Source organism: Gossypium hirsutum, chromosome A10 (genome assembly GCF_007990345.1).
Source record: "Gossypium hirsutum isolate 1008001.06 chromosome A10, Gossypium_hirsutum_v2.1, whole genome shotgun sequence".
NCBI classification, from domain to species: domain Eukaryota; kingdom Viridiplantae; phylum Streptophyta; class Magnoliopsida; order Malvales; family Malvaceae; genus Gossypium; species Gossypium hirsutum.
Genome location: NC_053433.1, coordinates 22,629,758 through 22,701,846, shown reverse-complemented (window position 1 = coordinate 22,701,846; position 72,089 = coordinate 22,629,758). Strand labels below are relative to the sequence as shown.

At 33.9% G+C, this 72,089-nt stretch overlaps 3 protein-coding genes and 1 long non-coding RNA gene across 13 annotated transcripts; 1 reads left to right on the top strand and 3 right to left on the bottom strand.

Moving 5' to 3' along the window:
* Window positions 1–683: 683 nt before the first annotated feature.
* On the bottom strand, window positions 684–5,095 carry LOC107897538 (uncharacterized). 4 transcript variants are annotated; one of them, XM_016823024.2, is made up of 3 exons: window positions 4,864–5,039; window positions 4,298–4,330; window positions 684–3,872 (listed from the first exon to the last, which is right to left on the bottom strand). In XM_016823024.2, the coding sequence occupies exon 3, from the start codon at window positions 3,691–3,693 to the stop codon at window positions 844–846; it is 2,850 nt and encodes a 949-aa protein (XP_016678513.1). In that variant the 5' UTR covers window positions 3,694–3,872; window positions 4,298–4,330; window positions 4,864–5,039; the 3' UTR covers window positions 684–843. The 4 variants fall into 4 exon arrangements, with proteins under 4 accessions (XP_016678513.1, XP_016678512.1, XP_040934931.1 ...); XM_016823023.2 differs by lacking the exon at window positions 4,298–4,330 and having other exon boundaries at window positions 4,864–5,095; XM_041078997.1 differs by lacking the exon at window positions 4,298–4,330 and having other exon boundaries at window positions 684–4,044.
* Window positions 5,096–13,559: 8,464 nt separating this feature from the next.
* LOC107895764 (chromatin structure-remodeling complex protein SYD) lies at window positions 13,560–31,409 on the bottom strand. Of its 7 annotated transcripts, none has more exons than XM_041078994.1 (34): window positions 31,278–31,409; window positions 30,703–30,928; window positions 30,522–30,583; window positions 29,801–29,907; window positions 28,928–29,683; window positions 28,161–28,393; window positions 27,784–27,950; window positions 27,633–27,697; window positions 26,962–27,558; window positions 26,549–26,721; window positions 25,030–25,127; window positions 24,700–24,885; window positions 24,409–24,589; window positions 24,149–24,331; window positions 23,991–24,034; window positions 23,788–23,844; window positions 23,577–23,673; window positions 23,311–23,483; window positions 23,006–23,219; window positions 22,712–22,837; window positions 22,543–22,632; window positions 22,352–22,468; window positions 22,165–22,245; window positions 21,724–21,831; window positions 21,092–21,261; window positions 20,430–20,508; window positions 20,275–20,349; window positions 20,046–20,143; window positions 19,832–19,939; window positions 19,568–19,625; window positions 19,222–19,452; window positions 17,829–19,089; window positions 17,243–17,748; window positions 13,560–17,134 (listed from the first exon to the last, which is right to left on the bottom strand). In XM_041078994.1, exons 2-34 carry the CDS (start codon window positions 30,808–30,810, stop codon window positions 13,766–13,768), a joined length of 9,978 nt encoding a protein of 3,325 aa, XP_040934928.1. In that variant the 5' UTR covers window positions 30,811–30,928; window positions 31,278–31,409; the 3' UTR covers window positions 13,560–13,765. The 7 variants fall into 7 exon arrangements, with proteins under 7 accessions (XP_040934928.1, XP_040934929.1, XP_040934924.1 ...); XM_041078995.1 differs by having other exon boundaries at window positions 26,962–27,546; XM_041078990.1 differs by having other exon boundaries at window positions 13,560–17,748.
* An 8,424-nt stretch (window positions 31,410–39,833) lies between these two features.
* On the bottom strand, window positions 39,834–41,181 carry LOC107896130 (uncharacterized). The gene is made up of 3 exons (XR_001683608.2): window positions 41,050–41,181; window positions 40,243–40,779; window positions 39,834–40,085 (listed from the first exon to the last, which is right to left on the bottom strand). It is a non-coding gene; the product is annotated as an uncharacterized lncRNA (long non-coding RNA).
* A 17,351-nt stretch (window positions 41,182–58,532) lies between these two features.
* Window positions 58,533–65,233, top strand: LOC107897539 (serine/threonine-protein kinase RUNKEL). The gene is made up of 11 exons (XM_016823028.2): window positions 58,533–58,798; window positions 58,915–59,004; window positions 59,209–59,261; window positions 59,354–59,429; window positions 59,625–59,686; window positions 59,805–59,883; window positions 59,978–60,037; window positions 60,187–61,842; window positions 62,147–63,010; window positions 63,778–64,903; window positions 64,978–65,233. Exons 1-10 carry the CDS (start codon window positions 58,751–58,753, stop codon window positions 64,891–64,893), a joined length of 4,104 nt encoding a protein of 1,367 aa, XP_016678517.1. The 5' UTR covers window positions 58,533–58,750; the 3' UTR covers window positions 64,894–64,903; window positions 64,978–65,233.
* Window positions 65,234–72,089: the final 6,856 nt, after the last annotated feature.

Here is a 72,089-nt window from a genome sequence, read left to right as displayed (position 1 = left end):
AACAATTGATCAACAAGTTTTTATATTTAAAAAGTTAGAACTTATTTTTTATACATTTAAAAATTAATTTATTTTATTGCTAGTAGTAATGTATTTTACCAAATTTATAATGATTTCCTTGTTAGTTGTTAGTGTGATTATATAGATATATCGATGGCAAACTTTCGTGAAAAATACTATAAGATAAACAATTTGATTAAAATCTTCAAACTGAAAAAGGACTAGTGGCATATTTTCTTTCATTAAATAAATTTTTTATGTTATTTTTTTATTTTTTAACATTTTGTAAAATAATTTATTGTTAATCATTAAAATAAAATAATTAAATTTATTGTTAAATTTTATTTTGCAGTCATCAAAAATCAATATTGAATGATAAAATTTAGCGGAGAAAATTCTATAAAACTTGAGCAAATTTAACCGTATTACAATGAAAAACGTCAATCAACATGAAGCATAAGAAATTATAATTACAAATTTCAATTACCCTTTAATTGTGCAGATTAGACTGATTTAGATTCAATTCGAATTTAAAAATTTGGGTTTTCTAAGTCATATAATTACACATTTGAACCATTTAGATTCTTATCACTTCAAGTATTATGATTAATTTAAGTTCACATCACTTCTAGTTTGGGTTCGGATTCAGGTTGCAGCCTCCATACTTTCTATGGTCAAATGGATTAATCTTGAAAACAACTTATATTTTACATCGAAAATATGAACCAAAAACATGAAGAAAAGCATTTCAGTTGCAGCTAAGTAATTGAGACTTCCACCCAGAGTTGGTTCGATGAAGACAAACATTAGAATTCTAGTCTTTACTAGTTGGTACTTCTTAAATTAAGAAGAAAAATAATGTACCGGCAATGCTGCAGGATCAAGTTCCCAGCAACCTCTTAGGCTGCCATTTCTCTCTTCAGTTAGCTTGAAAAATGGAATTTGATGCGAAAACCTTAGCTGATCCACCCAAGAGATTTCGGTTGCAACATTAGATCCTCCTTTTGCTTGAACCCTGAAAACAGAATTGAAGCCATCCACACGTTCTAACATTAAAACCTCTATGCACCCATTGGTTTCCTTCATAACCAGCACTATGTCATAGTACCAGTTCTCCAAGTCCGAACATTTAATTTGAGGAGTCCAGTTCCGATATAATGCCCAGATCTCACCTTGTCTAGGTGAGATGGCAAATTCATCCTTAGTACCGGTAGACTCTGCCTTTAACTTATGAGAAAAGGAGTCAGTGGAGGTGTAGACTTGGGAACCCTTTCTACTAAATCTTCCGCAACAAGTAGGCATGCTTGTATCGTACCACTCGGTTCTTCTTTCTGATCGGCAAGGAAGAAGCCACGTCACATGTATTTTGAAAACCGGGTGGGACTCGATGTTCTTAATCTCACCATAGTACTTAGGTAAGCCATCATCATCACCATACAATGCCCAGACCTGACCAACAAGAAACTTTTCCTTGGTTTTGTCGGCATCAAAATTGTAGAATTCAGATTCTGGGATTTCAAAGATTTTTGAGGCCGAAGCTGGAGGAACAGGTTCATCAGATCCCACAGTAGGCTTCAGTATTTCACAAGCAGCCGAATAAGAGCTACTAAGATGTCTGCTATCACCGTTCGCCTTCAAGACCTTAGGAACAGCAATTTCTTCAGGCAAAGCAGCTGTATCGAGTTCAAAGGAACCTTTGGGCACCCCTTTTCTCTCTTTACCGGTCAGTACAAAGGACGGCACCTTGTGGGAAAACCGGAATAGTTCATTGCGCGGAACTACAAATGTATCAACTCCATTCTTACTCGTTCGAGAGAATACACTACCAAAGCCTTTTACCTTATTCAAGTAAGCAACCTGTATACCTGCATCTTCAACACCCCCAGATATGATCTCAACAAATTCATATTCATATTTCTGGTCAGTGCCAGAACCAGACTTCCAATTGATATTCCAGTTCTTGAAAAGGGCCCAAGTTTCTCCCTTTCTTGGAAATATCTTGTAGGTATCTCTACAAGTTCCTTTTTCCCAATATAGCAAATGGGAAAACATAAGACGATCTTCAGTGTTTTCAGAGGCCCCATGTTTGAACTTACCACAAGAAACCGGTAAACCTTCTCCGACCCAGTCTATTTCATTTGCATCATCTGGATCTGGTTCTAGCCAGGTTATTTTCAGCTTGAACCCAGAAGAGAAGATTTTTCTGATCCGAGCATAGAATCTAGGCATGGCATCCAACGTATCATACAAAGCCCAAATCTGACCTACTGAAAAACAGCTTTCTTTCTTATCATTGTCAAAGTCATAAAACTCTAGATTGGCGCATGCAAAAACCAGGGGCTCTTTTGTTTCTTTTTGGCTCAAATCTGACACAGAATCATCAACAATGGGGTTTAAATTTTCCTTAAGGTCATCAGCATAAGCTTTCCCAGGTTTCCTAAGATCATCCCCTTCACTCGTTTCCTTTAAAAAGCTTGACTTAAAACCCTTACCTTCTCTACAGTCCCTTGCATTCTGATATTTCACTTCACCAGCTCGATTTTTCTGTTTAGACTCGTCTTCATTAGGCATTCCTTTAGTTTCTTCATTGGCACAGGGTGGTCCACTTGTTTTAGTCTTTTTTGGAAGGCTACCCAGGTCCTCCTCATCACTTAAATTTACCTTATATGAAATGTGCTGCTTACGCCTACCAGATCTCCGCACATTCTGCTCTGCTTGGGAATTAGACTGCTTTCCAACCAGAACATCACCATTTCCATCAATCACCATATCCTCATCAGAGTCATTGCTGCTTCCACTGGATTCAACAGTTTGCTTCTTTCCTCTTTTACCATTCCCCTTTCCCTTTCTAGCCTCAGTAGTTTGAGGTGCATTTGGAGTAAAGCCTGTAAAAACATTCTCAACAGTGAAACTCCTTTGAGACCTTTGATCAACTCCGCAAGCACCCTGATTCTGTGCAACTCCTTGTTGGGGAAATTTTGGCTGACTCATTTTACTTCCCGGTGGAACTGCACCTGAATCATAGGCAACGAAGTTGTTCTTGCAAGTTTGGCAGCGAATAGATCTGTTAAGTATTTCCGTATAATACTGGCACTTAACTGTACAGTAAGGACACTTGGTCCAGAAAGTGGGCCGGCCATTGGAGGAACCAGTTTGAGTTGGTTGCCGTTGTTGCTGTTGAGAATTCAAGCCAGGAAAGTTGGCATGGAAGTTATTCTGAGCAGCTGCATGAGGAAACCAACTTGAGTTCTGTGGGGGGCGACATGCTGCAGCTGGAGATGGTCTATTAACAGTAACTTTGCGTTTCATGTCATGAGAAGATCTTTTACCTTGATCCAAAAGTGTCCTTTGTGCATCCCCGATCAACTTAAAAGCAGCTTCTGCACCAGGAAACTTGTTCTTATCTGGGTGAAGTTGAAGGGCAAATTTTCTATACTGCTTCTTGATTGTAGCTTCATCAGCTGTCTGATCAACCTTAAGTATGGCATACCAATCCATCTCATTGCCATACAATCGTTTCTCAGCAGCACAATGCACATCACACACCACTATCATCTGAGATATGCTCTCCAGATCCTGAAATAGTTGCTGGGCCTTGGCTGCAACTCTAAGAGCGCCAGAAAAATCCTTATTTTGCATCTTCTTCTCTGCAATGTCTTTGGCCCTGATGGCCTCTTCCTTGTTGCAGTCCATCACCAATGAAATCCAAGATGGGAGCGAGTTGAATCGGTTTCAGACACACACGCAAAAAAAAGATCTAATGATTGGTTTAATCAACTAATTTAATCAAATTATAACAGACATCATCCACTCTTCCTCTGCAATCTCATAACTACCAGACAAGAAACCCAGCTCCCACTTCCTCATGGATCCTGTAGTAGTTTTATCAAATCAAACCTTTCAAAAATACAATAAAATAGGTTCAACTAAGCCAAAAAAGAAAGGCAGGAATTGGAAGAAATTAAAATCTGATACTCCTTTATTGATATCACATTTTTACATAATAAGTGGATCTTCATGCATCAAGACACAAAGGTAAAGGCCCTACACAAGAGGGATTAACTTCAAAGATCAAAAGGATGAGGAAAACAAGGTACTTGCAGCATATTTCCACATGAAATTAGCAAAATAATCACTTGAAACAAACAAATAGGGATTCAACTTTTTCAATCCAAGGGTTCCAAGAAATATGAAATTGTGAAAAGCTACAAGGTTATTACAAAAAAAGAGAAATGTAAGTCTTCAAAATTCAGAAATGGCCAAACCAACCAAATCAAATTTCAAGCCAATAACGTACCAACTGCAGAAACCCCGGAAAGCTTCATCACAACTAAAAAAAAAAAAACCCAAATGACAACAGTATACGCCTAAGAATAATTCAGTAAACAGCAAAGAATTACAAATCTATGCGTTACAAAACGAGCTGTTAAGTTCCAATTTTTTTCACATATTTTTCATGTGGTCATCACATTTTCCATTAACATTGCTATCATATTTTTAGTCCATATACTAAACAACAGCAAGACCAAATAAATTCCATCTTTCTCAAATTAAAAAACATAGCAGAAACAATCCTCGAAACTTAAGAACCAAAATACTTCTAAATAATTTCTAGCCCCGCAAAAAGTTAAAATTAATTGATGACGCAACACCCAAGTTGAATCTCAAATTCTACCCCCCCCCACCAAAAAAAAAAAACAGATTCCGTAAGACCCATAAGCAAACATAAATAGACTCCAAAGAAGAAAAACTCCGAAAAATGCTACTTGAATTAGTCAAAATTTTACTTAGAGAAAGAAAAAAGAAAAAGAGAGGTAAATTTGAACTATTGACAAAGGGGAGAAGCGGAGAAAGTGAACTGACCTGTATTTTGAATTCCAAAATGGAAGGGTCAAAATCCACAAGAAAAGAAGGGAGGGTTCTTTTGGGGGTTTGAGAAAAGAGCCAAGAGCAGAGGAAATTTGGGAATAAAAATAAGTGTACCCGCGAGTGCCACTGATTTTTGGTGTTGAATGGTGGATATAAGTGTGATTTTGGTGAATTTTAGGGCCAATTTCAGAGGATTTTGTTGTACAAAATGCCCTTGCATTTTCATGTATTATTTATGGCATGTTTTTAAACAAATTATAAGTAGGGGAGGTCAATCACAGGGTTTTTCTTTTCGGAATTAACCACGTGTCGGAATAGGATGAGTGATTATAAATTTTTAATTGAAAGTTTTGAGTCGATGTATTCTTAAGTCAAACTAATTATAGGACCAACCAATTCCATTTAGGCAACATTGATTCTGAATATTTACATTTTAATACTATATTTAGATATTGTAATGAATTTGTAGTGTATGCGGTAAGTGTACGGATATGTAGCATCTGAATTCTTTTTAATCTTTCAGATAATAAATTTGAATTCAGATTGAATTATAATAAACAAAATAGAATGTCGAGGATTTAAATAGAATTTTACATAAATTACATATCTCCATATGAAGCAGAATCAAACATTTGCGGATATCCAATTTTATAGATTTGAAGGTGTGAATTCAATCAAATATTTTAATTAAATGTCAATTAAAGCTCTAGAGATAACACAGAGGTTGTAAGTTGGAGATTTTAAGGGTTACCATCTTGTCGTTGTCAGCGCAATTTGAAACTCTTATCAGAATCACCCCAAACATCAGACCAATATCTGAAGGTTTCCCTCTGTGTTACAAAGATCATGTGCAAACTATATAATATTTTAGCCCTTGAATGGAATTCGTTATTTATTTGGGACAAGAAGTCAACCGAAAATGATGAGGCAGATGAAAAAGTGGCACATGCTTCTGCCATTATTGCAGTGATATCGGATTACATGAATATACCCATCATAGACTCTATTGAAAAAAAAAAACCAAGGTAGAATCATCCCTTGGGGACCCCTATAGTAAGAGCATATTGGGATGAAAATTAGTTTGAAGAAGACAACAGGTGAATATTCTTTGTTCCTTTCCTTCTAAAGTAATTCACCTGGAAAAGTTAAAGCTTTTGGAGTTGAATTTTATGGTTTGAATGGGGATACAAATTGGTTCTTCTTTTTCTATCCTTCCTATTGGTTGGGTTTTAGGATACAATGCATGCTTTGCCACTGAAGTGGAGACAAAGAAAATCAACTTTATTGAGATTATCTATAGTAATTGGGGCCTTTTGTCATAGTTGATTCATGCACTTTAGCTTCGACTGGTTTTTTGTGTTTTAAATTTTTCTTTTTTTTTTTGAACTGGGTTGATGTTGCTGTTCAAAGAAACAAGGAATATTTCTATTATTGAGATTGGAGTTGCACATTTATTGGTGAATGGATTCATCAATGGCATTCAGTTCGTGGGTGGGTTGGTAGGTGGCCGGAACCCAAAACCCAGATTTTTGGGGTTTTTCTTTTAACTATTTAATTATTGTTTTTTATTTTGGTTAATAATTAATATTGGACAAATTATATTGTAGTCTTTTAAATTGATATGCAACTCTTATGATGTGGTAAATTATGTCATGCAGCATTCAATTATTGGTTCATGTGTCAAAAAATATTATATTAGATATTAGTTAGAGTTTTTAATGAGAGTAATCAAAATAAACGAACTATCTAACGTGAAGGCTTAAAATGATAATTTTTTTTAATTAAATGACTATTTGTATATAAAAATTGAATTATTTTATGGGTTATTTCAGGAATAAAATATGATAGTTCTGATTTTTTTTAAAGAGAAACACAATGCATATTCCAATATTTATAGAAAAGGGCTGTACAAGACCATTTTTGCCTGGGCCCGTAAAACAACAAACCAAACAGACCCGGGCCCATTAAAACCCTAGCCCAAACAATGTAGCCCAAACAAAAAAAACAACAAAGAAAAAATTAGATTTTTCAAACCCTAAGTGCGCCGCACTTAGGGCCTTCTGACCACCTGCTCCACTGGCCACGCCTGCAACACGCCACCGTCCCATCAACCTTACCGCTACCTGCAAACAACAACAACAAGAGGACAGTACCAGTGTAGAATAGAAAAGAAAAAGAAAATGTATTGCAAATCGGCTATAAAAGTCGATCTCTTGTAAACGAAAAGAGGGGCGGCTCCTACTTTTTTTAGAATGAATATGAAAAAAAAAACATTTGAAAACATACATCTAAACCAAAAAATCGCAGCAAGAAACACCAAAACAGAGTTCAAAGGTTTCGAATAAAAGGTTTTATTTATTTTCGTCTTTTTGTTTTTTTTTTCTTTTGAGTTACTCCTTTATTTTCTTACCAAATACACATATATATATTAAAAATACAACAACAAAAAAAATATACCTTTTAGAATTCCGGCCACCGCGTGACGGCGGCCGGCGGCGACCTTGCGGTAGTCCGGTGACCTGAGACCTAGCCTGGTCCCAGATGCTTTGAGAGAAGGGAGGGGAACCTTTTTGTTTTTTTTTTTGGAGAGGGGTGAAAATGAGGATTTTTTGAAATTTTTTTGGCTTTTATAGTCTAGTGAAACGGCGTCGTTTCACTCACCTCCCCTAGCGTCCAAAACGACGTCGTTTTGGGGGAGGAACCTGAAGACCCGACTCTCTCCAGGCTTAGGATCCGCGTGTTTTCAACGGAAAGGCTAATTGCACTTTTAGCCCTTCCGCTTTTTTATTATTTTGAAATTAAATTTTTCATTATTTCTAATTTTACCCTATAATATATTTTTGTTTTCATTTTGGTCTTCTCTTATGCTGCGCGTTTTGAAGGGAGGGGTTATTGCCCATTTTAGTCCCTCCTGGTTATTTGAGCATACAATTTAGTCATTTTCTCTCTTATTTACTCCGAATTTGCCCCAAAACTTTTGTTTCAAGTTCGATTTAATCCCTTTTAATCATTTTTGCTATTTTATTATCCAAATTATTATTATTATTATTATTATTATATTTGCTGCTATTATTAGTATTATTATTTTTATTACTACCACTATTATCATTACATTTTTCATGTTTTATTCTTTTCTATTATTATTTATTATATTGTATATTATTATTATTAGATTATCATTTTTTTATATTAACGTATTAATATTTTCTACTTTATTATTATTATTATCATTACTATTTTCCTTTTTTACCATTATCATTATTAACATATTGTTTTTATTTTGATGATTCTTAATAATGTATTGATATATTTTTTATTTTTCTATTTTATTCTTGCATCATTATTATTAATAATAGATCATTATTATTTATAAACTATTACCATTTTCTTTTATTTTCATAAATTATTGCTATTATCATTGTTGGTATATTTATTATTATTATTATGTTTATTATTATCTTCTTTTACTAGTGTATTTATTAGTATTGTTAATATTAATATTTTTAAAGTTATTATTATTATAAGTATTATTATTATTTTCCACTATTTCATGTATATACTATTAGGTTCCTTTTTATTTTATTTCTATCATTTTTTTATCTATTTATCGTTTAATTTTTACTCATCTTTTTCTACATTTGCCTGCTTGGTTTTACTTCTTTATTTCTATTCTTATTATTGTCATTTACATTACATATTCATTATTATTCAGCTATGCTTGTTAATACCATAGTTTATTTTTTGTTTTTTATTTTAAATTTATGTTATATTTTGTATTTTTTCAAAATAATTTTTTCAAAAAAGTAATATTTCGTATTTATAAATTCGAGAAAATCATGCCCTAACTTACTAGGTTTCGATTTTTCTCATTTAACCTAAATAACAGAATATTCTTTTAAAATTGTAATACGAATTTTGAATAAAATACTTATTCTCGGAGATACGAGGTGTTGTGTCCTAACTTACTGGATATGACATATTGTTACCTCGAGATAAGATTTTTTGCAAACAAAGGCAATATTTGGTATTTGGAAGTTCGAGATATCGTGCCCTAACTTACTGGGTTTCAATTTTTCTCGTTTACTCTAAATAATCGAATACCCTTTCAAAAAGTTAAAATACACGTATTTTAAGTAAAAGGCAAGCTCATTCTCAAAAGTTCGAGATGTCATGTCCTAACTTACTGGATGTAACATTTTATCACTTTGAGACGAGAAAGTTTTTAACATTTGAGTGTTTTTTACAAAAGAGAGATTGTATTTTAAAGTCTTTCAAGTTTTCAATTTTCGACACTAAGACACTAATTAATCAACTAGGTACCAATTTTTGGGCGTGACGAGGGTGCTAATCCTTCCTCGTGTGTAATCGACTCCCGAACCCGTTTTTCTGAATTTCGCGGACCAAAATCGTTGTTTAAATAAATCAAAACATTTATTAAAAATAACCACTTTTACGAGGTGACCCGATCACACCTCACCAAAAAGGATTGGTGGCAACTCCCATTCTCGCTTTCATTTCCAAAATCAAGTCGACCCCGTGTTTTCAAAAAATAGTTTCGACAAGGGCAATTCCCAAATTTTTAGTGCAAAACAATCTCTTACTCTTTTTTAACTTGTTAAGACCTGTTTCCAAATTTTGAGAGTAGAGCAATTGCTTGTTTTTAAGGAAACGCAATAGTCTTCTCCTCCCAGGAAAAGCGCTCTTCTATGTTATTCCCAAATTTTTAGATAAAAACAATGGCATGTTTTTCTCCATTTCTTTAAGGAGAAACAATGTCATGTTATTCCATTTTTTTTTTTAAGAAAACCATTCTCATGTTACTCCTTTAAATATATATGAGAAAAACATGTTTTCACATACAATTCTTATATGCATAAACTTTATTCATTTAAAATAATTTATATAATTTTTTAATTTTTAATAGTTAATTAGATTTTTCTTTTTAGAATTTTTTTTAAGTTTTTATAAATTTTTTTAGAATTTTAAATATTTTTTATGATTTTTAGTAAAAAATGAAAAATAAAATCATAGGCTACCATGTATTATTATCTATTGATCTGTCAATTAATAATAGGATAAAATACCTAGTTAGTCATCTAACTTTTAAGACGCTCTATTTTAGTCATCCAACCATTAAATTTCTCACGGTGGTTAATTATACAGGTACATGCCATATCATATTACACTTTCATTTTGGTCACCAACTACTAGATTGTTTTCATTTTAGTCACCTAAAAAGTATCTCTTTTTTTTCACATATTGGTTGAGGTAAAAAGCATTAAAGATTAAAGTGAAAAAACAATAGAAACTAAAATAATATTTTAAAAATTTGTCAAATTGTACTTGTTTAGCCCCTTACTGAAAGTATTTTTTTTAAATTTAGATTTCAAAATATTAAAATCAATTAAATAAATTATTAAAAATATATTATCCCAATAGATTTGTTACTACAATATTAAAACTAATTAATTTAATTTCCTTCTAAATTTTATTTTATGTTTCCAAATTAAAATAAACTCAAATAACTTATCTTTAATAATTTTCTATGAAACCCAAATTTCTTTTGATTATATGATATTGAGTCTTTCATACTAAGCTAAAAATAAAGAATAGTCCTTACAATTAATTAAATTAATTAATTTTATGTTCCATGCCAAACAAAACCTAGAAAGTTTTTTCATCACTTCTTTTCCCAAATGAAGAATAAGCAATTAATTTAATTAATTGCAATGATTTTTCTTTGTTTTTAGCTTAGAATGAAAGATTCGAGATTATATAATCAAAAGAAATTTAAGTTTTGTAGATAATTATTAAATATGAATTATTGAGTTTATCTCATTAAGAATAATGAGGAAACATACAAAAATATTTTAAATTTTAGAAGGAGATTAATTTAATTAATTTCAATATTAGAGTAGCAAACTAGTTGACAATAAGGGAATAATTTTTTTTCAACAACTTATTTAATTGATTTTGATATTTTAAAATTTAAAACTTCAATATTGAAAAATTTTAGAATTTTCGGCAATGTGATAAATAAGTATCATTTGACAATTATTTTAATGCACTATTTTAGTTTCTACCATTTTTTCACTTTTATCCTTAATTTTTTACTCTAAACAATACTTAAAAAATGATATTTTTTTTGGATGACCAAAATGAAAGCGAGTTAAAAGTTGAGTAACTAAAATGAAAGTGTAAACATGATTTGGCATGTACAGTAAATCACCGCTAGAGATTTAATGGTTGAATAACTAAAATGAAAGCGCCCTAAAAATTAAGTGATGAGATTGTAAAGAATTCATTTTAAGTGACCAGAATTAAAGTATCCTAAAAATTAGATGACCAGCTAGATAAATTACCTATAATTTTAACGGTGAATACGATAAAAAGAAAAAAAACTAAAGCTGTAATAAAAAGCAAAAACCGTTAGGCAGGGACTTAATTGGTTTTTTGATCAAGGGTAATATATGTTACATAATCACTTGTTGTGATGATCCTTTTCTTTTTATGAAATTAAGTTTAAAAATGAGAATGACTTGTTTTAAAGGGATTTTTATTATTTTTCTTCTCTAAGTCCTTTTGGACCTCATCTAACCTATAATTTCGAATTCCCCGTTCACATAACATTAGAATAATAAAGTAAAAAAACTAGTTCATATTAATGCTTATATATTTATATAGTTAAATTTAAATAAAAATATTTTAGAATTTATAATTTATATAGCTATAAATAAAAAGAGTGTCCATGAGTATTGGCATTATGATACCCGTCCAAGGAAGAGAGGAAAACTTTGGGGGATTTGGGAAAATGGATAATGGGCTAATTCTAAATTCTGTCCCTCACATATTGTTGTTATGCAATTATGTCATTATGTGAAGCATTCAACATGTTCAATTAAGCTCATACCTTTAATTGTACCAAAAATATTTCAAACCTTAAATTAATTAATTTTGTTAATTTAGACCAAAATAAGTTATATTTGTTCATAATAATACAATATTATGCTTGAATAAAATTATGGGTAAATTACACCAACAACTCAACTTTGATGCAACTGGCAAAATAGTCACTCAACTTTCAAAAATTAACAAAACAGTCACAAATATTATCTAAAAGTGACAAATTAGTCACCTATTAACATTTTTTGTTACTGACCTAACGGGACAAGTGACGTGACCAGTTAACTAGCTGACGTGGCCTATTAACTTGCCATGTTGGATGAGGCAAAGTTGAGTGACTTCTTTTTTCATCCTTCCTTTTCTATTTTTTAATAAATGACCCAATATTTTTTACTTTTTGCATACATAGCCTAATATGTTTATACTTCTTCTTCTCCATCCCAAGAATCTTGCTATCGACGCCTTCGCGACAACCATCTTTGGCGTCACCGTCGTTGACCTCCAAACCACCACCACCTTATCTTTTCTTTTTCTTTTTCAACCCCCCCCCAATAGAGGAGCCACCATGGTTGGGATCCAACTGTCTTTTTCTGCTGCCCAAAGTCATTAACTCTGAAAAAAAAACCATATCGAACTGGGATTGGAGACCATTTGGAGTCAAACTATCAGTGCCTACAACCAAACCGGTGAGGAAAAAATCCTCCAAAGCAACATTATCAAGTCTGGGATATAATATGATATAAACAAAAGGGGAACATCCAAACAAAATCAAAAGCAAAACAAAATTAAAAAAGAAAGATAAAATAGGAGAAACTTCATTACTAACATTATCAAGTTACATAAAACAAAATTAGAAGCAAAACAAGGGGAACATCCAGACAAACCAAACAATCGGTTAAACCCATGATTTTCGAGAAAAAAAAAAGGAAGCAGTTCCTCCAAAGGGACAGCCAAATGCCAACAAGTGAAATTCTGGATCAAGTCAGTAATTAGCAAGATTCCAAAGTCAAAATCGGACTAGGTATTGTAGCAAAGGAGGATGAGAGATGGATCAGAAGAAGTGCGGCGGAGATGGTCAGCGACAAAAGCTAGGGTGAGGTGAGGGAAGCCCAATCCTCGGAAAGGGATTTGAATCGGGTCACGAGGTCAGCATCTCCATTTCTTCTCCTCTTCTTCTTCTTCTTCTCTTCTTTTTCTTTTGCTACCTAAACCCTAAACTGGTGCTAAAAAAGACTGCTTAAATTGGTTATGTCTGTAACAATAAATGATTAAAAGGACTATTTTATTATTTTTCAAAAGTTGAGTCACTAAATTAAAATTAAAATTATTATATTATCAGCTACATCAAAATTGAGAGACTGTCGATATAACTTACCCTAAAGTTATTAATCATTTATAATGATAATACTTGATTAATTTAAAACTATTTACAATTTTAAAAGATGATAACTTAAATTTTTTAAGGAAACTTTTATATATGTATTTTACTTTAGTTATTAAATCTGTATAATTTTTTTACCATTATTATCATTTAAAAAAGAAAAAAATTGTAATAAATTTGCCACGCGAAGCGGGGCAATTATAGTTACTAAAAAAAAGTGAAGTTCAAAATCCCGTTATGGCGTTATCAAAACTTAATTAAAGAAAAAACAAAAAAAACTGATCTGCTGTTAAGGAAAACTACTTATCATCATCGGCTCAAACGTTAAAACTCTTGATGGACTGCCACCATCCCTTTCAAACTGCTAACCCTAAAAGTAAAAAACAAAGGTACAGAAAACACGTAATTAGATCAGCAGATCGTTATTTCATAATACTTCTCACCCACCATTGGAGAAAACAGTTGAGTAAACATCTAATTTCTAATTCTCAAAAAGTAAGGGTATTTACAACTATTATAATAAAAGGATTAGAATAAAATATCTACAAATTTTGAAATAATGATTCAGTTTTGGCAAACCCTCGTAAGGCCAACCCTTCCATCTTTGTTGATCTATGCAATAGTTTCATCCGTGCTCTGTGATGGAATATTGGTTTGGTCGGTGTCTATTTCCATATCCGAGACAACATTAGGCTGCACAGAAGCTTTAGCATCATCTTCCAGTTCAGGTGGAAGATCTTTTGTTTCTTTAAGGTGTATGTCCATATCAGAGACCTCAACAGTTTCAGTCTTGGGTGACTGAGAAGCCTCGGCGGGATCTTCGGATTGGAGCTTGTTTTGTGTAAGCCCTGGGTTGTTAGATTCATTAGAGATGACTTGTGATGAGGATGGTCCTGTGGGATTCGATTCCATATTGCAGGTCTCAACCTGATGAACCTCAGACTTTTCAGATTGCAGTGAAGATGCACGTGTAAGCCCTGGATCATTCTCAGACCTGGTAGATTCATCAGAGATGGCTTGTGCTGAGGATGGTCCTTCTGCAGGATTAGATTCCTCATTGCAGGCCTCAACAAGGTCAACCTCAGGCCTCTGAGCAAGCTGCTCTTCATCGTCAGTAATGCCAGATTGCGGTACAGATGTCTGAGCTTCTGAGGAGTTTGGTTCAATAATAGAAGCCTCAACATGGTCAGCCTGTGTCTTTTCAGTTCCTAGGAGCTCTTGAGACTGATCATTTTGAACATGTTCTCCCGTAAGGGAGTCCTTGGCGGCAACTTCTGATGAAGTTGCAAGTGTTTCCAAGGGATCAACTTCCATGTCTCTGCCCTGAATACCATCATCACCTTCGCAACCTGCAACTCCTGCTTGAACATGCACTTTACTCTGATCTCCGGGAACAAGCTCCATGCTGGATGGCACAGCAGCAATATCTTCGTCCACGGATGCTTCCAGCTCCAGAGGGTCAACATCCCTTTCAACATGACCATCCGCTACACTCTTAATTCCTGGAGACACCTTCGCCTCACCATGGTTCTCAGGTGCAAAATCTTCATTAGAAGCTTCAGCAGCAAAATCCTGAGAAGATGCTGGTTGTGCAGTGGGCTCTACTTCATTGCTAACATCAACAGACTTAGCATCTACCCTTTCAGCAGCTGATGACTGTTGCAACTCATCATCTGTTGGAGTAAGTGCCCTATCAGTAGAATCAAAAGCAAACAAGTGGACAGGACTTGGAGTAATATTTTCACTCCCGCTAGATGGTTTTGTTTCTTTTCCCAGTTCATTCTCAGTAATAGCAGGAAGCTCCACCATGACTGAACAAACTGGACTTGGAGAAATATTTGAAGTCACAAGAGGAGCATCATCAACATCAGGTTTTGTGGACATTGCGGCACTTTGAAGGTTGTCAACCTCGAGGACAGAGGGTTCTGGATGTGATTTCAAAGGAGGCACTGCTTCAAGTTCAGAATTATTCTCAACCATAGCGGGTGCCTCCACTGAACCCAACTTATCTGAAGAAGGTTCTAATTTGCATTTGGAAAATTTCTCAACCATAACAGGTCTGTCCACTGTACCTGACTTATCTGGAAAGGCAGTAATAGGTAAAGACTCTTCTGGATGGTCGGTAACATCAAGCAATTTAGTTGCATTCAGTGCAGCTTCAGCACTTTCGACATTAAAAGAAGATTCTGACTCTATAGCAGAAGGTTCCATGTCGCTTTCAGATGGAATTGCAATCTGATCAGGAAGAGATCTAGCTACTGAATGGTCTGAACTCAAGGGAACTACTGCAGTCACTCCAGAAGACTCACTAGCAACATGAGCCCTCGAAGAACTAACATCAAGCGAAGCTGAATACGAAGATTCCAAGGAAGGTTTTTCTTTGTCTTCAGAGCTGGCCACTTTAGGCTCCATCACAACAGAAGTAGGTGGGACCACTCTAGAACCATTACAAGCATCACTGGCTTTTGTAGAGTGAATGGTGGATTCACAATCTATTTCAGCAGCACTATGATGATCTTTACAATCAACCTCCATGCTGCTCTGAGTCATTGAAATTTCACGGGAAAGCTGTCTAGGAACTGAAAAGTTCTCAGGCCCTGTAGCAGGCTGGCACTGAATGACTCGACAAACACTTTCTGTCATAGAAGTCATAACCACAAGAGGAGATTTCTCTGCAGACTCTTTAGCATAAGCATCCATCCTGGACCGTTCACTGTTCTTGTCCTGAAAACTATCAGAAACAGGAACTGCTATTTCAAAAGGCGTTTTAGCTGGCTCAGATGATTGTGTTTCTGAGGGTTTAACTTCTGGATCACGAACTTCAACATTGTCAATCTTGGTAGTTTGAACTCCCGCAGACAATTGCTTCCCACCATCAACTTCTGTAGCAGAATCCCTGTTGGCGGATTCAGCAGTAAAATCTTTCAAAGAAGACAACTTGGTCTCACAGGGATCTACTACCATATGGCGAATCTCAGCAACATCACCCTCCTTATCTCGAACCACCGGGGATTGTAGCAAGGCTCCACCATCTTGTGGAACAAGCTCTATATCAGCAGATTCAGTTGTACTAGAAAGAACTGGCTCAGGTATAGGGTTCTTAGAGTCATTTCCCCCAGATTGACCCTCCACATCTCGGTTTTCAACAGGAGCATCATCCAAAGTAGCGGCCTCATGGGTTGGAGTCATACCTTCAACCACAGAACTAGCTTGATGATTGTTTGAGTTTTCTATAGTTTCTGGACCTTTAACAACAATGGATTCAGTCCTTATAACCATAGAAGGCACGACTGACTTGTCAAAGGAAAGATCACTCAAAGTAACAACAGATTGATCTGAAACAGATGTTTTGATAGGAATATCATTAAGACCATTTCTAGAACCAGTTTGAACACCAGTAGGAGCAGGAGCTCCTTGAGCTGCATCTTTCACATCGTCAGCACTATGAGGATGTGTGCTATTAACCTGCACATTATTATCTGTAACTAAATTTTCATTTGAAATCTGTATTGATTTTGCAACGTTGTCTGAGCCACTGTGGGTCTTGCATTCAGGCTTCAAAGAATTAGCTCTCTCAAGAACAGGGACCTTGATCGCAAGAGATGCATTGTCCTCCAGTTCTTTTGTATCAGCTTCAGTTTCGGAATGCTTTTTGCTTTTTTCTTTTGGAACATCACAAGCTGGAGCAGTTTTTACGGGAGCTGGTGTGCTGACAGCTGGTTTACCATCTAAACTTTGGTTCTTCACTACCTCCTCAAATGCCTTACTTGCAGTAGGAGTATTTTTTCCCTCACTCCCAGCAGGTTCACCAATTTTAGTTTTTGATGAGCAGGTTTCAGAGAAAATCTCCTTCATCACTCGGGCAACATCATTCACATCAGGAGTCGGAATTCGACTAAATGCTGGAATTGCACCAGTCACTTTTCTCTTCAAATCATGACCAACTGAAGCACCAGGAGAATGGATTTCTGATGCATGTACCTGAGTGACATTGACCAGTTCATGAGGGCCAGAATCTTGATTGCTATTCCCTGCAGTAGTTTTATTGACCAATAAATTCTTTGATATATTCAGGGGCTGAGAATTTACTTTCAAGTCCTGGCCAGATGAAGCATCAGGAGTTGCAGGTTTCCTTCCTCTGCGCCTAGGTGCTTCTGCCCTGTGTGTGGCCTTACGACCTGGCCTTCTACTTTGAACAGATTCAGCAGGACAAGCAGGGACAGAATGAGGTTCAGAAGCAGCAAGAACACAAGTTGGATAAGGCTCAGAGCTGGGAGCAATCTTTTCACTAGAACTTGGTATGGTTTTATTGGCACCTGCTAAGGGAGTTGATGCATGCAAAGAATCTGTTGTAGCAACAGAAACTAAAGATACAGGTTTCCCAATTGAAAAAGTTGACTGCACTTTATCTTCAGAATTTTGATTCTTTACCACTTCAACTGAGGTCTGACAAGGAGCCACAGCCACTGCACCACCTAGGTTACCACATACTTCGCTAGATGTAGCTTTCTGAGAGCTGCATTCAGATGAAACCCCTGAAATCATGGAAGCCTTCTCATGCATATCAGCTTTTTGAATTTTTCCCAGAGCAGGGCCTGCAAAAGTCTCATATTGAGTTTACAATACAATACCCATCGAACTAATTATTAAAGAACACAAGAAGCAACGTCCTTACCTAGGATTAAGGCTGTACTATTGTGCACTTCCTGTGAGACTTCTGGCTGCTTGCTTTGGGGTAAATTATCATGTTCAGAAGAATGTTTATCCTGACCAGTTAGGGTAGCAGGTGCATTAGTTACCAGTCCATGCTCTTGGGTAACTTTTGTTGGATCACAAGCATCATTTACTTGATTGCCTCCCATCACAATGACTTTATTTGGTAATGCCACTGAAGACTTATCCTGAGCTTGAGGATTCAATTTTGAATCCTGGCCAACAGAAGCATCTAGAGGAGCAGCTGATATTTTTGCCTGTTTCTTTCCCCTACGCCGAGGTGCTCCTGCCCCAATCTGAGCCTTACGGCCTTGGCCTTTCACTTGGACAGGTACAGTAGGGCAAGGAAGAGTTGATTGAGAAATTGGGGCACCTGAGGAAGTATTAAGTGTCTGAGAGTTCAAACTAAACCCCACATCAGATGGATGATTGGTTCCCGTAGTACAATCCATACCAGCAGAAATAGGCACAGGATTGGTACCCACGGCCATGGGAGCACTTAATACACCAGGAACAGTTCCACTAGTAGCAACAGCTTTACTATCTGGTGGAATGACTGATTTAATCTGAGATTGATCATTTGTTTCTGGAACAGGACCAACTAAAGCCTCAACGGCAGGGCCCAATGCTGGCTCTTGTTTCTTTCCCCTTCGACTAGGTGCCTGTCCTCCACTTTGAGCCCTTCGACCTTGTCCTTTTGATTCTACTGGTGGAGAGAATCCAGGTGGGGTAGAGTCATCAGGAATGGCAGAAACAGAGGGTGCACTTGGCGGCAAGTTCAGAGAAACTCCGGTACTATTGTGAGAATCTGGAGCAGGAAATGCTGATGAGCTATCATCTGCTGCTTTCTGTAACCCAACATCCAATTTACCGGTTCCATAAGGTGCTGGAAACACTGGTGTATTGGGAGATTTCTCAGCAGTTGCTCTTCTTGGCCTTCCACGGCCCCTTTTAGATGGTGGTGTTACATCTTTGCTCTGCTGCTGTGGCTGATGTGCAAGCTCCACCTGAACTGGTTGTGGTAGTGGCAGAGTCGGAGCTGGAGCAGGGGCTGGGGCAGGAGCCAGAGCATGAGGTTCAGTGCTATTAACAGTCCCTGCCAAAGCATTTTTTGCCAGGTTCCTCTCAACAGCTTCTTCCCTTAATCCTGAGGATCCAGGTGAGTCAACTTGACACATTTTTTCAAACTCCTCTTCTGTCCATTGCTCTTCATATGAACGCACCTAATATAGCAAAAGTTTTCAGATTAATATTAAATGCAAATTCATACTGGATTAGGAGGCAGCTGCAACAAGAAGAAAAGCTCTATATATGTGTGTAAGTATAAAGTAAGAAAGAGGTAAAAGACAACAAACCTCCCTAGCTCGTTTGCCCCTCCCATAGTGCTGAGTATCAAGAGCACCAAGAGATTCACCCTTCCGCTTTACCCCAACATTAGGCTGTGCCCCAGACTTTTGTATATCATACAGTTTCATTGCTTCATAAAAATCTTTTAAGTCATCATCTGTAACAAGACGAGATGGTAAAGGGGGTAAAGGCTTGGAGCCATCCATCCCTAATCCAAATACCAACTTCTTCCACTTTGCCTGCATGTTTGTATATATAGAAAAGTGGAATCAAAATAAAAGTAATACAACAGCTAAAACATGCTTATGCTGAACATGAACCAAAACAGCCAGTCCAATTGACTTGGATGCATACCGTCTCTTCTTCCTGCCTTTGTTTATCAACTGATTCAAAGACATCAATCTCAGATTCACTGTATCGCAAAGATAATATCAATATCAAAATCATGCAGGTAACAAAAGGCTCATAAATATTATTAGAAAGTAATTTTCATGTTGAATTACGGCACAGCAATAAATTTGGTTCAGTACAAAAGATGAAAATATCTAAAAGAACAACACAGTGAATTCTAGACATAACCTAGAGCAGGGAGAGTAAAATTGATTAAAAAAATAATACCTGCGGGCCAACATGTCATTTAAAGCATCATCATGTAACACTGGGGCAGCTTCCTCTTTCTTGCACTCTCGCAGGAGGGACTCTAAGTACTCCCTACGGTCCTCAGCACTGTCAACAAAATCACAGAAATTTCCTTAAGAGCATGAGTCAACCCTCTTGAATCTGCTTGTGCTCTATGCAATAAAACTATAGCTCAACAAATAGCAGGAGTTACCTTGTATTATTGTCAAAGAAACCGGCAGTGATACTCTGATTAGCAACTCCTAATTTGTGTTCAGCAGCAGCTCTGACTTGTTCTTCAACTGTTTGAACCTTATCAAAGAAAAATAATCAAACTCAATTAAAAAATCAGCACCACCCACTGAAAGAGTAAAAGATAAATATCATAGTGTTCACAAAAGGGTACTTGACCCCAAACACTAATTGAGCGAAAAGGAGCATACTGTTTCAAATCTTAAAACAAGTACATCCTTCTTCTGGCCAATCCTATGAGCTCTTGCTTGCGCTTGCAGGTCAACCTGAACCAACCAAAAATTTTAAAATTCAAAATCAGTATCTGAAGAAACTCTAATAAAGTAAATGTAACTTCCTATACAACCTGAGGATTCCAGTCAGTATCGAATATTATCACGGTATCAGCAGCTTGAAGATTGACTCCAACACCACCAGCTCGAATACTGACAACATGATAAAATGTCAGAACTACAAGACAATAGTAGGTAGTAAATCAACAGATATACATGCAACCTAACAAGCATTAATTGTTTAGGCAAGGTAGTTCCGTTTCATACAGTCCTCTTCTAGTAGATTTTCTTTTCAGCCTCCCAAAATTAAGAAAATCTTTGCTCAAAGTGAAAAGGTAATTTCCAACAGGAGGGTTGACAGGCATAACTTTTACACAAGAGAATGTTGAGTATTTAACTTCTAAGTTCAAAGATGCCTAATACATATTAGCCATCCAAAACTTAAATCCAAGTGGCCCTTTAACGTCTCAACCTTGCCCATATAATCCCCAGGACATAACAAGAGTAGAGGATATTACAGAGCATGCTTGAAATTTCTCAACTAGTATTTTCCTCCTTACTCTCCTCCTCTACAAGGTTCTAATCCCTGGTCTCAATCCCCAAAGAAGATTATCAGTTAAAAAGCTGGTGCAGGTCAGAAACAACACAAGCATAGATGAGCTTTTTTTGTGTGTGTGTTTTGGATGAATGGGTGTTTGGTATTCTTTATCCATATAGGGCTTAGAGACAGAATTACCTGAGCAAAAATATGAAAAAAGTGGAACCTTGTTGATTAAACTTTTCAATAAGTGCACCACGATCATTCCCTGATGTATGCCCATCCAACCGTAGGTAACGATACTGTTTAAAGGTGAGATAGTCTTCCATAACATCTAGTAGCCTCGTCATGGTGGAAAAGAAGAGAACCTACAAATGTCAAATTGCAAGAGTGAATCCTCAATGAATTGATCATGTCAGTAAAACCAATATAATTGCAAACATAAACTGAAGGAAGGAGGTGGAGGTTCTCTCATGGAAAATCAAAGACAGTCATGCTAAAACTGCTTCTTACGCATTCCAAGATTGAAAAGAACAAAGACAGCTTAATCTAGAAACGCCAAATACCATCAATGGCACCATGAACTTGAACAAAAATAAGACAAAACAAACAGTTATTGAAATTGAAAAGCAAACAAAAGCATTACAAGATTTCCAGCATATACAAACGGTATTAATCAACAACATATTAATGCAAAAGAAAGAAAAAGAAGGCCCAACTCAGCATCAGGAATTCTCATGCAAACAGACTACTAAATTACAGAATCCAACTAAAGATGGCTTCTAGAAATTATTAGATCTTAGCATAACTACATAAGAAGATTTGCCTACCCGATGATCAGTTGCCTTCAACTTGGGGAGTATTCGATCTAACATCTCAAGCTTGCCACAAAGCCTAATAATTGGCGGCAAATAATGCTGTGGTATTAAATTATCAACCTACAAAATTTTATCCAAAAGTTAGGTTTATACCAATAGAGAATTTTGTACCATCCATGCTGCAACTACTGATATTCCTAGTTTTACTTCAAGAGAATAACCAAGGGGACTGTATTATCTTCAACTGTTCTTTTTTCCAACTTATCAAGTTATCAAACACAAAAATAAATAATTAACCACTGATTTGTTCCAGAAATTAATTACATAAAGGAGATAAAAAAAGGTCTATAGGAAGCTTCAGAACAGAGACCATCTAATACTTTCTCATCTTTTATCTTCCAGAATTCATTATCAACAGCAAACTAAGCATTAGTAAATAGGGAAAGGACATGCCTCCTCCACATGAAGCTGGCTGAGATATGGATGATTGCATATATTACGAAGCTCCATAACAGAGTTGTGTACGGATCGAGCCTGCAAAAGGAGATTGGAATTAGCAACAGCGAATGTCTAAAAAGTTAGGTGATTAGAATTTGACTATGCATGCGAGTAAATGAGAATCAAACGTCCTAAAAGGAACCTTTGAATTTCCGATTGCACCAAGATTTTCTTCAACCCTCTTCATCAAAAGTTTTTGATAAGCAGAAGCTTCGCATCTTACAAGCCTCTCAATCTTCTCAGGAAGTTCATTTTCAACCTACCAAAAAAAAAAAGATGCAAATCAATTAGCAGTAAGCACATAATTTTGATAACATCCCTGTAAATACAAACCTTATGCTTCAGCCTTCGAAGTACAAAAGGACGAAGAACTTGGTGTAGACGGTTTATGATCAACAAATTTTCCTCCTCAGATAGTAGGGCCTAGTTAGAAACAACCAGCAATAAGCACATAATTTTGATGATAGTAGAGCAAATAATGTTCAGGAAGTTCACTACTTACTTCATCAGCAGAATTATCCCCGTTACTCTCAAATGGCTTGTTGAACCACTGAGAAAAATCCTCTGATGAGTTAAATATATTAGGCAATAAGAAATTGAGCAATGCCCACAACTCCTCAAGATTGTTCTACACAAAAAGATAAGTTTAAACTTAGTCATTACATTAGCATCAACACCAAAAACTGCAGCAGGAAGTACGGCTGGGTCACCTACAAGGAAGTGACAGCAAGCAGCCATTATAAATGTAGAATGAAAAATATATATTGAGAAAATTTCAAATAAAATAATCTGTAACCTGTAGTGGAGTTCCAGTCAACAGCAATCTATGAGAGCTCTGATAGTGCTTTAAGTCTGCATTCAACTTGCAAGAAGCATTTTTTATCCGGTGACCTTCATCAATTATAATATAGTGCCAATGAATTTTGCTCAACTTTGGTCTATCATGCTTGTTCATTAGATACTCATACGTTGTCAAGAGAATGTTAAATTTCTGGTGTACAATCCTCTCCCTGCAGCAGAAATGGATAACCAGGCTTATATATTCTAAAGTAACAAAAAATATTGGATAAGAAAGGTTTTTCTTCATGTTGATGTCATTACTTGAATAATCTACGCCTCTCCTCCGGAGGTCCAGCATAAACAATTTTGTGTATTTCAGGAGCCCAGAAATTGATTTCCGATTCCCATCCAGGCAGAACTGAAGATGGTACAACCACTAAAAATGGTCCTCTATCATTTTTGGTTTCCATTAGGTAACAAATAAGAGAAATAACCTACAAACACACACAAAAACAAAACAAATGCAGAAATTAGACAACAAATTATATAATACATGCAATCAAGAGAAGATTCAGAACCACTGATACCTGAACAGTTTTCCCAAGGCCCATTTCATCAGCAAGAATGCCATTCAGATGATTATTGTAGAGTGAAACCAGCCACCTAAGGCCATTCATCTGATACCTGAACATCAAAGGTATAACTTTAAGAAATTTCAATCAAGATAATAAACGCAGCACTCCCTATGCCAGCCAGTCTGAAAATAGGTATTGTTGGAGAAGTGCATATTTTACTTACTCTCTTAATTTCCCACCCTTAAGAAATCTTGGTTGCTCACTGATGCTTTCTTTTATGCTGCAAAAAAGGTTTTATAAACCTTTCAGAAAATGAAAATAATTTGATACTAATTAATAAAAGACTTCTCAAATAAAATGGCCTCAAGACATCCAAAGTTCCATTGATTAGAAAAATGAAGCAGGAAAAAAAGGCAAATGTTCTACCTATGAGCCATCAGGTAGTACTTTTCATTGCTTTCCATGTAATGCTGCAGACAGATTTACCATAAGAAAAAAAATCAACATATGAAATGAGATGAGCAAAAACTTGTGGAAGGTAAGATAGGAAGCAACTGCACAAAATGCACAAGAAAAAAACTTGCCTTTGCCTCATCTTCATTCTCAATAGCAGTGTCATTTTCATCAAAACTTGTAGTTCGCATCTCATCCATATTATTCTCAAAGCAGCTTGCCATAGCCTTCGCATCCCGTAACTTGGATCCAAGCTTTTGAAGATATTTCTCAGTTTCTTTCAATAGTTGCTTAACACGATCTGATTTAGCATCCTGTAAAACATCATGAATGATGGTAAGAATAAGATGAAGCACTTTGGACCACCAAAAGCTAGTAAGTGTAAACTAACCTGAACCATTCGCAAATAACCCTCTACATCATTGATTTTGAGTAAGTTAATCTTCTCACGCTGAATCCTGTCAATCTTCTCACGATGTATACGCTCCTTTCTCTTATGGAACTCCTTCACATATCTATTGATACCTTTCCAACGTTCCCTTCTAACTTTAAACACATCATCCAGCCTCTCCCTGAGGTTTCAACATACCAAGCAAGTAAGAAAGGAGGTGGTAGCTTTATCTAATGCAACCAGATGAGAGAGAGGCATTAAATTGTAAGAAAAAGAAAAAGTGGTAAATACTTGTGAACTTCTATCTCACTGAAAAACTCCTTCTGCCTCTCACGTATTCTCTTTTGTCGCTCTTCTTTCATTCTCTGCTCATATTTCTCGAGTTGTTTTATCCTTCTACCATGTCTATGTTTCTTGTATGATTTCAGGCGTTCCATATCATTTGTAATGGGTTTAAAAAAGTTGTTCAGAAAATCACTGCCAAATTTAAGAATAGAATGTCAAACATAAAATCATATCAAGGACACAACCAAACTAACTTTGCTATGACCTTGGTAACAACAAACCAAGATAAGAAATACAAAAGATACTAACTTAATGGCAAATCTATAAGGGAATTACCTCCTTAGGCGACATTGAAGCTCCAATAATTGGAGTTTCTTCAACTCTATTACACTTTTGGTTTTTCCAGATATATCTTCAGATGAGCTCACATTTCCCTACATGTGAATGTATTAGTTGCTAAAACAATTTACCCGTGCAATGCTAGACCCAAAGTGAAACCATGCATTTCTTTGAACCCCTTATTTATGATAGAAGTTAGGCAAAAGGTGAGGTAAAAGGACAGAACCACGTAAGCTTATTGCACATGTTGAAAGTAGAAAATAAAGATAACTTGACAACACCATAAGGTATCAAGAAACGCATAAACAATCAGTTCCTAACACCACAAATTTCAGTTAGAAAAAGAAGTTCAAATGAAATATGCAAGGCCAATAAATAAATTAATTAACAATTCTCAAAAAATGCGTGAAGCCCTAACTTGGATGATTGACCTAAACGTTAGTATGCAGTCCAATGAGCTCTTAATCAATAGATCCATGCAAAAGAAAAATATCATTTCACTCAAATAGCAAATTTTGCAAGCTTAAGTACCAAAATACCCATTTCCAGTCAATAAGAAAGATTTATCCAAAAAGAATAAATTCTGTTAGCCATCTGCAATGCTAAATCTATAGTCAAAGCATTTCTTCAACCCCCCCCCCAACAACAAAAGCATGGGAAACATGATAAAAGCTATGCAAAAGACTTTGAAAAATAAAGAAAGAACCATTTTGTTCTAAAAGGATAATATTCAACACATATGGTGAACAGTTAAAAAGAAAATTTGACATCATCATTATGTATCAGGAAATGCATAAACAATGGATTCCTAAGAACACAAAGTTCAGGGAGGAAAAACGACGCTCAAACAAGTATGCAATGTTAATTAATAAAAGAGAAAAAAAAAAACTCTAAAGATGTCCAAATTCCTTGATTGTCTTAATTACCTACACCACAAGTTCTTATACCATATCTCGTGATTCTTAATCAATTGTTTCCAAGCAAAACAGATGAATTCCACCCGAGTTTGTAAGCTTAAGAACTAAAAATCACCCATCACGCAACAAAACCTATTTCACCCAAGTTCATAAGCTTGAATACTAAAATCACCCATTTCTAACCAATAAGATGGCATTACCCAAATGTTAAGGATGAATTCCTTTTGCTATCTAGGACATAGACTATGATTCAACATCCAAATATAAAGCCATTCCATGTGCTATCATAAGAAATAGACATTTTTGTAGATACAAAATACATACAAAATTAAAATAGAAAGTTAATTTATTAGCAGAATAGAAAATATAAAGTTAATTTATTAGCAGAATAGAAAATATGTGGTGGTCTTCTTCTTAAGTTTTAACTTTGTATTCCAAGTCTCACTCAATTTAATGAGAAATTTTCCTTTCTACTAGCAGTGCACAAATATTAGAGTGAATAATAATATCCTTAACAATCTTGTGGGATGGCTTCACAGAAATCAGAAAGAACTTGTTATTAAAATGTACCAAGGAGTTAGAAGAAAGCCTTAACAAACCTTTAATTTCGTGAAACAGGTAATAATTCTTTGCCTTGTTTCTTGCTGTTTTGCAACCCACTTCTGCTCAGCTAAGAACTTCCGTTTCTGCTGATCCATAATCCATTTCTCCAACATTGTATACTTTGGAGATGGCAATGAATCAGTTGACACAGATTTATCCTCATCTTGCTCTGTGGTAAAACAGACACCAGTTCTTAGCATTCTGTTAATTGGAATAACTTGGGCCAAATCAGATTAATCTTGTTTAAAATTCAGAGAATTTTTGAATCCTCAGCACCCCATACCACATCACAAAAGCTAACATCTTCAAAACTAAAAGGCTTAAAGATTATCATTTCCATTCTAATTATACTAATATATAAGAAGACAAGTGGCCATTAGCAAAAATGATATTGACTCAATAAAATTACCCAGACTTTGAAACAGAGGAGCAGTATCTTTTCTTTCTAGCATCAAATCATGCTGAATAGCAGCAGCTGGCAAAGATGCCCTGGAAACCTCATTATGAAAGCCAATTCCAGACCAGCCCATCATTTCAGGGTTCACCTGTTTATTAGCACCCATCATAGATGAGGCTAGATCAGCCTTTGCAACTTGCAAATGGCCATTCTCCATGCCATCCAAATTGTTAGGAACAGTAAAACCATCCTTTGTGGTGGCAGAGTCAGGCTGTCGTGACATTGTAGGTAAGTATGCCTGTGGTTCCACTGCCTCGTGGCTCTGAAGATCAGCCTCTGCCTTCCTTGTAGCTAGAATATGTTTCCTTTCCTCCACAATTGCTAAAAGATCAGAAGTTGGGCCATTAGTCTCCTCCACTTTTAATTTTTCTGCTTCTTTTGACAAGGAATCAGCCTCTGGAAATCTTCCGATAGATGTCAAAGCTGGAGGTACATTATTCATCCTTCCAAATGACATTGCAACTTCAGATATGCTACTTGGGTCACTAGAAGTCTGTGCTTTGCCTCTATGGTCATTCAACTCTTTGCGAATGCCATCTGTATTACCAACTGATGTTACCAAGTGAGTGGATATACACTTCTGAAAATGAAATCTGTAAAACAAATAAATAATATAAACCTACCTTCCCTAGGAAATATGTTTCCAAGCGCAATTTCAAGATGCAGCTTCTTTGGCATCAAACCGTTTCTGCAAGTGGACAACCACAAGTTATGCAGAAAAATAAAAATAACAGACCACGATAACCATTATTACCACCTGAACTATTGCAATACCTGAAAGCTAGAAAAACAAGGCACTGGGCTCTAAGCTGTTTCAACTGGTGTTCCTTGAAGGGCATGCTAGATAATGCGGCAGATTGAGAGACAGGAGACATTCCCGTGTCTCTTGGAGCCATGGCCCTAAGCATAGTCATTTCTGAGGCACTATTTTGTCTGCCAGCCTGCCAAAAAAAGCATAACATTAAATTCCAGCCAATTCATTATACGAATCAGCGACATTTAAAACAACATTTAGAAGCAGTCCAAGTCTAATCATTTCGTTCCTCTCATAAAGGCCATAATAGAGCCCCAGAAATGGCACTGTTATTCTCTTTATTGAAGCCAGTGACTTAACAAAAACATGCATGTAAAGAAGAAAACAAAATGAGTACCTGAGCTATCTTATTTACATCTCCTAACATATTTGAACTGCCTCCATCATGTTCTAAAACTTTTCCAGCAGAAAGTGTTGAAGACGACCCATCAGGACTTGCTACAGAACTTTTGGATAACCCATGCTTCTGATTCTCAGAACCACTAAATTGGCCTAAACCTGAATATGCTAATTCTCCTGCATGATAGTTAGATGGGGCAGACAATCCTCCTTGAACCTTCCCAAAAGAACCTGAAAGTTAAACGACACCAACAATGTGATAAAAATTCATGGATTGAGGAGATTGGAAATTCAGATGCATTTTTGGAAGTCTCCAAGCTCAGTCAATTCTTATTCACCATCACTCTATAGGTATTAGTTAGTCACCATCAAGAAAATGAGTCATTCTCAAATTTCATCAGGCAATGAGAAGGGCAGAAGTTCACAAATTTGAGTGGACCAGACCAAAAAAGTAGAAACATTATCCAAGATATCAGATAACATAGTCCACAACAGAACTATATTGGGTCCCAAATATAACTGAGCTTCAATAAACCTTTATCAGATCCACACCGAAAAAAAGAGCAACCCATACAGGATTTCATCAGCAAACAGAATATCTAACTCAAACCTTTTTGCGTAGATAAAATTGAAAAGAAAAATAAATAAATAAATAAGGAAAAACACACACAAACCAGCCTATTAAATCCAAGTCTATTAAAATATCTAACAAGTGCACGCAAATTCTAACTTTTCAAAATCCAAAGTCGATTCTTAGTTTCTTACCTGGCATAAGAGATGCATGCATCAACTGCTGAGATGCAATTTCTGCTGTTATGTTGCCAGAAACATTTGGAGAAAACCTGTGAAGTTGAGATCTGTCAAAGGGTAACCCAGCCTTACCCTTGGAAGAAAAAATTTCATGTGCACCAGGTAGTCCACCTTGCTGCTGTCTTGGAACATTTTGAGCAGAAGAAACTTCCAACTCTTCAGGATACTTTGAACTAGGACCGCGTAACATCATATTGCTAATGTTTGTCGAATCTACCAGGTTTTCTGTTACATTTTGACCATCCTGTCTACCTCTATGCATTGATCTCATATTTCCAGGCGAGGATGGAAAATGCTCCATTTGACCACTACTTGGGACCATGTTGTAGTTAGCAGGGGCAGATGTTTCAGCCTTATTCATCTTCCCTTTCCTAGAATCAATGACAGCATTGAGAGATTCATCAAAATTTGGTTCCAATGGTGATGATGAATCACCCCTCTTTCTTTTAGTTGCACCCTTCTTGCTATCATTTTGATTCATTTGTTTCTCTTGTGATTGTGAGTTAGCAGACCTGGTGTCCAAACTTGAGGGGCTTCCATGATCAAAAGACTGACTACCCCTATGCGTTGCAGCTGCTTGATGATACTCATGTCCAGCCATGCTTGGGCCAACAGGCGGCCTGCTGAATGAAAATGGATCAAATTTAGGTATCTCGTTTTGGGTTGCTCCTGCTTTAGAATCTTTTGGAACTGAAACAGCCTGAGAGGATCCTGAAGAAAAGAATCTCATTTATAAATGGTTAGTTCAATATGCCATGCAACAATGAGGATGCATCTGTAAAAATTTGCCATGAGATGCTAAATGAAGTTTGATTAACAGCAATTTACCAACATATTGCCCAGATGTAGAATCCACTATTTGTGACCCAGGAAGCCGTGATGATTTCAAAGCCTCAAGGTCAAGACCATGTCGATTGATAACAGTCTCCATTGCCCTTGAATAAAGAAAATTATGTCAGGCAAACTAGCAGACATTTTCAGAGAAAGGGCGGACAACCTCAATGATAATTTGAATAGAAGAACAATCTATAGATTTGAATACTAAGTTCAAAACTCCATTGCAACCACGGAGATAAATCCATGTACAAGGACAGAGTACAGCGGGAGGAAATGGAGAATAAAGATATATCAGTTGTAATTTGAAATTTAGGTTACAGTGTACTTCAGTTCAAGCTAGAAAATTTAACCATGAAATCCTGGAGTGTGATATATAAATTTAAACAGCAATTGTCACATACATGAACAACGCTAAATTTAAACACATTTTTACTATAATTCAGAAGCTAGAAAATAAATCATCTTGCATCCATTTAAAGGTAATCAAAACTAGATTACTAGACTTCAAGTGTCAAATGATGATCAAAGCAAACAATGCGCAATCAATCAAATTTATTTATTAGATCCACCATTATCTGAATTAACTCAATTCGCCAAATTGCTATCTCCATCTAGATGAAATAACTTCGGCACATTCTCTCACTAGGTTACAAGATCCAATGTATTTTATATGAAGAGTTAATGAACCTCGAAGTCTCAAACCATGCGTCACCTTGATATTACTTGAAACGGCATTGAATGTTCTTTCCCACTAGATTTCATGTGTTGCAATATCTAAAACATTCGTGAATAATAAGAATCAGCTTCCATATAAATGGTATTAAAACTTAGAGCTAACTCTGTTACTAGCGCACAATAAATACCACTTAATTGACCCAAAAAAGTACACATACCACGTAAAGTTTTGTTGCCAGCTTTGAAGGCTCATCTTTAGAATCTTGTATGAGCTTATGCAGAAACTTTGCCGCCTCGAACTCCACATTATGTGAAGAAGACGCCATCTCCTCCTATGAGGTACAAAATCAATAGCCAATAATCAAGCAAAAATTTCAATCTTTGCTTTCTCACACCAAATTTGCCCTTGGATAACAATAGTAATTTCCAACAGTCATCTGATTCCTTCGGAAAAAAAAAACAAAATTTCGGTCCCACATGTAATCATAAACAAGCTCAAGATCAATAAATTAAAACACCAAAGCACTGATAAAGGGACGGAGACTTAAGATGTCCTAGTTCAGTAACACATATTTCTCATGGAAGAATATCCAAAGCTGAAAATCAGCAAATTAAGCTCCCATACTATCTTATCCGACATAGTACTGTGAATTTCAACAAAAAAATCTGTTTGTTTCTCGAGAAAATGTTCGTTCCTTTCCGCGGAAATTCTATTTCAGCGGCGAACAAAAAGAAAACGAAACCCTAAATGAAGGAAAAATGGTTAAGAAAACCAAAAAATAAATAAAATTACCTGGTCCAATATCGAAGAGCTTAAAGGTCAGCTACATGTAAAGAATGAAACTTCTTTAATTTAAAAAAGAAAAAGGAAAAATAGAGAGATTTTTTTGGTTTTGAAGGAATGAAAAAAAACAGAAGTGTAAACAAAAGGTTCTTCCCAAACACGTACCTTTTAACTCGCATGTGCCGAGTTTCTTCTAACGCAAATTACGCATTTACCCCTTCAGTGCTTTTGTATTGTATTTAATTTTAATTCTTGGGCCAAATGCCTATGTGTTAGCGCTGTGCTAATTATCAAATTGTTTTACCTATATACACCAATTTATTTAGAAAATAAATTTTCATTGCTATTTTACATTTAAATATCAGTTAATAATTTTAAATTAAATTATAATAGATTTACATGTCCTACAACTTTTCGTTAATCTTATAATAATACTTAAATGTGAATATAATTTATAATTATTTTTTTTATCGTTTAAGTAAAAAATATCAGAGAAATTTAATCAAATGCTACAGTGACCTAATTGAAAAACTTGTAAAAATATATTTTATAATAATTCTTATCAACAATTTTATACTTTTTATAACAAAATGTTAGAAAAAACAGTTACTATTACTAAAATTTCATCCTAAAATTTCACGCCGAAACTTATTACTTGCTACAACAAATTTGTTGGATAAAAGTGGCAAAATATATCCTATAATCATATTTATTCATTTAATATTTGATTTTTAATAAAAAAAGTATTGATAAAAATTTCAGTGACAAGTATCCTAGAATTTCAAACACTGAAACTTACTATTTGCTACAATAAAATTGTTGGAAAAAATGGTAAAATATATTCTTTAATCATATTTATTCATTTAGTATTTGATTTTGAATAAAAAAGGTTGATAAAAATTTCAGCTACAAGTATTCAGAATCAGAGTTTTTAAAAGTAAACTTGAACCAAGTGTTACATTTGAAAAGAAACTCGGTTAAAATTTGTTTTATCATCATGTTTATGTAGTATTTGTGTTTTTAATGAAAATGTGTTTAGATTAATATTTTTCATTACCGTGTTTGAACTCGATTTTTCTCAAAGCTAAATTTAACTATTTGCAACAATGAAATTGTTGTTGAAATACAAAACTGTAATGGAAGTGCTTGACTGCAGTTGTAACACCCTCACCTGACCCAATCGCTGAATCCGGATATAGAGTGTCACAATTGAACCTAATTCGAACCTAGAATCAAATTTTGAACTTGAAAATTTCACAACAGACTTTTTCAATTAATATAAATACTCCTCTTACAATAAAAATCCTAAATTAGAACAAAATATACCATCTCAAACTCCAAACTATAAGGAAAACTATTTAATTACAATATTTTGACTATGAGGCGGAGCCTCTGAAGATGCCCTATTCCTATGTGCATGACACTTTACAGGCAATGATCTTTGATCTAATACGGTCTGGCTTGGTCCCTTTTCGAGATCTTTATCCCACGAATCTTACAAAACCTAGGCCAACACTTTGGTAAGTTCAATGAGCTTAGTGAGTTTCATTTCTGCATTACACTAAAATTACCCCCGTCTTGCAGGGGTTTCAATTAGAAAAGAAACAAATATAATACTCCATATTTTGTTTGACGATCCCAATTTTCCTGGGGTGTTGGATTTTTACTCAATGCTCGACCATCTTTAATGGCAGTGTAATCGTTGGGCAATATTTACTAGTTCGGCTTAAAACCCTTTGACTACCTATAGTGAGTTCTAGTTAATTTATCACCCTTGTGGATTTCCACCCTTCTTTTCACCATTCGCCTTTTGTTTTCTTTTTTCCTCTTAATTCCTCTTTGATTCCATCTAAGTACATAAACACACCATGGCTTTGGCGGATAAATTGACATTCTACTCATATGACCTTCTAGCAACGGGCCACGTTGCACAAGTGGCTTATTTATTGTTTCATCCATTTTACTCATACCATATTACTCGAGTTGCAATGTGGTCCGGGTTACTTCATTGTAATCCACCAAATATAAGAATCTTTACTTTTGACTAGTTGAAAGGCTTAATCGCCTTTGACCATTTTGATCTATGGCATCCAACAGAACTGTTACTTGAGCAACCATTCTAGCTTCTAATCTCTCTTATAGGGTGGTTCTTTATGGAACTAACCCCAGGGTAGTTACATTCATAATGAATTTTCCTCAAAGAGGGATAGTCTTGACAGACATATTTGTTACTTGCACCCTCCCTCTTAGTACCTCTTATTGTCCAGGGTCCCCAACTGACCCATCTATACATTTTCAACGGCTCTTAATGGCAGATCTTTATTGCGATCCTCAATAAACTCTCTTTTCGTTTACCTATACAACAAGCATCACTAGCTCGTCAAACCCCATGACTGATTCCTGTCAAGTTACCACCCTTATGCATTATCGGCTTCCACGATTACTGTTTTGGTAGGTTGTTTTCTATTTTCTATATCTTTTGTCTTATTTGGCGAATTTCTTAAAATCAGCTTGCCACACTTGCATTATTTTTCCAACTATTTTCCCATATGCGTGTTTTTTTTCCATTATTATCATTTTGGCGGTCTTCTTCGAGTTTAATACCCGATAAACCCTATTGATTACCACAGCTGAGCTATGGTCTTATACCCTTTCACCCCATATTTAATGTCCTGGCTAGCTATTATGGGTTTAATGTCACGATTGACTACCTCGTGTTTATTGTCCCGGCAAACTACCCTGTGTTCACTGTCCTGACGGACTACCCCATGTTTATTGTCCCGACGGATTATCCAATGTTTACTATTCCAACGGACTATCCCATGTTTACTATCCCAACGGACTATCCCATGTTTACTATCTCGACAAACTATACTGGTTATCGTAGTCGAGCTATGATATTATATATTAGACATTTTTTTAGGTGTCGTCCCATAAGACCTTACCGTCGTCATAGTGTTACCCCATAGAGCCTACTACTGACAGTCATCACAATGTTTATGGAACCTAATAACCATTGTCATGGTGTCGTCCCGAAGGGTCTTATTTTCATTTCACTTTGTTGCTCGGACATCTTGTTCCTAACAATCCCGGATGGTAAAATCTTAACGAAATTCCAATTTCCCTATTCATCCGTTCGTTCCTCCATTTTTCTCGTTCCTAACATTGATGCTCAAACACTGCAGTGTCCCCTCCGCAATGCCTATTGCCTAAAGCTTCGCTCATCATGGTTTGCACACAACAACAATGTACGATGATATCTAATAGAAATTCCCATTCCCAATTCTTAACTCCATCTATCCCGTCAATAATTTTCCATCGTATCCTTGTTATAATCATACAATACACTCATTTCACTTACATACTAGCATGAAGTGTGCTATCCCTTTAAACATGGATTTCTAACTATTTTATGCATATAGAACTATTTGGTGGATACTATATATATCAAACAATCTTATACATGCTTGGCATTCAAAATCAACAAAATTCATACATCATTACAAAATCATGCCAGTAGCACAGCATTTCAAGGATGGAATATAGAAACTCACTTGATTCTTCTTCGTCTTATTAGCTTAGCTTTTCTAAACGTCAAGCTTCCATTCTCTTGGCAACCAAGCATTATAGCCAAAATCATGAGTTAAGCTCAGAATTTTTCAACATAAAACTCAGTTTTCCAAAAACATGCAGAACCCCTAAAATGGTTCCGAAAACCCTTAACTTTATTATCTAAATCTTACGCATACAGAAGGACTTAGAACCTCACCATCTTTCTGGATTCTCTACTTTTCTGACTAAATCCTCAAGTTCACCACTCCATGTAGAGCTTTCTACAACCATCTTTTTCTTCAGAGCAACCAAGGAAGAAGATGAAGAATAGAGAAAAATGAAACAAGGTTGAAACAGACTCTCATTAGAAAGTCATTTCCCAACTATTTATAAACTTTCACGCGCGACTTTCAACCCTATAGAAACCATTCATTGGCAATCATTTTTCCCACTGAGAAACTAGCTGATTTGAATCCAAGCAAACCAGCATTAAATGTCAACCATGTTCAAAATCAGTTAATATTTTTTTCCTAATTTTCCAATAAAAACCACCAACTTATGACTTCTTTTAACTTGACCCCTAATTGTTCTTAGTTTCCAAATTTAAAGAAAATCAGGTGTGACAACAATGGTCGCTTTGGATTGGCACTACAAAAAATTGTGCAAAAAAAAACTAAATAACACCAAGAATTTGTTTATGCAGTTCGGTTTCCCTACGTCTGCAGAGCCTAACCAGTGAGTAATTACACTATCTTTGTTCACAAATACAGCAAGTGATTCACACTCTATCAGTCCCTAAGTATAGAGATCTTATTATACCTAAAGGCTAGAATACTCACATTTAAATCCTCCCCATAAGAACTTGGGAAGTAAACACTCAAGAATGTTTATAATTGCTTACACTCTCTCACAAAACAGTTCCTCAATGAACAGATAAAAATGCTCTCAATAAGCTCTCATACAAAACCTAAATAAGCCTTAAAACATATATTAATTTTGGCTTACTAACATAAAATATGAGTGAATACAAAGTAACTCCTTGAAAATAGCTATTACAATATAAACATTAAAAACATAATCAATCGAATAAATACTCTCCATGTTCAACAATGAAATCTTAACCGAATATCCACATTTCAAAAATTAATTTGATTCACTCAAATCTAATTCAATCTTCAAAGCAAAGGATTGGTTCACATAAATGGGCCATATTATCTTCAATATAACAACACATTAATAGGTCCAAAGATTTTCTTCATTAAATTGCCAAACCGATTAAAACAAGTAACAAAACTACCTTAGTGGCAATCTACAGCTGGCACTATCGAATGCCACTTAGCTTCATTCAACACATCTTGCCTTAACAATCTCTTCCTCTGGTAATTTATTGAACAAAATCAAACAATATAGGAAGCTAACTAATACAATCACCAATAGTTTCCCCTTAACACAAACCTCACTCTACTTAACTCAACTTAAAACATAACATAATAACTTTAACTATTAATGATGTGTCTAGAATTTACACCAACAATCAAAATACTAAATTATACCTAACTAAGCAGTAGTGTCAAATAAAAGTTCAAAAGAAAGAAATCATCACCACAAAAAAATTAGGATCATCTTTAATATTAGCAACATCTTCATCAACCATAAGTAGCTTCATTGACAACAAAATGACATATACTTCCTATATAGTATCATAACAACACACAACACAAAAACCAAAAAACAAACTTAAACTCAACAACTTCCATATCCATATCCACTACTATACTCCCCCATTTTTGTTCAACAAACTTGCCAATCAGAATTCCAAATATCCTTACTCTGTAGACTGGACTAAGGAAAAATGAATGTTGAAGAACATTAGAACTAAAACAATACAATCTAATAAGGGGTACAAGATTACTGGATTGAATGAAAAATTGTGCACTGATCACATGTATCGTAAATCTTTCCTTAATGCTACTTCCTTTTCACGAATCTGCTGAATAATATTTATTTTAGAACGCATATTAGAAATCACTCTATTATGTGATTCAATAGAAGATGTTAGATGATCAATCATCCTTTTTATTGAATCCTTCAACATTACACGAATTGTCAGTGGAAGTTGGCACTCTAGCCTCCATTGCGGTAGCTTTTGTTTTATAGTATGCTTGTTCTGTCTACTCAACTCCTTCTTCAACTACTTGCTTTGTTAGCTTTGCACTAACATGCTTACCCTCTAACCCTTTAAAAGAAAACTTAAGCTTACGAATTATTTTCTCACATCTTTCAGTGATGTCCACAATCTTTTGATTTTGTAATCTTAGAACTTGGAAAATCAATGATGGAAATGGTAAGAGATTTCTAATATAACAACTCGATTTTTAGTGATGCCAAAAAAGGAGTTTCAGAACCCTATTTCTGTAAACATGTCTATAAATATTAAATTAAAATATTTGCAGAGTTGGTATAAAAGAATATTAAATTTTAGTTCTTCAATTTTGATTATTAACTACTTAATTAAGGTACATTGAGTAAATTGGAAAAGTTTTATCGCTATAAGTTTTTAATCGGCCAAAGACTAAGGGACTTATATTACAATTAGCCTATGGTTTAAAATGGAAATTAAACCATTATTCCATTATGGTTAGTGGATGGTGATGATTTCTTTACTAAATAATTTTAATTATCGGTTTTTGTTAATTAATTATAATTAATTAAACCTAGTTAATTAACTACTAATCATACTATATAAGTTATCTTTAAGCCAATAGTTATCATCTTACCTCTTCCATCTTCGTCCTAAAAATCAAAGAAATAAAGCCCTTTTTGAAGTCTTTGCATTTGGCCTTCAATTGTTAATGTAATTCAAGTCATTTTCTTGTAATTTTTTATGTTTTTGATTTCATGGGAGCTTGATTTAGCTAACCTATGTTGCAAAACTGTTAAAGTTTTTTAAAGTTGCCATTGTTTATTTATTGAATATTTTGGTGTTAAATTGATAGATTTTAAGCTTAGATGTGAAAAAGGACTAGATTGTAATATTTAGTTATTAGTTTTTGTACATAAGGACTCAAGTGAACAAATTGTGAATTGCTGTGAAATTTCTATAATAAAATATAATAAGGAGTCCATAAGGGATGTGATTGAGATCAGTTTGAAACCGAAGCTTGAAATTGAGAGATATTATTAATTTAGTTTTAGGGACTAAATTGAATAAAATGTAAAACTTAAGGGACATTGGAAAAATGAAATTTTATAGATTCATACATATCATGGCACAACATGAAACTGTTTGGTATTGACAAATTATCTAAAATAATTGTTTATATCGATAATTGAATCAAATCAGAAATAATCGAGGAAAAGAAAAAATTGTCGATTTGTCATTGAAGATTCAATTTGTTTGTTGTCTTAACCAAGTAAGTTCATAAGGAATTCACTACTTTGTTTTATGTTTTGTTGGTTGTGTTGTATTTTATTTATGTATTAGATTGAAATGGATTGGTGATTTTGGCACTGATGGTTCGAAATGGACTGAATTGTAAATTTATGAGAATATTGGTTATATGGAAATAGAACAGGATGAAAATGAGACCATTGACTAAATATATGTTTCATATGAGAGATGAAATTGTGTACAAGAATTGAAAATGTCATATACACGGGAATGATGCCTGAGGGAACTTAGTAAAATGTTAGGATACATATGACATGCCATTAAGGTTAAACACGCGATTAATCAAAGATTTACTTGTTATTACGCGATCTAGCATTTGTTGCAGATTCTCGGGTTATATGTATCGTTGGTTTGGCCTGGATGGGTAATCTCGATATGATGTCAACTTGTGTGAGTAACCCTGACATACTGTCAGCTTGTGTAAACATTACATTCCCGTGTATTCGAGTCCATTTTACTATAGTTTCATTAGGCGATGTTCAATTGATTGAAAATGGAAGTTAGATCATGAATTGAAAAAGAAATGGTATTGATGATACTTGACATATAGATTCTTATGTGATTATGGAAAGTATCGAAACAAAGAATACGTAAGAGCGAAATTTAACCAAGTGTTGTAGCAAACTAATTGAAAAACTTGTAAAAAAACATTTTGTAATCATTCTTTTAACTAAAATTTTATACTTTTTGTAACAAAAAGTGTTAGAAAAACCATTTACCATTTCCAAAATTTCAAACTCTAACAGTACGTTTGGTTCACTGTAATGGAATAAGGCTGTAATTGAATAGAGCTGTAATCAATAATTCAACTGTTTGGTTGAATGGAATGGAATAGAATTGTAATAGTATTCTTGTGTTTGGTTGAATGGAATGATGTTGTAATAGCATAAGGAAAAAACTAAAATGACCAGAATACCCTTAGCAGATTTTTTTTAAATAGATGATTATTGTTATTGTTATTAAATTTTAATAAGATTAATATTAAAAATAATTTAATAAAAATAATAAATAATTTAACCATATTTTAACATAATTATTATTAAATATATATTTTTAATAATATGAATTAAAAAATCATAATATATAATCTACTTTATTAATTTTAAACTGCAAACATAGTTAATGTGCTAAAATATCATTAGTGAAATAAATAATTTAATTATTCTACTAGGTTGAAAAGCTCTTTTAATTACTAGTCATTTTGGTTTTCTTTGAAAATTTCTTCATTGATACTAGCCCAAGCCATGTTTGAAGATACTTGTAAAGCTAAAAAAAAGCCATGTCTTTAATGTATTTTTAGGAAAAGAATAAAAAAACGACAGATTTTTCTTAATTACTTTTTCTCATAAAAGCTAATTAAAATTTTGATTTTTTTACTGCCTTCTTGTTATTTCTTTTATTTGAATTTGATTTTAGTTTAATTCTATATTTTAATTTCATATTCAAAAGTATGTCAATCATATGCGATAGCCCCTATCTAATCATATTCATTTTCAATCATTTTTGTGTTTGAACTCAGTTTGTTCCTTTGTTTGAATAACGTTTTTATTTGAACAAGGGAAGATAAAAAGCATGAAGTATCTGTACTAGAAGTATATAATAACATTTGTTTGCATAACATTTTTACTACAGTTGTAAGACTAAAAGTATATAATAAGCTACCATACTACAAAAGAAGTTGCCCATTTAATGAATCTAAACTACATTACGAGGAAGAAAAATCACACCAACTCAACCTGCTTGCCTGCCTGTCCTTCCTACCTTTTACTTTGCTACTCGACAGTCTTATTTCAAGGTTCAATCATGAACAGAGGCTGTAAAGATGACAAAAAAGAACGTCCGAACAACAGAAAACCAAGACAAAAAGGACAAAAACAATCAAATTTACTTCAAATCCATAATTCAATACCCATCCACCCATCCATCCATCCATATACATTATGTGGACTCAAAGTAGCAAAGAATACTCACCGTATCAATGCTGACTGCTTTGCCATCTTCTACAAGGATCTCGACTATGGTCCTTGATTGATCAGCCTATTGAAAAAATGATTTTTCATCTACAGCTAGCCACATAAGAGATAGGTTGACAATTTCAATAAACTATGGATGCAACAGAACAACATATTGATTAAGGGCTGTACAACAGATTACAATGATATTGCAACTGCCAAGTGCAGTAATTATGGGCGATAATCACTAATTGGCCAAACAAACTAAAATGCAGCTACCAGGTTGGTTGATGATAATGTTCCAAGAGGAAGAACTAATATGGAATCTATTTAATATTTAGTCTCTTTAAGGTTAAAGTTTAATCAATGAAGCATGACTGTTCAATAAAAAAATGGAAAACTAACTGGCCATCTAATTGAAACCTGCAGCAGAGTATCCTGATAACCAAAAAGTACCAGTCAAGCCAAGCTTGCAACCTTCTTCTAAGGGATCTGAAATTTTAATGTTCTCACTTCATTTCACAAGCCTGTTCAAAATTTTTGCCGCAATACTTTCCTGTCAAACAAATACTAAGCTTTGCCTCGTCATGAATTGGAAATAGAAAAAAAATATAATAAAACTGACGAAGACATGCTACAGGCATAGTTCAAGAACTCATGGTAGCAGAATCTTTCACTTCTTGGATCTAGGGTGTGACTTTGACTTGAATCATAATAACAATAATTTTCATCCAACCACGTTCCCATACAAGAAGAGTTATGAAGTTATAAGGGAGGAGAAATATAATCCTGTTTTTTGAGCTTATCATAAAAGAAGAAAACGTACCCTTTACGGAGATGAAGATGAAGGGCGAACGTACCCTTAATTTGGGGATAAATGTTGGAAGAAATCTGGAGCAGAAATTTGGGGAGAAAAAAGCAGGTTATTTTGGGGATAAATTTTAGGAGTATGGTGTTGAATAGCAATTCAGAGCCCCCACCCTTGAATACCTATTACAACAGCTGAGGGAATATGGGTGTAATAGCAAAGCTGTGGAATCACCTAAACGGTGAACCAAACTTGAGAATTACTGTAGCGCACGGAATAGGGCAGGAATGGAATAGCAATTCCATCCAACCAAACATACTGTAAAGCTTATTGTTTGCTCCAACAACATTGCTAGATAAAAGTTCTACAATATATTCAATTAGCATATTTTTCATCTATTATTTGATTATTCAATGAAAAATGTAGATAAAAAATTCACCTGCAAGTATTCGAAATTGGAGTTTTTAACAGCGAACTTGACGCAAGCTTTACATTAAAATGAGGAAAACAAAAACACAGTTAAAATGTATTGCATCGTCATATTTATGTAGTATTTGTGTTTTCAAATCAATGTGTTTAGATATATATTTTTTATTCCATGTTTGAATGACACATTTCTCAAAGCTAAATTGAAAATTTTGCAACATTGAATTTATTATAAATAACTTGTCAAAATATATTACTCATATTATTTTATACAATTTTGGATATTATAAATAAAATGGACCCAAGTATCCAAAATCAAAGTTTTTCACATCGAACTTGACGCAAGTTTTATATTAAAATTAGGAAAACAAAAACACTGTTAAAACGTGTTGCATCGTCATTTTTATATAGTATTTGTGTTTCCAAAGAAATGTGTTTAGATATGTATTTTTTGGTTCCGTGTTTGAATGACACATTTCTCACAGCTAAATTGAACATTTTGCAACATCGAATTTATTGTAAATAGCTTGTCAAAATATATTACTCATATTATTTTATGCAAATTTGGATATTATTAATAAAATGGTTGATAGAAAGCAAAAAGTTTTAATAAAATTTACCACTGCTAAGATTTGAACTTGGAATTTCAAACAACCAAATAACCATTTGCTACAGCAAAATTGTTGGATGGACATTCCAAAATATATTTTACAAACATATTAGCTCATGTACTATTTGATTTATGAATAAAAATCTTGATAGAATTTTGAGTTGCAAGGACTAGGATTCGAAATTTCGAACAGTGATGTTGAACCAAGTGTACCATTAAAATTAGATGAAATAATGTTAAAATATGTTTCATAATCGTATTTATTTGTAGAGTAGTTGCCCTATTTAATGAAAACATGTTTAGAAAAAAATTGTTGTCAGTTTGAAACCTGAAATTATTCGAAGAAAAATTTAGTTATAGAGTATTTTTTGATTCCGTGTTTGAACAACACATTTCTCAAAGCTAAATTGAACATTTTGCAACATCGAATTCATTGTAAGTAACTTGTCAAAATATATTACTCATATTATTTTATGGAATTTTGGATATTATTAATAAAATGGTTGATGGAAAGCAAAAGGTTTTCATAAAATTTACTGTTGCCAAGATCTAAACCTAGAATTTCAAAGAACCAATTAACCATTTCCTTTAGCGAAATTGTTGGATGGAAGTTGCAAAATATGTTTTACAAACATATTATGTAACGACCCAAAATTTGAGCATTTGTTGGAAAATTCTATTAATAATTAAGTCTCTATATCTGTGGTTAAGTGCTTTGTCTATGTGTTTGGGATTGGGGGTTCGAATATTCCTTTTTGAAATTTCTTTGTTTATTTTGACTAAAACCTTACCTTTGAACTCTCGACTTAAATTTATTTTTACATTAATTTGTGTTAAAAATGAGTTTACCGGTTTGATGGTTAAGCTTTTATATACTTTTCAGTCTTGTGTTTGAGTCTCTGTGCAAGCATAAAGAAATATTTGTGCTATTAATCGTTAGGATAGTTAGTTTTTATTTTAGATAGTAATTGAATTCTAGGATGTTTTGCTTTCCTCATTCCTCTCTTCTTTTCTTTTTCTTATATTCTCTTATTCTTCTCATTATTTCCTTTTTTTTTCTTTTCTTTCTCTTGTGTGTTGCCACATTTTGCTGCTTTCATGACGGGGAAACTTCATCATTCGTTGTCTTTGATTGTTAGGAAAATTTTATAAGTTTTTATGAATTTCTGTTGGTAATTGTGTCCATTTTGTCGATGTAAGTTCGCTTGGTTGTTTGAATTCCTTGGTTTAAGTTTCGATTGATTTTTTTAGGCGAGGATTGTGACAACATCGTCCCTCCATCGAGTTAAATTCACAAACTACTATTTGTACGAGGGTGAGTGGATAGTTATGAGTTGAAGTTGCGTCAAAGTTTTTGACATGTTTTGTAACACCTCCTAACCCCAAACCGTCACCGGAACAGGGTTAAGGACTATTACCGGACCTATCAAACAATTTACAATTAATACACACATAAAATAATCTTAAAGTCCCATAGATAGACCTTTGAGGTCCAATATAAACAGTAGAATCAGTTCGAGACTAAATTAAAATCACTTTGAATTTTTTTCTCAAATTTTAAAATTATTTTTATGAGCAGTATCCACACGCCCGTGTGGATTGCCCATGTGACTCACACGGTCTTGTCATTAAGTCACATGGCCGTGTTGAGAGCCCGTGTAACTCTCTATTTATGACGTCGTCATCAAGTGGATTTCACACGGCCGCATCGCACGCCCGTTTTTTAGATCGTGTCCTTCACACGACTGAGACACATGTTCGTGTCTTTGCTCATGTGCTCAATTCGAAGCTAAAATTCAAGACGCAGGGGTCACACGGTCTGGCCACACACTTGTGTGCCAAGCCGTGTGGACTCAAAATGAGTATTTAACACTTAATTTTCCAACTCTGCAAATTCCAACAACAATCAACATAAAATACTTATGTTCCCTCAATCCAGACACAATCAAATACGCTCATAATTTGCCAAATTTAAACATTTTATATATTATCCAATATTCAATTCTAATCACTTATCAAATATCATCAAACAAATCAAATTCACACCAAAATTAGCCAAATCCTATTATATACCATTACAAAATCTAAATCTACTTATTTCATCCTTACATTCTCAATTCAAAATGACATACACATAAGACACCCTAAGTACATGCCATTACCAATAATTAACACACTTTACCTTATTGAATCCGGGATCGGCCTAGGATGCTGATTCAACGTTCTAGCTTTAACTTATCCTGCGTACAGAAACAAACCGTATGCTGAGTATGGATATACTCAGTAGCATTTCTATAATCCGAACACCAAATAAAATGAAAATATAACAAACACTTAAAAATCATATAACAATTAGAATTATTCAATTATTTAATTCGTAGATAAATTCTTTATAACTTATTTTATTCTTTTTACTTACTAACCTATATAGTTTTCCGTAATCCGTTCACACGTCATTTTAAAACAATAATATTATTCACTTCTCAACCACCGTTCTATACTTATTCATTTCATAACAGTTATTATTATTCATATCATATCATTATCTTGCTATTCCAGATAACTTCCACTATATACATTCGATTCATATATCTCAATTCACATTTCAATTCATCAAGTGGCATCAAATATCATCAATTCGAACTTCAATCATTTTATGAATCTTTGGTTTATGTTTCAATCTCATATGTTAATTTCAATTTTCAATTCAATTTCTCATATCATTTCAATAGCTCAATCAATCAAATTTATTTCATTTATCTCTTCATTTATTTACCCCTATTAACAAGACTCGGACCTTGGCGGATACATGGATCCAACCAAACACACCAGATTGGCACCCAGTGCCTCATCGGATAGTTCGAAGCAATAGTTGACACCCAGTGTCTCATCGGCCTAGCCGAAGTAAAGTTGGTACCTGGTACCTCATCAAATCTATCCGAAGAAATATAGTGACACCCAGTGTCTCATCGACTCAAGGTCGAAGTATCCCTGAACACTTCCAATCCTATGGCATACCAACTATATCCGACCTAGCCCGATACTGTTAATAGGGTATCTAAATCACATTTAATCTTATTTCAATCACAATTTCTCACATTTTCAATTCAATCATTTTTCCACCATTCAATCAATATTCAATCCATTTATTTACACATTTTTGACAATAATCATATCAATTTCATCATATTCTCAATCATTCAATTTTTCAATATAACATACATTCAATATTAAATTTTTACCTCACTCACATATATCATATAAATTCAATTCAATTCAATCAATATAAATTCAATAAATTCATTATATATCAAATCAATCTATTTCAATTATAAAACATAATAATTCTAACACTAACAATTTCTATATGCATTAAATAAAAATACAACAATTAAAAACTAAGTTTGGATTATAGAAATACAAACCGTAATTTCTAAGCTAACTCCTGTTGTCTTTGCCTTTTTCCTTGCTTAGCCGAGGCTTCCGGCACAATGTTAGCTACGGTAATTAAAATAATTATACTATTAATTACAGTATTAATTATAATAAATAATTAAATTTCTAATCAATTCTCACCTTATTCCCAATTTAATCCTTACTAAGTTTACTCACTTTCCTAATTAAATTCACTCTTTATTTCCATTCAAATTTTATCCAAACTCAAATTTAACTATTAAATTTCCAGCATATTTTCATAATTTCGAATTTATTTCCATTTAATCCCTAAAACTCAAAACTTATAGCTTAGTTTACAAATCAATCCTTTATTCAATTCCAATCAAAATTTCTATCAAATAAACCCCCAATTCCATCATTTTATTCAACATGAACCATACTTAGAAATCTAATAACTTTCAAAATTTCCACTTAAAACAAGTAATATTTATCTCTAAGATTTCAAAAACTCAAAAATCATAAGAAAAAGGGGTTAAATTGACTTACCAAATTAACTTGAAACCTTTAAAACTTTATTTTTCCCTTTTTTCTTTTCTTCATTTCTCCCTTCTCTGTTTCGTCCCCTGCTATTTTGTTTCTTTCATTCTTTTTATTCTTTTGTTTCTTTTATATATATAATAACAATAATAACTATAATAAAAATCTATTTAATAACAAATATTTATTTAACACTTGTACCAATCATTTTTATACACTTGTTTTTCTTTTCTTTTATATATATATATATATGCAATAACTTAATAATATACTTATATAATAAATAAGCATACATGTATTTTACAAATGTATGTATACTAAAATTACACATGTCATTATACATACCATTCATTTGTCATTCTTTTCTTTATTTATCATATAAATATATTTTATAAATGATAATTATCTTTTAATAATTAAACACATGTATTACAATTGTATGTATTTTCATTAATACACTTGTATCCATTCATTACCATACATTTGTCTTTATTTAATTTATTTCATAATATATTATCAATTAAATAATAAAAAATACATTAATATTTACTTAAATAATAAGTAAATATATACATGTATTCTAATTGTATGTATAATATTTATTACACATATATTTTATTTTTACCATGCACTTGTCTTTCTTTTATTTATTTAATTTAGTAAATATTTTTAACTTAATAATAATACCTATTAAATAATAATAATAATAATAATAATAGTTTAATATAAAACCATACTAATAATAATAACAATTATAACATTTAATATACATAATTCAAGAAAAATCTTGATTTTTCTTCCATTTGCCGTCTCATTCCTTGGGAATGGCTTAATTGTCATTTTAATCATTTTTATTTTCTATTACTTTAGAACTAAACTTTCACACTATATTCAATTTGATCATTTTATCCAATTATCCTTAATTAAGCTAAATTTACTTAATTTAAACTTTAATTAACCACCCACTTAACTTCGTAAATATTTTTAATAAATATTTACGAATCCATTTTTCAGAAATGGAGACCCGAAAATGCACTTTTCCGATAACTGTAAAATTCGGATTATTACATGTTTCGGTTGATGGTTTAATTAGTCTTATAATTCGATTAAATTGTGTAAATAGAAAATTGTTGGTTGTTTTTAGGTTTCGGGATCATCTCTGCTGCTTCTACGTTAAAGCCATACCAGGTGTGTGACAAAAACCCAAGATTCTATAAGTTTTGAATGCCAAAAAACATGGCTCCCGTTGTCACATGGCCGTGTGTCAGGCAGTGTAACTCACTGTTTTCAAATTAGTAACACACGGGCTAGGGACAAGTGCACGTGTTCAGGCTATGTAACTCATTGTTTGTATCTATGGGGTCACACGGGCTAGGGACACATGCTTGTGTCCACGCCGTGTGAGGGGTTATGAGTCATACAGGCGTGTGCTTGACAGCGTGTCAGACTGTGTAACTCACTGTTTTTAGCCACACAGGCCAGACACCCAAGCCGTGTGAATCCACAAGGGCATATGGTCTAAATTTCTAAACTTTTTCTTAGGGACATAAGAGATATTTGAATCGAACGTAGGCCTTTCGTAGGGTCCGTATAATCTGAATTAGACTGTATAACTTGATATCCTATATTCTAAGATTGATTAATTGATTATCTATGTGTATAATTGATGCGATTATTGTTAAATGATAATGATCTGTATTATTTGATTATGAATTGTAACTGAATAACTATATGTATATCTTTGATAACTGATATTTGATATCCATTTTTGCATCCGCATTGGGTAGGAATGGAATAAAGAAAGAAGTGTTGGTAGTTTAATGATATCCTATTTGAGTGGATAAGCCACAACTCTGTATCTAAATCTAGCTTTTTATCGCATACTGATCTAGCAACTAGTCTGCAATCACTCTTAAATGTGTCATACCGACACTAATTGGTGTGTAGGGCTGGATGGGTACTTGATACCCTATAGTGAGTTGGGCTGGGTGGAGATGGTGTTTAGCTGATGGGGGTAAGAAATTTCATATGAATGAGATCTGTTTTACATTTGTATCTGGTCAAATCTGCATCTGTATCTGAACTATCTGCACATTATTTAAATTGTTACATTATTATCAGGAATAATTTGTTTCTAATTCTGAATTTGGGCAATTACTGTTATATCTCTCTTGTTGTTTTCCTATATATCGATTACACATGTTGAGTTATAAGCTCATTCTATTTGTTGACTGTGTTACATGTAACTTATAAACGTAGGAGGCTCGACGTGTCGGGATCTCGATCATCTCTCTTTATTAGATATTTTACTGTTCGGTTAAAATTGAACTAGCGTATGTTTTACTTTTGATTATGGTTGTAAGCTCGGATTTCCACGTTTATTTGACTGGTTAGGTGTTTTTTGAATGATGAACTTTAAATTACTTTAAGTGGTTTTCCTTAAATGTTTTGATGTAACCTCCAGACTTAGTCTTAATATTTGGGCCAGGTGTGGGGTGTTACATTTAGTGTTATTAGAGCTAGGTTACAAAACTCGACTTGTGTTTTTGGGCTCCTATTTTTGTTAAAAAGTTTTTTGAAAAAAAATTATTCGAGTAACTCTGAAAACTGAATTTATAAAAGACCGAGTCTCCGGTGCTGAACCTGCAAGTACTTTTACTTTAGATATACTATTTAGTTAGGAAACTACTGTAATGACTGAACTTGTGGTTTAGTTAGAGACTATGATATGAATTGTGAAATAAGATATCTGATGGAAATTCTGAACTGATTTGTGAACTTATATCATTGTAGATAAGTGGATATAAAGAGTTCGTGTAGTAGTCGTGGACACCAATGAGAAGCTCAAATAGAGTTATCCTCTATGGGCAGTATACCTAATCTGGAGACCAGCGAGACCATTGGTACTTCTACTGCTGAGACTAGGTCACAGACTTCAACAGCTAGGGATGACGTAGTGTCCTAGGCTATGCTGCGTGTGTTAGAGAGGGTCACTGGTACCCATTCTAGATCTGGGAGTCAAGGGTTAGTTATCGAATGACTCCGGTTGAATGTGCTTAGTTGTTTAGGGGTGTCACTGGAGTCCACCCTATGGTAGCTGAGTACTAGTTGGAAGCTACCGAACATATTATGAATGATATTAACTGTAATCCAGCACAAAAATTGAGAGGTGTTGTATCTCTATTCTGAGATGAGGCTTACCAGTAGTGGTTGATAGTTGAGTAGGGCATACAGCCCGAACAAGTTATGTGGAATTTATTCAAGAATGCCTTTCAAAGTAAGTATATCAAGGGCGAGCTATGTGGAGGCTTGTAGACATGATTTTATGAGCCTAGTTTAGGTGTGAGGTCCATGGCCAAGTATGAAGCTGAGTCTCTGAGGTTGAACTTTATGCTCCTATTCTGGTTCTAAATGATTATGAGAAGAGTATTTGGTTTGAGGAAGGACTGAGGAATAACTTGAGAGTTCTGATAGCTCCTTAGAGGGAATGAGTATTTACAGCATTAGTTTACAAGGTAAAGGTAACAGAGGAGGTAAAGCATACTAAGAGCAATATGAGAGACCGAGAAAGAGGTAAAAGTAAGGTAAAGAGGGATTCGATCCCTCTAGTTCAGTTCAATATCCTATAATATAGGCTACATTTTATGGGCCTCTAAGGATTGAGGCTCTAGTGGCATCAACTGAGATTCAGGATTGTAGCGACTGTGGGAGATGCCATTCGGGTGAGTGCTGGAGGAAGTTGGAGCGTGTTCGGGACTACCCCTAGCGATCTAATTAGGTGCAAGCTTCTGCACAGGTTCTGACTCCAGGTTCTATTCCACCACCGAGAGCCGCTCAACAGCCACCTCGGGGCCGTGGTATGGCCAGGGGTGGTAACGATTCTAGTAGAGGTCAAAGAGCACCGAGTAAAAGTATAGTTTAAACTGAGGTACGACAGCCTGCTTTAGTGTACGTGGTGAGATGCCATGGGGGTAGAGACAACACTAACGTTATAGTAGGTACGTTCCTTATTCATATTATTCTATATTTTACTCTGATTGATATTGGGTTTACACATTCATTTGTATCTAGTGATGTATCTATGAATTTCGGTAAATTTACTGAGTGTATTGCTAGAGAGATTAGTCCCTTAGGTCAGTTGGTTTTAGTTGATAAGATTTATAGATTAGTTAGTTAGAGATTCAAGGCATTGTGTTTTTGGCTAAGTTGATAAAATTGTCATTTGGTGAGTTCGATCTAATTCTGAGAATAGATTGGCTTATGGAACATCATGTTAGTTTAGACTGTGCCTCTAAGCGGGTTACTCTAAGGTCAGACGAGGATTGTAAGATCATTATGATCAGTGAGTGTGGAGATTACCTCTTTGGCGTGATATCTGCTCTTGTAGCTAAAAAGCTAGTTCGGAAAGGTTGTGAAGCACACCTAGCCTTTGTATCTAATTCTAGTTCTGCAAAGCTTTCTATTAAAGATATTAGAACTGTGAAAGATTTCCTGGACATTTTCCTTGATGAATTGTTGGGAGTACCTCTGGACAGGAAGTAGAATTAGATATTGAATTATTACCAGGTACTGCTCCGGTGTTTATTGCTATTTATCACATGGCTCCAATAGAGTTTGTAGAATTGAAAGCCCAGCTTCAAGAACTTTTCGACCAAAGGTTCATCAGACCAAATGTGTCCCCATGGGGAGCATCAATTCTTTTTGTCAAGAAAAAGCATGGCACGATAAGAATATGTGTAGACTATTATTAGTTGAATAAGTTGACGGTAAAGAACAAGTATCCGCTTTCAAGGATCGAAGATTTATTCGATCGGCTCCATGGGGCATCTGTATTCTCCAAAATTGATATCCGTTTTGGCTACCATCAGCTTAAGGTTAAAGAGACTGATGTGTATAAAACTGCTTTCAGGTTCGTTGTGGACATTACGAGTTCCTAGATATGCCCTTTGGATTAACGAATGCTCCGACGACATTCATAGATCTAATGAAGCAGGTATTACAGCCGTATTTGGATTAGTTTATTATAATATTAATTGACAACATTCTGATTTATTCTAAAACTGAGAGTGAGCATAATAAACATCTCTAGATAGTTCTATAGATACTCTACGAGAAACAACTATATGCTAAGTTTAACAAGTGTGAATTTTGGTTACAGGAGGTTACTTTTCTAGGACATATTGTGTCTACTGAGGGGATCTGAGTTGATCCTAATAAAATTGAGGCTATGATCGAGTGGAAACAACCGAAGAATTTTTCTGAGATCCGGAGTTTTCTTGGTTTGGCAGGGTATTATCGGAGGTTTGTTAAGGGATTTTCGCTTATCACATCTCCCCTAACTATTGCATAAGAACACACTGTTTATATTGTCTGATGGGCAGCAGGAGAGCTTTGAGAAGCTCAAGTTCGTTCTGGTGCAAGCATCTATTCTGGTACAGCCTACATCGGGTAAGGAGTTTATTATCTACAGTGACGCTTCACATATTGGTCTGAGTTGTGTTTTGGTGAAAGACGGTAAGGTAGTGGCTTATGCATCTCAAGAGCTTAAGTCACACGAGGTAACTATTCCACGCACGAACTTGAGTTGACTACAGTTGTCTTTGTTCTGAAAATCTGGAGACACTATGTTTATGGTTAAAGTTATGTCATCTACACCGACCATAAGAGCTTCAAGTATTTGCTAACTTAGAAGAAGTTGAACCTTAGGCAATGTAGATGGGTTGAGTTGCTTAAGGACTACGATTGTACGATAAAGTATCATTTGGGTAAGGCCAATGTTGTGGCAGATGCTCTTAGTCAGAGAGCGATGACTGATGTGAGAGCGATGTTTGCTCGTTTGAGTCTATTTGACGACGGTAGTCTTTTAGCTGAAATTGCAGGTTAAGCTGAGTTGGGTAGATCAGATTAGAGCTAAATAGTTAAGTGACGAGTCTCTGGTTCCTCGTTTTCATTAGATTGAGGATAGTAGAACTTTTGAATTCGAACTGAATGGTGACAGGGTTCTGTGCTTGAGGGTTAAATCTGTGTGCCTAGTGATGTTGAGTTGATGCAGTCGATTCTGCGGGAAATGTATAGTAACCTTATGTTGTACATCCCGGTGGGAATAAGATGTACAGAGATGTCCGCGAGAGTTACTAGTGGCCTGGGTTGAAGTAGGAAGTTACTGCTTTTGTTTCTTATTGGCTAACATGTTAGAAGGTTAAGGCTGAGCATCAATTACCTTCAGGTTACTACAACCGGTTAAGATTCCTCTTTGGAAGTGAGAGTTACGCACTAAGAAAAATTCAGTTTGGGTCATTGTTGATCGATTGACTAAGTCTGCTCACTTTCTACGGGTCAAAACTAATTATTCTCTTCAAAAATTGGCTAAGTTGTATGACTCTAAAATTGTAAGATTGCACAGAGTTCTGGTTTTGATAATTTCTAATAGAGATCCACGTTTTACTTCTCGATTCTGGAAGAAGCTTTATGAGGCTTTAGGTACTCGATTGGATTTTAGTACTGATTACCATCTTTAGAGAGATAGACAATCTGAGTGAGTTATTCAAATTCTGAAGGATATTCAAATTCTCGATGGTAAAGTATTAAGCCACGATCTTGCACGATCTATCAAAGAATATGAGAACAATTTAAGCCGTAAAGTGTTTCAGGAACACCCTGTTGTTTAAACGAGTGATAGACTTCTAGAAAAAGTCTTAAATGCAGTCTTAGATCTTTAGTGGGTAATCCACCAAACTGTCCTACTATTTGCAACATCTGGAACATTATCTGTTTCAACTTAAATTGCTGAGCTTGTATGTATGGTCTAACTATTCCTGGATTCAAATCAAGTAAAATTGGAATAACATGTTCCCAAATTGGTCTATCTCGACCATCTATCACAAGATGAATAGGAGGATTAACATTCTGACAAATTGGATCATCATTGAGACTATGATCATTCAGACCAGGATCATTCCCTTCCCTAGCCATATTATGTAATTCTCTTATTCTTCTTCGCAAAGTTCGTTCAATTTATGGGTTAAAAGGATACTCTTTGACAACAGGAACGCTTCTTCTCATACACTGACGGAAAACATGTAGAAATTAAATACAACTAAGTTAGTTAAAACTAAGAAAATAAAATAAAATAACAAAACCAAATTTCACCAATAACGGCGCCAAAAACTTGTTACGTGTGAAATGGTATGCGAATTGTGCAAGTACACACGTCGAATCAAGTAATAAAGTGATAAGTGAAATCGTCTCCGTAAAGATTGGTTAGGTATAGAATGGTCAAGTTATTATAATCAATATGATTAATGTTATGACAATAATAATGATAAGAATGCAGTGGTAATTTGAAGGAATAATGATGTGTGTAATATGTGTAGCTGATAAATAATAAAAAATGTTATGACAAGACAAGAATAAGAATGTAATGACAAATTCGAGAATAATTATGTGAATAATATGCAAACGAACAAGTGAACAACTAAAAATTCTATGACGAAGATACTACAACAAATGATAGAGAGTCTACGATATTGATTTTGAAAGTCAGGATTACTAAGAATCTGCCCTTACTAGCAATAATGCCTCGACAAAACCATACACAATCTACTGCTCAAAATATTTCCAAAATGGTCTGGTTCTTTTGAGAATAATACATCAAGTTACCTTGCCTTAAGTGATATATGTCTATATGCCTTTAGCATGGTACTCTGCACTGATTTGTTTTCTTTTCGTATGAACATTATTCTATGTCTAGTGGCTGCTACAAGTATTCGGTCAAACTCTTGCTCATATCATGCAATTTCAATCTCATTAACCTAACCTTATCAGAATTAGATTAATTTAATGAACATGTTGCACGTCCATCTAGGTATAGATTTTGCAAACATGCAATTTTGTAAAAAAAACCATTGAATGATATAGTGTATTAAATCATATCTATGTTTTAGTAACTAAAGAGAATAATAGTTTCATCAAGTAATCCCAACCCTATGAGATTTAGCTCATGGTTTGGTAACTAAAATTCAAACATAAAGTATCATTCAACATCGTTTTCATCAAATAAATTCACAAAGAGTAATCAAGAAATAACGGAGGAACTTCGAGAAGATAGCTTCCGTTTATGCAGCCCACACTCCAATGTTGCAGTGTCCTGTGGTGGCTGAGAGAGACTACCTTCGTCTTCCTCTTTCGATCTCTACTCAACCACTACCCTCTATTTTTTTTGCTTAAGGATCACTTTTTTTTCTCTTTTTGTTTTTTTCGCTCTCTTTAAGGTTTATTTCTTTGACTTTTATAATTGTTTTCCCTAGGTTAAAGCCAATAGCCCATGATTTTCTTCCCTATTTTTCATGCAGATATATCTAGTACAAGTTCAACTAGGCCTAAGATCGGTACGCTTTGAATGCTGACTGGACATCTTCCCGGCATTGCCACGACATTCATGTTGACAAACTGTCCAAGCCTTTGCCTTGACAAGCCTTCACTCATTTACTTCTATTTTCTCATCCTGCACTTGCCAATCCACCACCACACACAACCCTTCCATAAGTAATTTAAAAATAACTAATATTTAAGTACAGTCCAAGCTCCCAGTGTAATGCTAAAACAAGAAAAATACTAATGGAATGTCCTAAAATGCAACTAAATGTACCTAGGTATAGGCCATTAGTTAGATAAAGGCATGAAATATAACTCTTTTCAAGAGTTAACAACAATAGAATATGGTAATTCTTTTTAAAGCTCGTTATGGTTGAATGCACTTGAAGTTGTAAATTTAAAAAAAAAAACTGTGAATATAACTCTACAGTATTATTCATAATAAGTTCTCAATTAAAATTACGTGAAAAATATTACTGATGAGAACTTGCAAGAGAGAAAACTCATGTATGAAAAGTCATTGGTTATGTACCTGTTGTACACCTGAAAAATAAGATTCACTTTCAAAGTTTGCTATTAATAGATTTTGATTGGATTCAAAGTCTACTACTGGAGTTTAATTTGCTTACTTCTGGATAAAATCGTCAAGACTCAGCTCAAAAGAAAAGGTACATTTTTAAACATTAAATCAACTTGATATATAATTTAAATATTTGATATGGTCTTCTTTTTAAGTTTTGATTACATGGGCTACATATTGTTTTAAACATCTCATTTGTTAATGAAAATGAATATTAACTAGTTTATTTATGTTGCTATAGTAGGTTTTATAATTAAATAACATATTTGATTAAAACATATCTAGTATGCAAATTTGTGTTAATAAACCACTGAATTTTATGGCTATTCGAATTTGATCTAGTTCATACGTTTTTTATTATTCCATGTGTTAATTATTTAGGGAAATGACACGAGCAATTGTACATGAAAAATTATATGAGCATGAATGGTTGGATTTTGAATTAAATTTCATGCATTATGATGTTGGTTATGAAAGAAAAAATTGCTAGTTTTTATTATGCCATAATTTTATGTTTGAGATGTAACTTTTATTGATATATTTAATTTAGATTTTTTTCTACACATGACCTAGTCAGATATTCTTGGTAGTTAATTGATTTTGCAAAATTCTTATTAAAAAGGATTTAAAAGTATTTTGAATTTATCTCATATCTCATTATAGCTAAACAAAATGATGAGTTATTTGTTCCACCAATTTTGCTCCATTCCCTGAAATGAATGTAGCAATTCATAACAATTATGAAAATTTAACTTATTGTCATTATTAAAAAATATATAAGATGAAGATGAATGATTCAAAATATTACAAATGTTTATTCTTAGTACTGAATGTTCTATGATTTATATTAATATCATTCCTTAAAGCAGATGATATCTATATAATTTTATTGGTAAGAAATATGATATATGCTTACATTATTATTTGAATTACTTTTTGCACATTCCTTGAAGTGAATGTTTGCAATAAATATGATAAATTTTATAATCATTTCTTTTTTGATATTTAGCATATTCTTTGAAGCGAATATTACATATAATTGTTTGGAAATTATATTTTATTGACTTAGTGACATCATAAACTTCACATTGATTTAGATATTTTCAGTAGTAAATGTCACAATAGTACTTATATATGGATATAAAGTAAAATGAATGACAGTAAAAGTATCAATTTATTATAATTTATATTGACATTATTAGTACAATCGAAATGCATGTTAAAGTAAACTAGAAGTTTACTAATACAAATGCATTTACTATTTGGCGTGACCAGTTAGACCATCTTGGATCATATATAATGCGAAAATTAATTGAGAATTTATATGGGCATTCATTAAAGAACCATAAGATTTTTTAATTTAAAGAATTCTAATTTGTTGCTTGTTCCCAATGAAAATTGATTCTTAGAAACTTATTAGCTAAAGTTGAGATTTAATGTCTTGCATTTCTGAAATGAATATGAGTCCATTCATCCACCATGTGGATGGTTTTGATATTATATGATTTTAGTAGATGTATCTACAAAATAATCAATTATGTGTTATCAACTTAGAATTTATCGTTTGCAAGATTGTTTGTTTAAATAATTAATTTCATATCATGTAATTAAGACAATTTATCTTGATAACACTGATGAGTTTATATATCAATCTTTTATTGATTGAGTCTGAAATTTTTTTGTAAAAATTTGTTATTTATGCGTATAATAGTTTAAAGAAATTATTGATTGAACGTCTCTAATTAATGGCTAAACCATTACTTACGAGGACTAAACTTTCTATTTCAACACGAGACTATTTTTTTACTTATTGTACGCATCAAATCACTAAGTTATAAATACTTTCCATTATAATTGGTTTTTAGTCAAGAGCTAAATATTTCTCATCTTTGAATTTTTGTATGTACATATATGTTCCAATTGCTTCACCACAACACACAAAGATGAGTGAATCCTCAAAGAAAGTTGGGAATATATATTAATTACCAGTCTCTTTATATTATTATATGTTTTAAATTAGAGATTCAATTATGACATGATTTGTGATTATTATTTTGATTTGATAGTTTTTCTGACATTAGGGGGGAGAGAACTAATAACTTGTAATGAGTTAGGGGAAGAGTAATTTGAACCAGAAGCTCAACAAGGATAACTCATTACAAGTTCCAAGTATAAAAATTCTTATAAAAGAAAATAATAAATCTAGATCGTCATATAGTGAATATGGGTGTTCTAGAAGGGACTCAAGACATAACTAATAAGTAAAACTTTAGAAGAGATTCAAGTACCTAAAACTGAAGATTAAACTAGTGGAAATAAAATATCTCGATAAGTTATGTCAATTCAAGAAAATGTGGAATCGATAATAAAAGTGGTCGATAATAGTTTTTCATACAATATTATTGTTGAAATAATGAAATAAAATGAGAAGCTTGAATAAATCTATTGAAAAATACACACACACACACATATATATATATATGTAATATATTGTTCAAAATAGAAAACACAGCACAAGTACAACTAAAATTGTGGAGTTTCTGGACCAGTAGTCGAAATATCTAAATGTATAAAGCCAGTGAGGATATAAATGAAGCAGTTTTGCAAAATTAAAATAAAAATCCAAAGTTTTTCATTAAGTCCTGACATTGATTATGAAAAGATATAATATTCCTTTATTGTGGATGCAATAACCTTTAGATATATTATTAATCTGGTAGTTCATAAAAAATTTAACTTGCGTCTAATGGTTGTTGTTACAACATTTTATGAATCACTATATAATAAAGCTTATATTAAATCCTTAAAGGATTTAGAATGCTAGACGTATATTAAAATTCTCGGGAAATTGTTCGTTTATATGAATTAAAATAATTTGAACATATGTGGTAAATTTGACTTAGTGAATAATAGTTAAAAGAGGATTATAAAATGATCCAAAATACTTATTTGTATTTCTATAGAAGAATCATAATTAAAGTTTGCTATGATTATTGTTAAAATTCTGAAAAGATCAAAATATATTTCCCTTAAAATTTTCCTTACTCATCACTTTCAAAAGAATGATGATATAAATGTTCATTTGAAAAGTTAGTATTCAAGATTGAATATGTAGAATATGAGATATTATGCGATGTTTTCATGAGGAGTAAATACGTGTTGTATTCTGTTTTGTTCAATCAATGTTTTGTTCTATTAAGTTTCCTGGTAAAAAATTTTCACAAGGCAACTTTTAACGAAGTGTTATAAATATATTATTAAGTGGATGTTTATTAAGATCAAAATACTTTTTATACATATAAATAGAGAGTTTGAAGAAACTTTGTAGATATTATGATTAATTAATAAAATATGTTATTTTTTGCGTTTCCATTATCTTATTATTTATTCTCTATTTATTTATTTTATAACATATATTTTAATTTCACCAAATAATTATTACATTTTTATTCTATTTTATTTCAACGAACTGAACATACTCTATTATTTTATATTCTATTTCTACTTAACAATTATTATATTTTTACTCTATTCTATTTTGTAAATACGGGATATTGGTTGGATATGAGAGAAGGATTTTACATGCTGTAAATGCGGGATGGCATAGCACGGAATGAAGCGAGTATTTATGTATTCTCGTTTTTTGATTTTTAATTCACATTAATTTCCCGCTTATTTCTACAGTCTCGTCAGTTCTCTCTCCTTCATTTAACAGCAAAATCGCTAAAAGCCAATAATCCTCAATCTTTATCCCAAAATACCCTCCTCTGCTCTCCGAGAGTTTTCCGATCTCAACAATGAACCACTATCACATCTACGAAGTCATCGGTCGTGGCAAATACTCGGTAATAAATGCCTCTCATTCTCTCAGATTCCGGTGAAACTTTCGTCGCCGATTGAGTTCGTTTTCGCTACATTTTATCATTTTTTACTTATTTAAGTTCTCAATGGTTTTTTATAGACCGTGTATAAAGGAAGGAAGAAGAAGACGATTGAGTATTTCGCAATCAAAAGCGTCGATAAATCACAGCGGCACAAAGTTCTTCAAGAAGTAACTTGATTTTAAAAAAGAAAGTTTGATATGATTTGGATAATTAAGCCGATATTTATGTATTTTTAGCTTGTTTTTATTTGACAAGATCCTTGTTGAAGTTTATTTTTTGAATCTTTTGTAATTGTGGTTTATTTACAACTTCAGCTGCTAATTCTGCAATTTTAGCTTCCGTTTTTACTATTTTTGCTTTTTTTCTTCCAGGTTAGGATACTTCATTCATTAAATGATCCGTATATTCTAAAGTTTTACTCATGGTATTTTTTTCCCCAATTTAGATATTGGATTACTTGCGAATTTTTTTTGGCATATTTAAGGTTGTCTCGATTTTGTTACTTTGTGTATCAAGGTATGAAACTTCTGCACATTTGTGGTTGGTTTTGGAATACTGTACGGGCGGAGACCTCATGACCTTATTACGGCAGGTACTTCACGGATTACCTTTTTCCCCCTTTTTCTAAATGTTTCAGTTCTTTAAGTAGCCTTCAAAAAAAAGTTCTTTTAAGTACGAAAGGAACTTTAGGATTTTCTTGTTCTCATTTGCTAAGATAGATTTGAGGATCTTGAATGCGGGTATGCTAGTTTAGGATTGCATTTATCATTTTTTTTATGGATTTCAGGATGGTAAACTGCCGGAAGATTCAATTTATTTTTTGGCCTATGATCTTGTCCGAGCTTTGCAGTAAGCATCCTTTTTTTTTTCTCGTTTATTATTGCAGTTTGTGTATTGTATGTAATATGTTTTTGTTCTTCATTTAACACCTTTCGTAAGTTACTAATGGAAATATTGTTGTTATTAGATATTTACATTCAAAAGGAATCATTTACTGTGATTTAAAACCGTCAAACATCCTTTTGGACGAGAATGGCCATACAAAGGTATCTATCCCCTGTTACGAACATGCAATATTGAGTTGCTATTACCTACATCCTTTGCAATTGAGTTTCACCTTTTGGTATTCGTGCGATGCAGTTATGTGACTTTGCACTTGCTAGAAAGTTGAGTGATATATCTAAAACACCTTCTTCCATGGTAGGTTCTTGTAGGCGTTGTGGCATTCTGTGCCTATACATGAATTACATTGTCAATTTAATCTTCACTAGGTTATGGAAATCTTTTCAATTTCTTCTCCCTTTCTGAGTTGTTCATTGTTGTGCTTTCTACTATTTGCACTTGTTTAGCTGCCACAAGCAAAGCGAGGAACACCTTGTTATATGGCCCCTGAATTGTTTGAGGATGGAGGTGTCCATTCTTTTGCATCTGATTTTTGGGCCCTAGGTTGTGTGCTATACGAGTGTTATACAGGGAGGCCTCCTTTTGTAGGAAAGGAATTCACTCAACTTGTAAAATCCATTCTCTCAGATCCAACTCCTCCACTTCCAGGAAGTCCAAGCTCTTCTTTTGTCAATATTGTTAATTCTTTGCTGATTAAAGATCCAGCTGAAAGAATAAAATGGTTTGAGCTTTGTTTACATGCCTTTTGGAGGACAAAATTTTCTCTGGTAGCTTTCCCTCCTCAGCCTGCTTTTGAAAACATGATTGAGTTATATGCTAAACCATGTCTCTCAGAGCGTAACAGTGACAGATCTTCTCAAAGCAAGACTCCTAAATATAGGGAAAAAGTTTCAAAAGGGGCTTCAAGAAAAGATGAGAATTCTCTCATGGCTTTAAGAGGCCACGAGACAGCAGTCAAAGGTACACCAATTGGCTGTAAAACTCAAACAAAACCTTCTGGAAGAGCAGTGGAGGAGAAGCATAAAGATCAGTCCAGTGCTATTAAGCGTGTGAACCTCTTGAGGTTATCTAGAATAGCCAAAACAAACTTACAGAAGGAGAATGAGAAGGAAAACTACCGTAGGCCTTTTCCAAATAGCTCTGAGAATGAGTCTGAAGTTAAAATCGAGAATACTGATATGGAACTTGATTTTGATGAGAACACTGAAGAGGACGTGCCTGATGAACCTGATGGATCAGATGTTCCTACTTGCACAATTGAAGGAAAAATTTCATGTCAGAATCAGCAACAGCTCAAAGCGGAAGAAAGGGATAATAACATGGACCAATCAGATAGCCAAGCCATCAGTAGTTTGTCGACCTCTGGTGAATCAAAAGCACATGATCAAGAATCATCTTCCAATCATGTTGAAGTTGCTTCAACCCCACCCAGTGTCAGTTCCCAAAACAGAAATCAGAGAATTAAGGAGAGTCCAGTATCTGCTCCTGATTCTGATTGTTCAAAATCATCCAACAATATCTCCCAAGTTCTCTGGCATCCTTCAGATCTTTCTGTAAGACCCGTAATGCCAAGCAGAAAAGCTGATAAGTTGTCAGAGGTAATTCCTTCACTACCATTTGAGGCACCGCAACCTTCTGACTTTGTAAAGATGTCAAAGGAACAATTGGATGCACTGAATAATAGGATCATAGCAATATTTGGTGGAAATGCTGGTATCAGCGAGAAGCAAAATGTGATTAGATATCTTGAGATGCTTAGCAACAATGCAGATGCAGCCAATATCTTGACTAATGGTCCCATAATGATCATGCTTGTCAAAATGCTTAGGCAGTCCAAGACTTCAGCTCTGCGTGTTCAACTTGCTTCACTTATTGGCTTATTGATTCGCCATTCTACTTTTATTGAAGATGAGTTTGCAAATTCTGGGATTTTAGGTGCACTTACCGATGGTCTTAGGGACAGGCAGCAAAAAGTGAGAAGGTTTTCGATGGCTGCATTAGGTGAATTACTTTTCTATATTTCCACTCAGAATGAGCATGCAAGGGATAATAACCCACCTGAATTTCCATCAAAAGACAACAAGCCTGTATCTGGCTGGCAGGTTTGTTTTCAAATGCCATTACTTTAAAACTGTAGACTGTATGCCACATTAGTGGAGTCTTGATTTTCTAGAATGTTGATTGTATACCAGTTAAGTAACATCTTGATTTTCTATGATGTTGCTTCTAATGTACCCTTGTTTTGAACAATTCAGAAACTGCCAAAATATAATGTTAATATAAAGTTGTGAGGTTATTAGTCGATGCTTCAAGAGAGCTGTAGCTTGTGCAGTACCCACTAATGCTGTTTTCTTTCGTAGCAGATTTTTGCTTAAATTTGTAAGGAGTTTCTTTGGCTCTTGGCAGGTTCCAAATTCATTGATTTCATTAGTGTCATCCGTTTTACGTAAAGGAGAGGATGATATGACTCAACTGTATGCATTAAGGACAATTGAAAACATTTGCAGTCAAGGAGGACAGTGGGCAGCTCGTTTTACCAGCCAGGATGTGATTAGTAACCTTTGTTACATTTATCGTGCTGCAGGGAAGCAGGAGAGCACGAGGCTAACTGCAGGTTCTTGTTTGGTTCGCCTTGTTCGTTTCAATCCCCAAAGCATTCAATCTGTTATAGACAGATTTTCACTTAAGGATATTGCATCTACTCTCAGCAAAGGAAGTCTCCGAGAGCAGCAAATCAGCCTAAATCTTCTAAATTTGGCTTTTCTTGGAAGCCATCTGTTCTCAAATATAGGACGGTACCTTCTACCTTTGGTGGAGGACAAGAATCTGGTTCCTAGTCTTTTGTCTCTTATTGAGCAAGGAAGTGAAGTTTTACGGGGCAAAGCACTTGTTTTTGTCGCTCTTCTTTGTAAGAATGGTAAGAGGTGGTTACCACAATTCTTTTGCAATGCAAGGTTACTCTCCACAGTAGACAGATTGGCAAAAGAGAAGGATAACTATCTAAAGCTGTGTCTGGATTCATTTCTTCAAGTTGTGGCAACAACCATCCCGAGTTTACTGGATTGTATAACTGGAGATATTCAACAAATGATGGCTGGAAGGCGACAGATTTCTGCCCTTACCAGTCGATCTGCTCCAAAGAACAATATTAATTTGTTTCCTGTTGTTCTTCATCTTCTTGGATGCTCATCATTTAGAAACAGAGTTGTGACTCAGCAGGTCTTAGAGCAGTTGGCAAATCTTATTCAAGTTGTGGAGACACCATTTCAAGTAAGTAGTATCTGAGCCATAGTTTTGACAGCACATTTTCATTGTTCCTTACGAAGTTAATATATAGTTTCTCTGAGCAACTAGAAAGTACACACATATATACTGCCAGGGCTTGACTGACGTTCTAAATATGTTGAGACTTTAAATGACATGTTACTTGCCAGATGCATGTGTAGTAATGTGTCTCGTCTTTGACATGAAAAGAGAAAATCAGAAAACAAGAGGATAGATAGTTAAAATGTCTGTTGCAAGTAGTAACCAATGGCCATAATGCCATACTGCAAATTGTGTTAGAAATTTCTAAGACAGGCCTTTTGGAAGTATGTTATTGGTATATCTAAATAGAAGTTTTCACCTAGCTGTTTCCACAGTTATAGTTCTGTTACCTTTCTTTGTATAATTGACTTCTTACCATTTTGAAGTGGACAGTGGATACTTTACTTCCTTGTGCCAAAATATTAATACATAAGATAAATAGTCATCGGCATTATTCCACCACATATGTTAAAACTCTGAATTTACTGTGATATTCTAATTAAGTTGAACCTCCACCTATAGTTTATTTTAGATCAGATGCTTACTATGATATCGAAACCCCAGTTCTGCTGGTTATTGTTGTTCTGTTTCTTTTGAATTTGTCACTGGTAGGTCATTTCATCTTCAGTTTACACATGATAGGACTTAAATTTCATGTAATCTTATATTTAAATTGGCCTCTTCACTAATCAATTGAAATACCAGCATTGACTACTCTTTTCATTGACTAGGGATGGGATGACTTCCAAATAACATTGTTACGGATTCTGGAATCCATACCTGAGGAGTCTCCAGTAATCCTTGAAAATCCTAACATTTTTATCCGTGGAATTCTCCCTAGCCTTGCTGTTCTTTACAAGGGCAATAGAGATGGTAATGCCAGATTTTTGTGCCTCAAAATTATGTTTGATGTGATGGACATCATCTTGAATGAATCTTCATTAAAAGATCAAAGGTCAGAGGATCTGAAATTGATATCTAACTCTCATTTTCTTGCTCTCTACCCCACCTTGATTGAAGATGAAGATCCCATTCCCATGTATGCACAGAAGCTTTTAGTGATGTTAATCGAGTTTGATTATATTAAAATCTCTGACATTTTAGATCTCAAAATGGTCTCAAAATGTTTTGAATTTTTGCTTGGCGATCTGACAAATGCCAATGTAAACAATGTCAAGTTGTGTCTAGCTTTGGCTTCAGCTCCGGAAATGGATTCTAAGTTACTTTCACAGCTGAAAGTAGTTAGGAAGATCGGAAATCTCTTGGAGTTCGTATATGCTAAGGATATGGAAGATTTTCTCGAACCAACTGTTGGTTTGTGTAGGGCTTTTCTTCTATGCTCCATAGGCAGTAGGAAAGGTTTCATTTATACCAAAGAACCCACACTTTTAGGCCCCATTTCTTCCGAGCCAAGTGCTCGAATTGATCTGCAGCAATGCATACGAGACATAACGGATTTTGGCAGCAATGTTGGAGTCTTACTGGAGTTGAGTGCTTCTCATGAAGCAAGCATTGCAGATATAGCCTCTGAATGTATCATATTGTTGCTCAAGGCAGCTCCAAGGGAAGCCACAACTGGAGTCCTGACTAATCTTCCAAAAGCAGGTTCAATACTTTTGTCCTGGCGCAAGGGCACCTCTTACTTGATCTTGCAGCGGATATTGCATACTGTCGGTTATTCCTGCAGGCAATGCCTGTCACATGCCATGATACTGTCAATAACGAAACCCGAAATTACATGGATCGAATGTATTGTTTCCGATCTGAAAAGCTCAAATATACCCGGATTAGCTGATGTTGCTTCCCTTGTACTCTTAGAGTTGCAGCGGCTGCCATGTTGCGTTTGAACTTCCTGAGGTTGTCTAACTTCATTTTCTCTTGTTTCTTCTATACATAAACAGTTTCTGAGATTTACTGTATAACTGTTACAGGCCATTGTAAATTAACTGATTCCTCCAACGGACGCTAACATATTTATGGCGTGGTGGACTATGGCGGCTAAAATGATCCATGTTTGAGGTGAGTTATATATTTATTCGCTACTTTTTCTTGGTCTGTAACTGAATAATCCATGCATACTTCCTATCGTCATTGACATATTCAATTTTAAGTTGCTTTTTTTCTCCTTGAGAATTTACTCCAAAGATAATGCTCCACATTTATGCATGCCTTTTGGACTCTGTCAAATCGTATTGAGTTGATGCAAGAGGGACGGGACTTTACTTCCCCTGTTTATTGGCCTGGCCTGATTTGGTTCAGTTCCAGCCTAATTCAATGTGTGACACTGTTTAATAAAAAATTATATACTTATATCGGTATCTAATATCTAATATTTACATTTAAATTCGAATAATATAGATGGCACTGCCGTTTACCTTATACAGTGTTCCATTTAGTTATACTTTTTTCTCTTTACATTTCTTAAAATATTTCTTTTAGATACAAGTACGAAGATCTTCTAAAATATTTCAAATATATAAAAATATAAAACATAAATATAATCTATATATTTCAAATATATAAAAATATAAAACATAAATATAATCTATATGAAAGTATGAGTTTTAAAATACTTTTGCATTGATGTAAAATCTTTTATTTTTTATCATATTAAATTGACATTTAAAAATATTTATTATTTAATTTAAAATTATCAATTATAATTCTATTTAAAAATAAGTTGTGATAATTTTATTGATTCTAAAATAGAATTATAACTTGAATAAGGTTTAGTTTCTTATTGTTGTTGCAATTGAAAATTGCTTTTCATAAATGTTTTTAAACAAAAATGGTTTTGAAAAGTGTAATTTATTAATTTAAGTGTTTGTTGTTAGAAATTGTAGTGAGAAGTTAAAATGATTATTTTAGACATAATGATGAAAAATAAATAATAAATTAATTTAAATGCAATTAAAAAAAAATGATCTAATGGTACATAACATACAAAAATTAAATATTTTTTAAATAATTAATATAAGTTAATTTTTAAACTACTTTCCCACCAATCGCTAAAGTGTTCAATTTTAAACTACTTTCCCACCTATCGTTATATTTTTAATATTAAACATTTAAAATAAAATTAAAAAAATAATTATATTAAATATAAATATTATAACAAAAGATATATTTCATGTTTTTAATTAAAGTGAATTTATTAAATTACTTGTTAAGATATTCCTTGTTGCTTCTATTTTATAACTATATGAATTGTTTTATTCATTACCACCACTATCATCATCATCATCATTTTTTTTATCATTATCATCATTTTCTTTTGCTTTTCAAAATTATTACTTGCCATATCTTCAAAATGTCTAATTTTTAAGTAAACTAAAAGTTCATTCAATCATACTGATGAATGTGAATAATTGAATATTTTTTTTACTAGATATGATTTTTCTTTACAAAAATCAAGTAAATGATATTGTTCTCCTCAATACGCTCCTAGAAAATCTTTTAGTTGAAGATATTTAGAATCAGCAAAATAATACTTTTTATAAATTGTAAGAAAAATAAAAAAATCCATTAAAGAATTTATTATTTGAATAAATTAAATAAATTAATAAATTACCATTTGACGAGCGTGAGAGCTATAATCATGGATCTCAAATTGCATTAAAAAAGATCCCGGTGTCATGTATCAAACTTATTGGTTGAAAAGCGCTTTCAAACAAAAGTGATTTTGAAAAGTGTGATGGAAAAGTGTTGTGGAAAAAGTGTAATTTATTAATTTAAAAGTTCTTTCATTATTGTAAAAAATTATGGAGAAAAGTTAAAATGACTATTTAAGACATGATGAAAATTAAGTACTAGATTAATTTAAATGATATTTAAAAATAACAATCTAGCGGTATATAAGATAAGAAAATCAATTCCTTTTTAAATAATTAATATAAATTACTTTTTTCATTTTAAATAAATAGAAAAATTGTATTTTGCTAAAATGTTAAATTTAAAGTATTTTCCCACCAATTGTTAAATTTTTAATATTAAATATTTGAAATAAAATTCAAAAAAAGAAATAAATAGTTACATTAAATATAAATATCACAACAAAAGACATATTTCATGTTTTTAATTTAAGTGAACTCATTAAACGGTAAGCTATGCTATGGTATTCCTCATTGCATCCATTTCATAACCATATGAATTGTTTAATTCAATATTGTCATCATTATGCATGTTTTCTTAATTAATAATATTATCACATGCCCTATCAATATTTTTATATTTTATAAAATTTGCATCTAGTCTTATATGTTTTGGAATAAAGTTGTATATCGCCATTGTAGCAACAACAATCATAGTTTGCCTTTTCAAAAGTATAACTTGGTATATCCTCAAAATGGTCCATTTTTTCAAGTACACCAAAAATTTGTTCAATCACACTATGTAATGACAAATGTGAATAATTGAATACATTTTTTTTACAAAGTGTGAATGATTGAATACTTATTTACCAAATATAGGGTTTTTTTTCTATGAAAGTTAGGTATGGTCCAAGAAAACTTTTCATTTGTGAATATTTAGAATCAACAAGATAATATTTTCTGATAAATTGTAAGAAAGATAAATAATCTATTAAAGAACTTATATTTTGTTCAAATAAATTAAATAAATGAATAAATTACCATTTGACAGTGTGAGAATTTTAATCTTGGATCTTGAATTGCATCAAGAAAGAGTTCAATGTCATGTCTTGAACCTTCCCATTCGATTACTACAAATGTGAAGCACATATTAAAATCACATTCTGTCATAACATTTTGTGTTGGGATACCTTTTCTTCCTATATAAGGAATTTGCTCATTTAGTTGAAGAATAGTCGGAATATGTGAATGTAACACCCCAAATATGGTCTAGACGTTATAGCTAGATTTTAAAGGTTAAATTGGCCACCGAAATGAGAAAGTAAAACGTTCAGATTCTTTTAAAACTCCTATTTTAACTAATTTTAGAAAAACTTGTGCATTTTTCTTAGTTAAAATAAAACATCAAATAATTAAATTGGCTAAGAATAGAACTCATATTATTACGTTACATGTTATTTTTGGAAACTCAATTGATCTGTTTCTATTCTGGTGATTTGTTTTTCAAAAACTCTTTTATTACACAGCAAAAAAATCGTGGAATTAGAAATTTTATATTTCAAATCCATATTTCATTTGAATTAAAACTAGTTTATATGTTTGATTGATTTTTAGTATAAATACCATGCATACAAATAAAATCCCAAATAACGCAACCCAAAATCCAAAACCAAACTCATGCCACAATTCAAAAAAACATTATACTCCCAAATATAATATGATAAATAATATTTTAAAAGAAATACTTTATTTATAAAAGTTCGAGATGAGCCATCCAAATGTTTCATCTGATCCTAACTTTGAGAATTAACTGAAAGGAGAAAAATTAGGGGGTGAGATTTAAGAAGCTCAGTGTGAGTCTAGGAGTAACAATTTAGACATAAAGACATTCTCAGAAAAATGATAAGCCATCCATACAAAGTCAACAACGATACATAGCAAATCATCAATTAGTGCCAACAAAACAAAATTCATAATAAACATGACTATTATTAATCAATGCATGAGCATGGGTATGAACAAATGATGCAATGCAAAATGTCAACAGAACAAATCTTACCCCCTCCGCTACATACTAGCTCTACCCATCCAATTACACCAAATAAGGCTACTAGAACCCATCCATCCGTCACACCAAATTGTGGTCTTTAGCCACCAAAAAATATGTAGGCAAGTTTCCAGGTTATAACATCCGAAACCCGACCTAGACGTTTTGACTGAGTCTGGAGAGAGTACATCAGCTCATTAAAGAGCTTTTGATTTTATCTAACTCAGTCTGTGTTTCGAAAGTATAAATTTTGGAAAATTTTTTACATATTTTTAGAAAAATCTTATGTTCAAAAAAGTAAAATCACTTATTTAGTTTTGTAGCGCAAATTTCAGAGTTTTAATTTTGAAAACTGAGTTCTAATTTGGTAAATTGTATAATCTTGCAATTTTATTTTAAAAATACCAAAAACTAACGGACAAAACAAAAACCATAACCAAGTCCAAAAGCAGCCTTACGGTCCAAAAAGTCCAGAAAAGTTAAAAACATAGACCATTTTATTTAATTAATCGAGAAACAATTCGAGCTCCCGCACACCGTCCGATCTTAAAATCTATAATTACCTGAAAAGTCAGAGATAAAACAAAGGGGTGAACTATAAGGCTCAGTGATACGAGATCAAAGGCCCGACAAATGCGTTCCAAACTAAATGGGACCATCCAGAAGTTTGTTAGTAAGGCCTTAGATGCGTACACAAAAGAAAGGGAAAATCAAGATTTCAAATATTGGGAATCTTGGTCCAAGATACCAAATCTTGCAGCCAAAGCGCATTGGATCTCCATTACGAGCATCAACGATTCAATTTCGGTAGGAGATGGATCACAAGCCCAAATTCTTGAGGGCAAGGCCCAATAAGAAGATTCCAAGCCCAATCAAGAAATCCACCCATACTTAGTTGAAAATCAGGCCAAATTCTCAAAGTGGCCCAAGTTGTAAAGTTTTATTTTTATTTATTTATTTATTTATTTTACTTAGTTTAAATTTCTATATTCAGTCCAAGAGTCCCAAATAAAAGACCCTTGGCCGAATTTCCATATTAAAATAATTAGGAGTTTTTTTTTAGTTTTAGTTTTAGTGTTCTAATTAAATTAGGAAAACATTTGAAAGGCCTATTTATATGGCTTGGCCAGCCACCCTACATGACATGACAATTACATTGAAAATTTCAGATTTGATTTGAGTGAAAATTCTCTTTGAGTTCTTCAAGGATTTTCTCTTGAGTTTTCTTTAGAAGTTGTTTTAACAATCTTTTTGATCGTGGGCAACCTTCTTTGGCAAAACTGAAATTCACAATTCCCCAATTTCGTGGTAAGAATGATCTTGACGCTTATTGTGAATGGGAATCTAAGATTGAACTTATGTTTCGGTATTATAAATGTCCGGATGATGAAAAGGTAGCGTTAGCAACACTGGAATTTTCTGATTATGCATTAAGTTGGTGGACTCAACTTGGGGTAAACCGCCATCGGAATTATGAAGGTGAGATTTCGACATGGGATGAGTTGAAACAGATTATGCGTAAAAGGTTTATTCCACCTCACTACTATAGAGAAATTAAAACAAAGCTGAGAAGACTTATCCAAGGTAGTAGGACGGTGGATGAATATTTTAAAGAGATGGAGATGCTCATTCAGAGAGCTAACATGGAGGAGGATGAAGAAACAACTATGGTTCGATTCATTGATGGTTTGAACAGGCCGATAGCTAATACATTGAGGCTACAAACTTATATTGATTTGGAAGAAGCAGTTCACAAAGCCATTGAGATCGAGCAACAATTAAAGGAACAAAGGTTTGGGTCATTCTCTACTTCACAATATTACCGAGGTAACAATTCCAATTCTGATTTTAAGAGTTCAAAACCACCTTTTGTTACTAATAAGTCTTCTTTGAGTAACAAGCAGTCAGATTGGAAAAAAGGGGCTCCTGCTAAAACGCAAACACCTTCTAAGCAGCCCAATTTAGGTGATTCGAGTGTGAAGAGGACTCGTGAGGTTGAATGTTTTAAGTGCAAAGGGCGTGGTCATTATAGTAGGGAATGCCCTAACACGAGATTCCTTCTTCTAAAAGATAATGGTGAGTATACTTCCGACTCTGATAAAACAGATCCAGATATGCCAGAACTTGTTGATGACAGTGATAATGGCGAAGAGTTGGTTGAACCACCCAGAGAAGGAGACTTTGCTGATTTTCAATGCCTTGTAGTTCGTCGAACCCTTAACATTCAGATGAAAGATGATGATAGCCAAAGGGCCAATATTTTCCATTCTCAGTGTTTTATTAAAGGTAACTTATGTTCACTCATTATTGATAGTGGTAGTTGCTCAAATATGGTGAGTAGCTATTTGGTTGATTCTTTAAAGTTACCTTGCACCAAACACCCTAAGCCATATCACCTTCAGTGGCTTAATGAATGTTCCGAAGTTAAAGTTACGAAACAGTCCTTGGTCACTTTTAAACTCGGCAATTATGAAGATGAAGTATGGTGTGACGTAGTCCTAATGCATGCGGCACATTTGCTCATTGGACGACCTTGGCAATTTGATCGCGATCTTACACACCAAGGTAAACTTAATCGATACTCCCTTGTATTTAAAGGTAAGAAATTCACTTTTGCTCCTTTAAATCCTACTGATGTATATAAAGATCAATTGAGGATGATAAAATTTTGTGAGGGGGTAAGGGAGAAAGAGCAAGTACAAAAGACAGAGAGAAAAGAGGCTAATAGTAGTGGAAAAAGTCAAAATTTAAAAAGCCCAAAGGTGAGTGAATCCTCTAGTGGTAAAATGAGCGAAAAAAATCTTTTGGCAACAAAAAAAGATGTGAAGAAAGCCCTACTTAATAAACAGCCTTGTATCCTTGTGAGGTTTAGGCAAAATTATTTATCTTTATCTAACATTAACGAAAATTTGCCTAGTGTGTTTCAATCTCTTTTGCAGGATTATGAGGATGTTTTTAGTGAGGCCCCTAAAGGTTTACCACCTTTACGAGGGATAGAACATCAAATTGACTTAATACCCGGAGCTTCAATCCTAAATAGACCAGCCTATAGATGCAATCCTGAGGAGACAAAGGAATTGCAAAGGCAAGTTGAGGACTTCCTAGACAAAGGGTACATTCGTGAGAGCCTAAGTCCTTGTGCTGTTCCTGTCTTATTGGTGCCAAAGAAAGATGGTACGTTTCGTATGTGTGTTGATTGTCGCCCAATCAACAAGATAACGGTAAAGTATCGACACCCAATCCCTAGAATTGATGATATGCTTGATGAATTACATGGTTCAATAATATTTACAAAAATTGATTTAAAAAGCGGTTATCATCAAATTCGAATGAGGGAAGGGGATGAATGGAAAACAGCTTTTAAAACAAAATTTGGATTGTATGAATGGTTAGTTATGCCTTTCGG

Coding starts and splice junctions, on each gene's coding strand:
- LOC107897538 (XM_016823023.2), bottom strand. CDS start 3,693: ATGGACTGCAACAAGGAAGAGGCCATCAGGGCCAAAGACATTGCAGAG.
- LOC107897539 (XM_016823028.2), top strand. CDS start 58,751: ATGAACCACTATCACATCTACGAAGTCATCGGTCGTGGCAAATACTCG. Junction 59,262..59,353: donor ATTCTAAAGTTTTACTCATG/GTATTTTTTTCC, acceptor TTGTGTATCAAG/GTATGAAACTTCTGCACATT. Junction 63,011..63,777: donor TTGTGGAGACACCATTTCAA/GTAAGTAGTATC, acceptor TTCATTGACTAG/GGATGGGATGACTTCCAAAT.
- LOC107895764 (XM_041078990.1), bottom strand. CDS start 30,810: ATGGCGTCTTCTTCACATAATGTGGAGTTCGAGGCGGCAAAGTTTCTG. Junction 24,332..24,408: donor GTTATTTGCGAATGGTTCAG/GTTAGTTTACAC, acceptor GATGTTTTACAG/GATGCTAAATCAGATCGTGT. Junction 21,262..21,723: donor TGAAGGCAACTGATCATCGG/GTAGGCAAATCT, acceptor TGACATTTGTAG/GTTCTCTTCTTTTCCACCAT.